Raw genomic sequence first — 72089 nt, 5'->3', positions numbered from 1 at the left:
TCGTTATGTCCTGTTTTATCTCAGTCTCCCCCTTATTCTTTAAAAAATTATTTAGTTATTTCTTATGTTTGTTTTAATTAAGGGGAAAAATTAAAAAAATTAGGATATATAATAGTAACTCTTTTTGATTTCCTATTAACTTGTTTTGAAGTCCTGTAATACTCCCACGATCTTGTTTTGACTGATTAGACTCTGTTCCATTCTGTATGATAGTATCAAGTTTGAGGGTATAGGCACCTACTTTGAAGGCAATAAGATTCACTAAGATGCCTATTCTGGTTTGACTATTGTCTCCTTTGGAAGTCCTGTAATGTTTACAATGCCTAAATTTTATTTGTCTTGTTCTCTACTGTTTTGTCCAACTTTATAATATCTAATGAGATAGACAATTCTTTTTAAGGAAACAAGAGACAACGTTGATAACCATTGTTGATAACCTTGTACTCTGTTCTACACCATGTGCTATGTCTATCCCTTGGTTTTGACTGACAGCTTTGTTTTGCCATATTTGACTGTATTCTCTCCCCGCCTCCAAAAAGTAATAAGAACTAAGGAGTAATAAAATCCAAAATGTGTAAATTTTGTTGTAAAAAAGGGGAAAAAAGAGCTCTAACGGATATAACAGCAAGTGTGTTTAGGGGTATTAAATAGCTGACTATATTAATGTTTTTGGATCATTGAACACAGCTGTTTGCAGTCTCCCTGTTTGAATGTCCACTTTGTATTCTTTGATACTGTGATTTGAGCAACTATTTTCAAGATGATAATATGTAATCTATTAACAGGTGATTTCTTACTGTTATGTTTTTTTTTTTTTGTAGTTCTGTATTACGTGTACCCTTACACCGCTTTGTTTTGTTTTGTGTTTTTCTCTTTTTCCTCTTAAATAAAATAAAAAAAAAAAAAGAGTGAGAACCAAGTGTCCTCAGCTGCAGCCTTATCTTACCCTCCAACGTGTCACAGTGTCATGGGTTAATATAGGCCTCTGCTGTGACCATTGGCATAGAGAGCTGCACTTAAATGCATGTCAGCCACCTTTCTTTAAGCAAGTTGCCTAGGCCTAGGACATACTCACTGGTAAATATAGAAAGCCAACTGGTTAATTCTAAATTCTGCTCAGAGCCGCTTAATAGTGGACTGTATTACTGGGCTGCATAATGAGACCCTATCTCAAAACACAAAACAGAACAAAACAAAAACTAAAAAGGTAGTCTTAAAGGCCCTTTTTGAAAAATTTAAAACATTCAAAGGAACAACATCCATTTATAAAATTTAGATGTCCTTTTAAGTATGAAGGTAAAGGGCAAATGATTTTTAAATGCCATTCGGATTTTTTTGAAGGGAATCTAGAGGGTTCCTCTAAGCTGTGGTTTCTGTGTAGAGCAAGAGAAGAGACTTACGGTTACTCTTGATAAGACTGTTTACATTGCTGATCTGCTGGAAGTTGTATGGCAAGGGCATATTGATAGAACTGTGGGGGGGGGGGGAGGACCGATGGCTGAAAAGATAAGAAGTATGAAATATAAATAACCTTTATTTTGTTAATGGGGGAGAGATACCCCCGACCCCCTGGGGCATGGCATCTCCACCCCGGGGCGGCTATCTCTCCGTGGAACACATGGAGTGAGGCACATAAGTAGCCTAGGCTTGGGGTGGAACCCAAGGGGGTATTAGGGATGCACAGGTAACCCATTGGTCTTAGTTTGGTGCCAGAGGCAATTCCTAAGGTTGGGGGAGATAGGAGCTTCCTGGCTTTACCAGTTACAATATCTGGCCGGGGCCAAAACCCTTTCACATATAACTGATTAGGAGATACTGGTCTTGGTGACTGATGTGGCACAACAGCCAAGAAGCAAATAGACCTAAGCAGGCGGAAGGGAGGGAAGCAGGGAAAGAGAGATAGAGACACACCCTGTGTAAGCCCCACCCATGGACCGACACCTCCAGGTACTGCTGATGGTTAGAAATTGTGAGTTGACCCTTCTGGATAAGACAGAAGCCATGGGTATCTAAGCAATAATACCTACATAAACTGTTTTATTGAAGATATAACAGGGCAAAACTTCCAAACTCCCAACCACCTTGGAATGACATCCTCATATAGGTGAAAGCTAAAATAAGCTTGTCTGGTGGTTTGGTTGGATCAGCACTATGAGGTCTAGAAGTTGAGATCAGATCCACAGTAAAGACCTCAGTTCAGACAAGCTGATGGCACTGTCTTTACAGTGTTTTGTTCTAGCGTATCCTACACTTTTTTTTACATGTTGTATTTTTCTAATTTTAATAATGGAACTTTATTTCATAAAGTTTTATAGACTTATTATCAAATATTTAGAGAAAATATATTAAAATAAAAATTGCCAGAAATTTTGTCAACAATCAGCTTTTTTAAACAATATTATAGCCTCCTGGTTTTTGCTTTTGGACTCCTAGTGACCTTTGCGACAATTTTACAATCTTCACCATTTGATGAGGGCACTGACCTTTGGGAACGTCCTGCCTTCCTTGATGGTATAGGTGTTTTTCTCGTGACATAGCTCCTGCTGTTCTCTTGTATCCACACAGTTCTCTAAATAACTGTCTCTGCAACTGTTTTCCCAGAATGCAGCATAGATGTTTAAGAAGAAAATATCTAGTTTGTCCATGTGGTCTTTTGGTTTTTCTTGCTTCTAGGAGTTGAGCCCAGGCCTCATACGTGCAGGATAAACATTCTGCGCCACAGAACTACATCCTGAGCTCTCCATCTGGCCTTTTAGATCTGTCATTGCTGCTCTAGTGACATGAATCTGATACCATATACAAGTAAACCCCGTCACTCTTCCCTTTCACCCTGCCATCTGCCTCAATCATCTCACAATCTATAACTCACTTTCTGACTGCTGTTCTTGAAACTTGTTTCCTTCTCTGTAGTCTTATGTCAGTAGGTTGTTGTTTCCTTGGCTGTGACTCCTGGTTGCTCTCCTCTCTCACAACTGAGTATCAGCTCTAACTTGGCTGTACAGTCTTTGGCTTTTATAAATAAAATTTCCTTTAATTATGGGAATATGTGTCCTTTTTCTTTTTCTGTTTTTTGTATTTGATAAGAGTTTAAGTTGCCTAAACTTGTAATCCTACTGCCTCAGCCTCCTAAGTAGCTGGGATTACAGCCATATGCTGCCATACCCAGCCAAATTATTTCCTTCTTGCTTTCTTCCAAGTATTTTGTCACAGCATTGGAAAGCTAACACATTTACTCAAAATGTTTAATTAATGCCTGAAGCATGTAAACATGGTCACTTAAAAAAGGAAAAATTCTCTTAAATAGGAAATTTTTAAAGCTATTATAAGCCATCTTTTTTGTTTGTTTATTTTTTGGTTTTTGAGACTCCTAAATCTTGGCCAGTCTAAAATTACAATAAAGCAATCAGCCAAGACTGTGACACTGACATGTATGTAATATAGTTCTGCCTTCTTTATCCTTGAGGTTATCAGGCATGAATTCAAACAACAATAAATTAAAACTATTTGGAAAAAAATTGTGTCTACTGAACAGATATAGATATTTTCTTGTCTTTATTTCCTCAATAATTATTTCCATAGCATTTACATTTTATTATGCATTATAAGTATGTAATCTAGAGGTGATTAAAGTGTTCAGGTTGAATAGGTTATATGCAAATATTATGCCCATTTTATATAAAGGGCTTAATTATCCACAGATTTTGGCATCTACAGGGGGTCCTGTAATCATAGATACCAAGAGATAACTATAAGCAGTCCCTCTGCCACTATTCCATTACTCCATCTCATTGCGTGTCACTTGGAAGACCAAGATCTCTTCATCTAAACCAGATCAGGTGCAGATGAGATTCTCTAAGGGAGTTCCTTGGGAATAGCCCCACGAGAAGGATACATCGAGGAACTAGTCCACAGAAATTCTGAAATCCAGATAGGTACAAGGTGTTATATTCTCTGTTAGGGCTCAGGTAGGTTGTCTGAGAACTAGTTGTGCATGACTGCTTGCTGTCATTCTCTGGGATCTTGGTTTTGCCTTTTGAATCATCCTTTTTCAGAAAGTATTGCCTGTGGTCAGATAGTTTGTTTTCAAACTACTTCTTGGATATAGGAGTTTGGAGTCCAGAAGTTTTTTGTTTTTTTTTTTTCTTCATTTTATATTATGTCTGTTTTCATTACAAACTAGAAAACTGTTTAAATCTTTGTGATCTTTTTTATCAATCTAATCATGTAATCTACTACATTAAACAAAGCTACATTCTCCAGTCTCTTTGAGATAAGACTATGTCCACTTTGGACTTTTTGAGATACAATCCTTAAGAGGTGTTATCTGTGAGATATTATCTTTAAGATTCCTGGAAGCCTTGTTAAGTAAAAAGAATCTTTTTTTCTTGCTCTTAAGATCTTTAGAAGGTCCTTAGTGTAAAAGGGTCTGCCAAACGTCACTTAGAAAAACTCAGACTATGAGTTTATATTCAGCTTCATATTGAAAGTCTGATCTCTGTTTAAAAGCTTTTTCTTCAGAATGTTTGTCTTTAAGGTCTTTACTAAGTGATTTAAAGAAACTCATTTATGGACTGAGGGTGTAGCTCAGAGGCACAGTGCTTACCTGGCAAGCACAAGGTTCTGAGTTTGAGTTCAGATACAAAAAAGAAAACAGAAAAAAGAGAGAAGGAAACTCATTTATGGATAAAGCAGTGTACCTCAGTTTTGTTTTGATTTTTCTTGAAGGAATAGTCTTTCCTACATAAATCTTACAACATGTGTGCCCTTTTTGTTTTAAATGGACCCCTTGTATAGTCAATCATGGCAAAAATATGCCCACATGAAAATATTCCTTGGGTACTTTTGAGTTCAGTTGGTATTTGGAACCATCTTGGGTTTCTTTAGTAAAATAGAAAGTCTAAGTAGAAGTAAATCAGTGTCTGTTGGAGTTTAGGATGGACAAAGGAAAGAGACTAATTTTAAATATTGAATGTACTAGCTCAAAGAGTTCAAATTTTAACTACAAGATAAATTCATTAATTACCTAATACCAGTTAGGTTGTGCTCTGAACCAGTGACATAGTTGTGCTGAATCGTGAATATTATGTTAATTCCCACTTGCAAGAAAGCATCTGTGTGGTGGATGATAATCTTAGCAAAAAGTTCAGTCTGCCATGGTCTTACCCATTAACATCTAACGGACTCATTTAAACCTCTGGCACACTGTGAATGAGCCTTAGTTATTCATCATGGCTGTGCCTGGCAGATTGTCAGTGTCACAGTCTTGGCTGATTGCTTTATTGTAATTTTAGACTGGCCAAGATTTAGGAGTCTCAAAAACCAAAAAATAAACAAACAAAAAAGATGGCTTATAATAGCTTTAAAAATTTTCTATTTAAGAGAATTTTTCCTTTTTAAGTGACCATGTTTACATGCTTCATGCAGTAATTAAACATTTTGGGTAAATGTGTTAGCTTTCCAATGCTGTGACAAAATACTTGGGAGAAAGCAAGAAGGAAATATTTGGCCAGGTATGGCAGCATATGGCTGTAATCCCAGCTACTTAGGAGGCTGAGGCAGTAGGATTACAAGTTTAGGTCCAGTTTAGGCAACTTAAACTCTTAAAAAATACAAAGGGTTAGGGATGTAGCACAGTGGTAGAGTGGTTTTCTAGCATACACAAGGCCATGGGTTTAATTCAGCACTGGCAAAGAAAAGTCAAAACAAACAAACAAAAAACAGAAAAAGAAAAAGGACACTTTTATTTTAGTTCATGGTTTCTGAAGTTTTATCATATGATCTACTGGCTCCATTGCTTTGAGATCTGGGCTGAGGCAGAAATACTATGGCAGAAGGGAAAGCTGCTCATCCCCTGTCAACAGGAAGCAGAGTAGCTCCTGCAGAAAGGCAAGGATATGAAACAAAATAAAACCTTTAGCCCGACATCAGCTTCATCCACTTAGACCTCACCTCTTAATAAGCTCATTGAGCAACGGACTCAGCAGATTCATCCAGTCAATGATGTTACAGTCCTCAGAAATCATTTCCCCAAAGCCCATCAGCTCTGAACACACCTGCAGTGAGGACCAAACCCCCAGTACATGAGCCTTAGTAAACATCAAATTAATGTTTGGTTAAGGTCATGACTGGAACGGAGAATAGAGAGACAAAAGAAGACAGAGTTACAGAGAGTAGAGACAGGGAATACCGGCCTCCTCCCTCTTGACTTTCTTCTGCCCTGGGTTACTGGGGGAAAGAAGCCCAGAATGCTTGTTTGAATGCTGGCTCGCTCGTTTTTTTCCTTTCTTTCTTGATTAACAAATACATTTGTTAAACCATAATGTTAAACTATAATCTTTTAAATTAAAATTCAGAGCCACTAAATGCATATCTATATTTATTTATATGTAATGATTATGTATGTATGTGAACATGGAGACATTGTATGAATTTGTTAGTGTGTTCCTTATGACATTGATGTGAGACCACTATCACATCTCTTTAGCATTTAGTAGACATTCATTGAACTCTTGCTTCAAGGAGGTGAATTCTAGGGATAAAATAATGTGTTTCATACAATTTTCCTAACTTTATCTGCTTTTATTCGCTGGGAAATTTGCACAGAAGAGATAACTTTTATTTTGAAAATGGCAGAAACTGAGGTTTAGCCAAGTTAAATCCACATTCCACATCTTGCTCAACTGCTTAACAAAAAGGGGAAAAAATGTTTAGCATAATAAAAGTGTGTCTTCACTGGAATATAATTTCACCAAAGGAGATAAGGTAGACAGCTACTATATTGGCATGCCTTCAAAGTTAAATACTCAAGATATTACAAATTAGGTTAATTTTTTCATTGTTTGCCCATAAAAGCAGACTGAAAGTTAAGAAACCCAACTTTTCTTGAGCTTTTCTCAGAGGGTTTGTGTTACGTGGCACTAGGGAGAACCATTCATATAAACCAGTACATTAATGTGGGCATAAGCAGTCTGGGGGTCTCATTAAAACACAACTTTAGATCCTATAGGATGAGAATGTGAAATTCTCCATTTCTGACTTGTTTTCTCATAAAGGCAAGTACAGCAGGTCTGAGAACTATTTTGTTTTTCTGAATTTTTGGTTTTGCTTTTTACATTGAGACAGCTTAGTGTTTGGTCTTCAACTCTTGATCTCGTGCCTGAACCTCCTAAATGCTGGGATTACAGGTATATGCCACCACACCTAGCTTAATCATGTGTTTTACTTAACTACTATTTTCTATCACCTCTTACTGAAAGCAGGGGATCTTCCTATCTTTCCAGGCAAAAACAAATTCTAGCCTCACAAAAGGAGTTTAGCATGTGTCAGCCTTTAAGTTGGTTTTTAAATTTTTTTTTGAAGGTAGTAAAATACAACAGAACAAGATGGAACACAGCCAGTTTAGACAGTATAGTGAAATTAGTACAGAACTTCATAGCAGGTTACCAGGATAACAGTAATAGTTACCACAGTATATCTCGTTATCTTCACTACAGTTGTTCTTTCAATCAGGTATAGCAAAATAAAATGAAATACAGAATGTTATAGAATTATCAAAACAGTATTAAATAGAGCAATACCATTAATTAGAATAAAGCAAAACAGTGGTAAAAATATTTGCCTTCAGAGAGATGGTAGAAGGAAATCCCCCTTATTTGCTATATTGCATATGGTCAACCTCCCAAGAGATGCTGGGGGCAGAGAAGGTGGAATATTTGATTATCAGCTCATGCACTGATAGGCTCACTACCGCTTAGCACGGAGGCGAGCTGGTTGTTTGGTTTCCCAGCATTCTACATTCCAACATGGCATGGATCTCAGGAGACACTGGTGGTTTTCCCCCTGGGGCGGGGGGGGGGGGAGGCACAGCTTTAAGTTGGTTTTTAATGAAACAAACAAAAATATCCAAACAATTTCATTTTCATTTCTATCTTGAAATGACCAAAGATTTCACTCACAGGCTAATAGATCAGTTCCACACTGGGATGTATCAGGTTGAACTATAGTTTCAATTTATTCTTAGGTTTATTGAGGGAGAATTTTTGTACTGTAAAATAATTTTAGATATAACTTGAGTTTTAATGAGGTATATAGATCTATAGCTGTCACCACAGTAAAGATATACAATATTTTCATTACTGTGAGAAGTTCCCTTATGTGATTTTGTAATCTATCCCTATCATAGGATACCACTAACCTGATACCTGTTTTTGGCTTTTTAGACTGTTAAAATAAATTGAATAGCTTTTCAAAAATACTCTGGTATCTGTAATGTTTCTGGGTTTTTAGATCATTAGAATGAGTAGAATCACAATATGGGCATTTTAAAACTTTGTTTCATACTAGTTTATTTAGGGGTTCCATTTTCACCTTGTATATTTTAGATATTTCTCATGTGCTTGCTTGACTGCTTGACTTTCTCTCTCTCTCTCTCTCTCTCTCTCTCTCTTTCTCTCTCTCTCTCTCTCTCTGTCTGTCTTTCTCTTTCTCTTCCCATCTTTCCTTTCTTCCTTTCTGTCTTTTGTTCTTTCTTTCTGTGGTTCTGGGGATTGAACTCCGGGGTGCTTCATCACTGAGCTATATACTCAGTTACCCAAACTGGCCATGAACTTGTGATACTTTTGCCTTAGCCTCTGGAGTAACTGGAATTATAGGTGTGCCACCACTCCCAGCATATATATATATATATATATATATATATATATATATATATATATTCATTAGTTCATTTAGTCCTTTAGTGATACCTTGATAGGCCAACTACATATAATTTCTTCATGACAAACTTTATTGACAGATTCTAAATTTTCTGCAAAAAATTTTAAGTCAGTTATTTTTCTTGATACAGGATTCATTACAGTAGTCATACTTTCTAAAGCATCAACTTGTTTGTTCAATTGTGTCTCAACTTCAGGAACAGTAAATATCTCTCAAAGCTTTTTGTGTAAAATTGCTGATTTCCACTCTTGTGGTAACCATTTTCTGTTATCTGTAGTAATCATGTTATCTGTTCATGTTTGTGAATTTGAGTACCAACAGCAAAATGGGGCCTACCACATAGGAATATCCATTCTTTGATTTCTGATATTGATCATTTATATTTTTTTTTCTTCATCAGTTGGTGACAAACAGTTTAAGTTACTCAACTGGTTTTAATTTTCCGTTTTCTCTTTTAAAATTTACCATTTATTGGTCTATTCCATTTTATCTTTCCTACATCTTGCTTTGGGTCTAGTTTGCTCTGTTTTGTGGTTGGCAAGGGGTAAGTGTAAGAGTATTCATTCAGCTGTGTCCCATTAATTTGGATGCATTGTTTTTTTTTTTCACTTAAAATACTTTCTAATTTCTGTTGTGATTTCTTTTATTTAGTTATTTAAAAGTGTTGTTTCATTTCCAAATATTTGGAGATTTTTCAAATATTTCTCTTTTCCTGAATTCTAATTTAATTTCAGTGTAGTCAAAGAGTTTCAGTTCCTTTGTATGCCTTTATTGATAAATGTTCTGTATGCTTTGAAAATAATGTATATTCTTCTGTTATTATGTGCTATAAGTGTCCTTGAGGCCAGTTTGGTTGATAGTGTTTCAGAGTCTTCTCTATTTGTAGTGTTTTCTGTTTTTCTGTCTACTTGTTCTGATAAATACTGAGGGAGCAGTCTTAAAGTTTCTCATACCATGATTATGACTATTCTCCTAATTGGGGTGTGATAGTTAATGTAACTGTCAATATATGAAATGCCTAACTAAATTGGCTCAGTGTAGCTCTGGGTATGGGAGACTCACCCTAGGAAGATTGTTATCAGAATGTTATAAAAGAGAAATAAAGAAGGAAGGATTGCCTCTGTTTCTTCAGAGGAGTCTTCACCTTCACCTTGGATGCTGTCTCCTGGCTTCTAGCACAGACCCTTTCTCTTCTGGTGCAGATCCTTTGGCCCCCTGATATGGACTCTCATGGAACACTACAGTGAGCTCCAGGCCTTCAGATGGTTCCTTCAGATCCCCAGTGCACAAACAGACTTCTTGCACTCTTCCACACCTGACTTTGTGAGTGGCCATTGTAAACCAATCTTGTAAATTCTTACATATTTGTATATCTTGTATTACATATTTCTCTAGTGAGCACTGACTGATACATAGCCCTTTCCTGTTCGATAGTACCAGAGGGTGTGTAATGAATAGGCAGCAGCCAGGAAATCAAATGTAAGCCTCCTTTTCTGGCTGGCCTCCTAAATTTATCCAGATTATATAATTTTATAGGAAATGTTCAGTTTTTGTTTCCAGGAGAAAGGAAGATAACTTTTTTCACTAATTTAGTATTCCTCAAAAGATGACTTTTCCTTCCCTTCCAGTTCTTTTTTTTGTATGTTGCACTGGGATATGGTTAACCCAAAGAGCTGAGTTTCCAAATGTTGAGTACTTTATTGTTTTTATTTCTAGCAGTGGGTACATGGTGCCAGTTCCAGAGAAAACTTGAAAAAAAGAATCCTGTTGTATGAAAATGAATTACTAAATCACTTCACATTGTTTTCCTTAAAATTCTTTTTTTTCCCCATTGATGACAATTTATTATCTGTTGGCAGTACATAGACCAAATAGTAATTAGTCTAGAATTATGTCTACATAAAAGAGGGGAATGATAAGTGCCACTCTATAGGGAACACATGAATGTAATGTTTTAATTGTTTGATTTTATGCTTCTGTTATTCAGTTTATTTCTCCATACGCTCAATTTTCTTTTTATGATGATAGATCTCATCTTTGTGATGCTTCTTCAAGGTTGCCAATTGTTCTCTAGTCTTCTGTTGGAAAAACTGCTCCTCTTCATCCTGCCGTCTCTTCCCTGAAGGCCCCATCTGTATCATGGACCCATCAGGAAGAACTATCATGATCCTGTCATTGTTCCTAATGCAGTAGCCACTAGACACTTAGCATGGTTGCTTCTCTATAGGCACTCTTCCTTGAAATTCTTAACTGTAATTACAAAGACTGATCACTGGAGAAAGGCTGTTTAAATTCATGCTCTCCTGTTGAAGCTCATTAAGCTTGATTTAATGTAATTATTCTTTCAATAAAAGCAGAGAATAGTGTTGCACAACAGAAGCATCTTATATTTTTTTAATTTATTTTTTATTTTTTAAAAATTTTATTTAAAAGGAAAAAGAGAAAAAACAAAACAAAACAAAGCAGTGTAAGGGTACAGTTAATACAGAACTACAAAAAAAAAAAAAACAGTAAGAAATCACCAGTTAATAGATTACAATTATCATCCTAGAGACAGTTGCTCAAGTCACAGTATCAAAGCATACAAAGTGGACATTCAAACAGTGAGATTGCAAACAGTTGTGTTCAATGATCTAACTGTGGATAACTATTAAATCTAGATTCAAATCTAATTTTTTAAAAATTTTATTTAAGGAGAAAAAGAAAAACAGAAAAAGGGTACAATTATACAGAATTTCAGAAAAAAAAATAAACAGTAGGAAATCACTAGTTAGTGGATTACATATTGTAATCTTAGAAATAATTGCTCAAGTTACAAAATTAAAGCTTATATAGTGGACATTCAAACAGTGAGACCAAATAGTTCTGTTCAATGATCCAACAAAACTCAGTAATATCATTGTCTATCTTATACACTTAAATATACATGCAGTTATATCATTTAGAGCACTTTCTTTTCCTCTCTTTTGTACAATGACTATTACACATTTTGGGCTTTATTGCTCCCACAGTTCTTATTACTTTTTTTGGAAGAGAGTAAAACCAAATATGACATAACAGAACAGAGTCGGTCAAATCAAAAGGGTGGACATAATAGATAATGTAAAAACATAATACAAGGTGATCAACAATGGTTACCATAAATGCCTCCCGCTATCTCTAATAGAATTGCTTATATCATTAGTTATAATAAAATTGAACAAAACTGTAAAGAACGAAAGCAACAAAACCAAAACATTTGGAGACATTACAGGTCTTCAAAAGTAGATAATAGTCAACCAGAATGGGCGTCATAATGAATCCCACTATCTTCACAGCTGTTGCCTAAACTTTCAAACCTGGTGCTATCAAGTAAAACAGAATAAAGGAACATCAGTCAAAACAAGACGGTGAGAGCAATACAGGGCTTCAAATCAAGTTAATAGTAAATCAAAGTGGGTTACTAAAATATATCCTACTTTTTTTTATTTTTCCCTTAATTAAAAGGATAAAAATAAAAAAGTAAATAGTAAAATGGAGATTGAGATAAAAGAGGGCATAACAACAAAACAGTGCAGATCAAAACATAACCATTTAAGCAAAATAGTGTTTCACCACAAGATAATCCCGACATAAAAGTAGTTACCATATTGTCTCTTTCCTGGAGATCTTTGAGTATAACCTCGTATACTGTAGCATCAAATATATCAAAACAATGTAAAACCATTCAAGAGAATGACAGTATTACAAGGTATTTAGAATCAACTAACAGAAAATGAACAATGGTTTCTGTATAATCTCCTTGTCTATAAAAGTTTTTGTTTATAGTATCACATATAATAAAATCCAATAACAACATGCTAAGACCAATGGAGACAGAAGAGCAAAAGCTTGATGAGACTTCAAAACAAGATGATACTAAATCAGCATTACCTATTACGATGTTGTTTTCTCCAAAATAGCTGTTCCTATCATCCAATCTTCTCTGCCTCATTTCTGTTGAGCTCTTTTTCTGTCATTAGTTGTCAGTTTGTCTTCTTCATTTTATTTTATTTTTTTAATTTTATTTAAAAGGAAAAAGAGAAAAAACAAACAAAACAAAACAAAGCGGTGTAAGGGTACAAGTAATACAGAACTACAAAAAAAAAGAGCAAGAAATCACCAGTTAATAGATTACATATTATCATCTTAGAGATAGTTGCTCAAGTCACAGTATCAAAGCATACAAAGTGGACATTCAAACAGTGAGACTGCAAACAGTTGTATTTAATGATCCAACCAAAAACATTAATATGGTCAGCTATTTAACATCCCTAAACACACTTGCTGTTGTATCTTTTAGAGCACTTTTTTCCTTCTCTTTTTTACAACAAAATTTACACATTTTGGGTTTTATTACTCCTTAGTTCTTATTGCTTTTTGGGTGGGGGGGAGAGAATAAAGTCAATATGGCAAAACAAAGCTGTCAGTCAAAACTAAGGATAGACGTAGCACATGATGTAAAAACAGAGTACAAGGTTATCAACAATGGTTACCATAATGTCTCTTGTTTCCTTAAAAAGAATTTTCTATCTTATTAGGTATTATAAAGTTGAACAAAACAGTAGAGAATAAGACCAATAAAACTTAAGCATTGTAAACATTACAGGACTTCCAAAGGAGACAATAGTCAAACCAGAATGGGCATCTTAGTGAACCTTATTGCCTTCAAAGTAGTTGCCTATACCCTCACACTTGATACTATCATACAGAATGGAACAGAGTCTAATCAATCAAAACAAAATAGTGGGAGTATTACAGGACTTCAAAACAAGTTAGTAGGAAATCAAAAAAAGTTACTATTATATATCCTGCTAATTTTTAAAATATTTCCCCTTAATTAAAAAACCATAAAAAATAACTAAATAATTTTTTTAATGAATAAGTGAGAGATTGAGATAAAAGAGGACATAACAATATAGCAACACAGGTCAAAGCATGACTGTTTCAGCAACCTAGTGCTTCACCACCAAATAACCCGACTTAATAGTAGTTACCATAGTGTCTGTCTTTTTCCTTGAAATATTTGAATAAAACTTCATATACTATAGCTTCAAATATTTCCATATCAAGAAGCCCAGAATAAAGCCTTTCCAATTAATAAGTGAAAACTTTATAAGGCTTCAAGGCCACATAATGGGGAATAATGATTACCACATATTTTTATATATTTGAATCATTACTTACATTAGGGAAACTATTTGGTATTCACACATGTGAGATTGATTTATTTCACTTATGAGTATGGTCTCAAGCTGCACCCATTTATTGAAAAATATCTCAATGTGATCCTTCTTTATAGCTGAGTAATACTCCATTGTATAGAAATACCACAACTTTTTTATCCATTCCTCTGTTGATGGACACTTGGGTTGTTTCCAAGATCTGGCGATTACAAATTGTGCTGCTATAAACATAGGGGCACATATATCACTGTGGTATGATGCTTTCAGTTCTCCTGGGAATATGCCCAGAAGTGGAATACCTGGAATAAATGGGACTTCCAATCCCAGCTTTTTGAGAAATCTCTAGACTGACCTCCACAAAGGTTGTACCAGTCTACACTCCCACCAACAGTGTAGGAGAGTTCCTTTTTCCCCACAGCCTCTCCAGCATTTGTTGTTGTTGGTTTTCTTGATCCTGGCCATTCTTTCAGGAGTGAGATGGTATCTCAGTGTGATTTTAATTTGCATTTCTCTAATGACCAATGATGATGAACATTTTTTCATGTATTTAATTGCCATTTTAATTTCTTCATCTGAGAAGTGCGTATTCATCTCAGATGCTCATTTTGGATTGTATCTTTGAATTTTGGGGGTCTGAGTTTTTTTTAATTCTTTATATGTTTTAGACAAGAGTCCCTTGTCTGAGAGAGAGTTCACTAAAATCTTTTCCCAGTTTGTGGGTTTTCTTTTCACTATGCTGGAGATTTCTCTTGAAATGCAGAAACATTTAATAAGAAGTGGTCCCAGTTATTGATTCTGGGAAGTATTTCCCATGTAGTTTGAGTCCTGTTCATGAATTCACTACCTACTCCTATGTCTTCAAGGTTTCTACCCAATTTGTCTTCCAATAGATTTAGTGTTTCTGTTTTAATATTCAGATCTTTGACCCATGTGGATTTTAATTTAGTACATGGTGATAGGCATGGGTCTAGCTTTAGTTTTTGGCAAATGGAGAGCCAGCTTTTGCAGCACCATTTATTAAAGAGACTGTTGTTCTTCCAGTGAACCTGCTTGGCTCCTTTACCGAAGATAAGGTGGTTGAGTGTGTTTGTAGTTGTGGTTGTATCTTCTAATCTATTCCATTGATCCTGGCTCTGTTTTGATTCCGATACCATGTTGATTTTACTACTGTTGCTTTGCAGTATAACTTCAAGTCAGGGATTGTGATGCCTCCTGCTTTGCCTTTGCTGCTTAGAATTGCCTTTGCTCTTCTAGGTCTCTTCTGGTTCCAGATGAATTTTAGGAGTGATTTCTCTAGATCTATAAGGTATGTTGATGGTATTTTTATTGGGATTGCATTGAATCTGTATAACAGTTTTGGGAGAATGGCCATTTTCACAATGTTTGTTCTTCCTACCCATGAGTAAGGGATGTCTTTCCATTTTCTGAGATCATCTTCAATATCATTTTTCAGTGTATTATAATTTTCCCTGTATAGGTTTTCACTTCTTTCATAAGAGTAATTCCTAAATATTTCATTTTTTTGCTTGCTAATGTGAAGAGTGTAGTTTCTCTTATTTCCCTCTCTGTGATTTTGTTGTTAGTGTATAGGAATGCTATTGATTTCTGAGTATTGATTTTGTATCCCACTACATTACTGAATTTATTTATTATATCTAAGAGTCTTTCAGTGGAGTTTAGGGGGTCTTCTATGTAGAGTATCATGTCATCTGCAAACAATGATAATTTAACTTCTTCTTTTCCTATCTTCACCCCTTTTATTTCTCTCTCTTACCTAATTGCTCTGGCTAGTACTTCCAGTACTACATTAAATAGGAGTGGTGATAAAAGACATCCTTGTCTTGTGCCTGATTTTAAAGTAAAGGCTTTCAATTTTTGGCCATTTAGTATGATGCTGGCTGTTGGTTTGTCATAAATGGCCTTTATTATATTGAGGTAAAGACCATCTATTCCAATTTTCTGTAAAGTTTTTATCATGAATGAATGTTGGACCTTATTGAAGGCTTTTTCTGTATCTATAGAAATGATCATGTGATTCTTACTTTTAGCTTTATTATATGGTGGATTACATTTATTGATTTGCGTATGTTGAACCATCCTTGCATTCCTGGGATGTATCCTACTTGGTCATGGTGTATAATCTTCTTGATGATTCGCTGGATCCTATTTGCCAATATTTTATTGAGGATTTTTGCATCTGTGTTCATTAGAGACATTAGCCTATAGTTCTCTTTTTTAGTTGGGTCTTTCTCAGGTTTTGATACTAGAGTAATATTTGCTTCCAGGAATGACTTAGGAAGAATTGCTTCCCTTTCGATTTCATTGAAGAGTTTGAGGAGTGTCGGCATTAGTTCTTCTTTGTATTTCTTGTAGAATTCTGCAGTGAATCCATCTGGGCCTGGGCCTTCTTTGTAGGTAAGGACTTAACTACATGTTCAATTTCATTAACAGAGATTGGGTTGTTCAACAGTTTTACATCCTCTTGATCTAGCTTTCGTACTTCATATATTTCTAAGAATCTATCTATTTCTTCTGTGTTATCAAACCTTTGAGAGTAGAGGTTTTTGAAATAGGTGTTGATGATCTTCTGTATTTCTATTGGGTCTGTAGTGATTTCTCCTTTTTCATTTCTTATTGCATGAATTTGAGCTTTTTCTTCCCTTTTTTTAATAAGGTTGGCTAGGGGCTTATCGATTTTATTTATTCTTTCAAAGAACCAACTCTTTGATTTGTTGATTCTTTGGATTGTTTTCTTAGTCTCTATTGCATTGATTTCTGCTCTGATTTTTATAATTTCCTCTCTTCTTTTGGCTTTGGGCTTGACTTGCTCTTCTTTTTCTAGCTGTTTGAGGTGTAGCATCAAGTTATTTATTTGTATTCGTTCTGTTTTCCTGATGTGGGAACTCAGTGCAATAAATTTTCCTCTGAGGACAGCTTTCATTGCATCCCACAGATTCCAGTAATTTGTATCTGCATTTTCATTTTGTTTTAGGTATTGTTTAATTTCTTCTTTTATTTCTTCTGTGACCCACTGATTACTCAAGAGTGTGTTATTCAGTTTCCATGTGTTTGTGGGATTTTTGCAGTATCTTTTGTCATTAATTTCTAATTTCAGAGCACTATGATCCAATAACATGCAAGGGATGATTTCAACTCTTTTGCATTTGTTTAAATATGTTCTGTGAGCTAATATATGGTCTATTTTAGAAAATGATCCATGTACTGCTGAGAAGAATGTGTATTCTGATGTTGTTGGGTGGAACATTCTGTATATGTCTATCAAATCCATTTGTTCACAGGTGTGTGATTCAGTTTTGTTATTTCTTTGCTCATTTTCTGTCTGGTTGATCTGTCCCTTGGTGTCAATGGCGTATTAAGGTCTCCTGTTAAAATTGTGTTACTGATAATTTGAGTTTTCATTTCTGTTAATAGTTGTTTTATATAACTGAGTTCTCTGGAGTTTGGTGCATATATATTTAAGATAGTTATCTCTTCCTCTTGGAGTTTTCCCCTAACGAGTATGTAGTGACCTTCTTTGTCCTTTATGGTCATTGTTGGTGTAAAGTTCACATTGTCTGCAAGCAGAATGGCTACTCCTGCTTTTTTTTGGATTCCTGCTGCATGAAGTATTGTTTTCCATCCTTTGACTTTCAGTCTGTGAGTATCCTTCTGGGTTAGATGGGTTTCCTGTAAACAGCATATGGTTGGATTTTGTTTCTTGATCTATTCTGCTAGTCTGTTTCTTTTGATTGGTGCATTGAGACCATTTACATTAATGGTTATTACTGTTAAATGCTGGTTTATTGTTGACATGTTATCTCTCTGCTGTTGCATCTTTATCTTTCTGTTCTGTTTAATTATCTGCTTTGCTTAGTGGTTTTTTCCTAAGTGGATCTAAACTGTCTTTCAATATTTTTTGCAGGCTTGGCTTGGTGTTCATGAAGTTCTTCAGGTGTTCTTTGTCATGGAAGTATGGTATGTCACCATCAATTTTGAATGATAGTTTTGCAGGATACATTAGTCTATGTTAGAAATCATTTTGCTTTAGGATCTGGAATACTTCACTCCATGCTCTTCTTGACTTTATTGTTTGTGCTGAGAAGTCTGCTGTGATTCTGATAGGTTTTCCTTTATAAGTGATCTGTCTTTTCTCTCTGACAGCTTTTAATAATCTATTCTTCTGTTGGATTTTTGGGATGTTGATTATTATATGTCTTGGTGTAGTTTTATTTTGCTTATGACTATTTGGAGTTCTATATGCTTCACTGATCCTGATGTCAGTTTCTGATCTCATGCTTGGGAAATTTTCAGCTATTACTTCACTAAATATACTCTTGATATCCTTTATGTTGTCACCTTCTTTTTCATTAATTCCTATCATTCTTATGTTATTTTTCTTTGCATCCTCTTGCAGTTGTTGAATTGTTGTTTCCTGATTCCTTGTTATTTTTAAAAGATCTTTCCTTTCCTGTTCACTAGCTGCAATCCTGTCTTCAAGGTCTGAAATTCTATTTTCACTTTCATTTAGGTGGTTTTTACAACTTTCAGTGGAGTTTTTTATTTCCTGTATATCTCTGTGCACCTGCATTATTTATTCTGTTTGTTTCTTATATTGCTCATCTAGGGATTCTATCTTTTTGTTTAGTTCCTCCAATTTTTTAACTGTGTTTTCTTTAGATATATTTAGAATCTCTTTCATTTCTTTTATCTTTTTTTTTTTAACCTGGGAGAGTATTTCGAATTTGAATTCCTTTAAAGCTTCCCGGAGTTGCTTGTTAATTTCAGTAGCTATTATGTCCAATATTTGAGGTGAATGGCATATATTTTCTTCTATATACATTGCTCCTAGGGTTTCTTGAGATGGGCTGGAGGTTTGCGGTTGTAATTTTGTCTTTCATTTTGTCATTTTCCTATATTGCTGTGTTTCAAGTGTTATTTGAAAGATTCCTCAGGTTCTGTTGGAAATCCCCTTTTATGTTTGCCACTCCCGAGACTCTGGCACCCAGTTACCCCAAGTCCCTGGACCTGTAGAACCAATGGTCCTCTTCTGCCTGTTTAGAACTCTGTAGTTCCAGATAAGCTGGGCTTCAGGGACACTGTGCGCCCACCTGCTTGTTGGAAGCTCCACCGTTCTCCAAGCGCAGCCGGAATGGGGAGGCCGATGTAGATGCCTCAAACCCACTTATCCACTTCACTGCACTGGGAAGCCTGGAGGGTCCCGAACAGTCTGGGCTTTGTGCAGAGTGCACTGAGCACTTACCGCAGGCCTCTGGAACCTGCGATGCCTCCCTGCTTGCTGAGATATCCACAGTCCTCCAGCCACACGGGGAGGTGGATACAGGCACCCCAGATGCGCCCAGCCCTTCCTCTGCACACCGATGGTGAGGTGCAGGAGTCCCAAATAGGTTGGGCTCCGGGGATAGTGTGTGCCCGCCTACTTGCTGGAAACTCCACAGTTCTCCAAGCGCAGCGGGAATCTGTCTTCTTCATTTTGTTTTCTGCTCCATTCATTGTGGCCTCTCTGCCACTATTTCTGGATTCTTCATATTTTTCTTTTTTAGAATATCCTGCAGTATTCTCTGTAGAGTTGAATTGGTGGTTGCATATTCCCCTAGTTCCTGGAAGCACCTTGTTTTTCCATCAATTTCCAGGGATAGTTGTGCAGGATATATCAATCTTGGCTGGAGGTTATTATCTTTCAAAGCGTGAATTATTTCCCCCCACGCTCTTCGTTATTTGATGGTTTATGCCAAGAAGTCTGCTGTCATTCTGATGGGTGTTCCCTTGTAAGTGATCTTGTCTCTGACGGCTTTTAATATTCTGTTCTTATATTGGATTTCTGGTATTTTGATTAATATATGCCTGGGTGTAGCTCTGTTTGGGTTGTAGGTGGCTGGGGTCCTGAATGCTTCATACATCTGAGTATGTTTACCTTTTGCCAAATTAGGAAAATTCTCCTGGATTATTTCTGAGAGTAGCTTTTGTAGTTCATTTGTTTGTGTCCCTACCTCTTCTTTCATGTTCTTAATTCTTAAGTTATAAATCCTCTTATCATCTTCTAGTCTTTGTATTATTGCTGTTTGTTTCTTTGTTATTTTTAAGAAGTTTTTCATTTCATGCTCCCATATTACAAATCTGTTCTCCAGTTCAAATAATCTATCCTTAGTTTCTTTCAAGCTGTTATGCCAGCTTTCGATAGAGTTTTTAGTTTCCTGGTAATCTCTTTGAACCTGGTTCACATATTCTATGCTTTCTCTATTTTCTCCATCAAACAATTCTCCCCACTTTTTCTGTTCTTCCATTCCACCATATGTTTTTTCTTGGGTGGTGCTTAGCATTTCTCTAACTATTCTGCTTATGTCTAGCTTCCGGTCATTAATAACTTCATTCCTGAACTCGTCTATGAGGCTCTGGAGATAGCGCTTTATTGGTGCAGTGTCTGCTATTGCCTGTTTCTCAGGATTGGGGGCTGAGGGGCCTTTCTTATTCCTCCCTCTTCCCATATTCTTTGTTCCTTATATACGCCAGCCTATATAGGAGGCCCAGCTTCCTTCCCTGTTGGCCACAGTCTGATTGAATTGTGCTGGCTAGGTGTTCCCACCCACCTCAGTGCACCAGGGAGTTACAGACCAGTCAGCCTATGCGGGGCGTGCCCCTCCATGTCACCTTCAGGCGCTGGGACCTGGGCTGTGCTAGCCTACTGGGTCTCAGCCAGCAGCGTCAGGTAAGCTAGGCACTGCTCTCCAATCCCGCTTGAGAGGGGGATATGTGACTGAAGTCACTACAGCACCCTGTTCCGGCAAGTCTGCCTGGTCCCAGAATGTCCTCTGTTGGAGCCTCCTAGATCATGAAAGAGTCCCACTTTCTCTCACTCACCGCAGGTTGATGCACAGCTCTCCACCCATCCCGCTCTCAACTCTGTTGACCGATTCCTGTTCTCAGAGCTTTCGCACGTCTCTCTCCCTGCCGAGCTGATTCAGATGCAGCCGTGGCGGTAGGAAACCCAAATCGCGGTTTCCAATGGCACGGGCTCCAGCTTCCACGCTGAGGCTTTATCTGTTCCTGTTATAACACCAGGATTGCATTCCCAGTTGGTTTCTCTCAGCCCAGTTCATTCTTGGGTCAGCAGGGCATATCCCCTCTCTTGCTTAGGATTCCTCACTCTGCACCATTCCTGGATCCTAAGCTGGGTCTTTCAGAGAGCCTCCATAGCTGCTGTTATCTGTCTGCCATGTTCTCCCAGATCCCAGAAGCATCTTATAATCACCATCAAAAAAGTAGGAAAATATTTAGTTTTCTTGCTTGTGTTTAACTTTACAAGACACTTCCATTTGAGGACCTATTTAACTACAATGTTCTGACCTGAGGAAGCACTTGCCAGTCCTTTTGAGGCAAACAAATGCATCTTTATTTGTTTTTCTTGAATATGACTCCCTGAGATGTTTTCCTTGGGTTAGAGAAAAGGCCTATTGGGGATTAAATAATAAGTGAATATGGAAAGGAAGAAACAGTTTATACTGACTGATTCTAATAAAATAGATACTTATAGCCATTTCCTTTTTCTATCTCCTCTAGAACATTAAGGGATATATTAGCCCCATTTCATAGGCAAAGAGATAGAGGTTGTGAGTATATGAATGAAGTTCAATAGCTGGCAGAAAGTCAGATTAGACTCCAGATTTCTACTACCAAAGCTTATGCTTTTGGCTGTCCATCATGTGTCCATTAATATGGAAGTCCAACCCACATCCCATGCCTGTTTTCATTGATTAGTTCTGTGGTTTCTAGAAAGGCCCTGCTCAAATGTGTTTAGTAGATAGGCCATAAAATGATATCCTTCTCCTTAGACTCATTGTGTTAGTGAAGCTTTGAACATGCCATGTAATTTAAGGAGAAACTAAGAATTTTTGTCTTTAACAAATTCAGCCTTATATAATATGGTCATCACTTTTGATTCCAGCCTTTGCAAATGTTAGGCTCAATGGCAGAACTGAAAATTGGGAAGCTCAGGATTTTTAGTTTAGGCAAGAGAGGAGAACTAGGAAAGTTTAAATATCAATAGCAAGTTTGACTTGGCAGTAAAAATGAGAAATTTGGCTGACAAGCTACTCCAGGTATCAGAATTCAGAGAAAAAGTTATCAGAGTCCCAAAAAGACTTGCTACAAAAGAGAATGATCAGAATAGAAACCTAAAGTCCAGGTGATCAGTGACCATGTACTTACATGATCTGGAACAGTGATTCTAAAGCATGATCTTCTGAGCAGCAGCATTGCCATCACTTGTAAGATTGTAAGAATTACAAATTTATATGTCATGCCTTGACTTAATAAATCAGAGATTGGGGCTCAGACAATGTGTTTTAACAAGCTTTCCAGATGATCCTTATACATGTTAATGTTTAAGAATCTCTGAATTAAGGAACAAAGCAACAAGTAGCTGGAGAAAGTAAACCAGAATCATTAAAGGCCTGTCTGACTGCTTTAAGTATTTAGTAATAAACTATTGAAAGTGCTAGGACACTGTGTTAAATGTTGATTATACAGACATAAAGAGAGTGACTCTGGTGATGGGATAGAAGAAAAGTACATTTGGTTGAGGTTGTATTGAATTTGGAGACTCTGAAGCATATCTAAGTAGTGGTGTCCTGGAGTCAACTGGGAACATGGTTGGCCTGCAACTCAGGAAAGACGATGGATGGCCTAGAGACTTAGCAGTCAATAAAGGAGTGTCTAAGACCCTGAGATCTGATGGTCTTGGGTGGAAGGCAATGAATTACAATGTGAATGAAGAGTGTAAAAGATCATGAGTCTGAGATTCCTTGAGGTCCTATTAGCCACTTTTTCCTCCATTTAGCAGTAGGCTGCAAACTGTTCTGAATACCTCCTCTCCACCCTGTTAGGGAAGAGAGACTCCTTGCCCTATTTAGTATGAGATCACTGAGCACAGAGACCTGACACTTGATGCTTCTTCTTGGATTTAACATTGGTAGCTTGTGCCTTTGAAGAATTTGTCAATTTCCATTAAAGTTGTCGAGCTTATTGTAGTATTGCTCATAATATTCCTCTTCTTTATGTTTAGTATCTTCAGAATCTGTAGTGTTACCAAATCTCTTATAACTGATAATAGTAATATGTATTCTCTCTCTTTTTCTTCCTGATTATTCTAACCAAAGGTTTATCAATCATTGATTTTTTCCCTCGAGATCTAGCTTTCGTTTTTCTGACTTACATAATATTAATGAATTACAAGGTGTGATCAAAGATATGAATGATTAAATTTTAAAAATTTATTACAGAAGACACATTGCCACTAGCCCTTCTGAAAATATATCCCCTTACTTTGAACACACTTATTCTGGTCACTTTCTGAAGCAGTTCTGCAAGTCTTTCCTGAATGTCTTTATTGTGACTGCCTCAAAGTCCTGAATTGATTCAAAACACTGGCCTTTCATTGTGGGAAGAGCCAGATGTCTCACAGTGTCAGATCTGGTCAATAAGATGAATGAGGATCCACTGTAATGTTTTTCTCTGACAGGAACTGCTGTACCAGAATCAGTATGTGACACAGAGCATTGTCCTACTGGAGGGAAGCTGTGTGCCCATTTCTCAAGTCATTTTCTACACATATAATTTCTCAAACCCTCTGTAAGCCCTTATAACATTCAGAATTCACCATAGTATTCCTGGGTATAAACTCTGCTGGTAAATTCCATCAGGGTCAAAAAGCACAATCAATATCACCTTGATGTTGGATTTTGATTGGTGTACTTTTTTGCATAAAAACTGGTGGTTTCTGTAGAGAACTCTGAGCTTTGATCTCAGGATCATAATATAGACCAAAATTTCATCTCCTGTGATGGAATTTCTTAAAAAGCTAGAATCTGATGCAGTATGGTTTAACATCTCCAATGAAATGTGTTGTTTGTGATCTATAATTTATAGCACACTTTAAAACATGTCTTCTCTCAACCATAACTCATAACTGAGTACACCAGACAAGTGGAAACTTGTCATACATTCTTGTTAATGTTCAAGGCACTGCGTCTCATATTGAAGATGCCTACCTTTCCATTGTATGACCCTCTGCAGCAGCACTCACCATATTATTTGATCACATTTTTTTTTTTTTTTTGTCTTTTTCGTTTTTATCGGTACCAGGGATTGAACTCACGACTGCCTGCTTGCAAGGCAGGCGCTTATGCCGCTGAGCTAAATCCCCAGCCCCTTGATCACATTTTATAGTAAATAAATTTTTAGTTATTCCTTTCCCAAATGTTGCCAAATATTGAAATATTTGTGGGCTTTTTTGTCCTAATAATCAAACCTAAGGCATCGTGATTAATAGGCAAGTGCTGTACCACTAAGCTACATCCCAGGCCTTTTTTATTTTTAAATTGGAGACAGTCATGTTAAATTGTCTGATCTGTCCTTGCCTGTCTCAGTCTCCTGAGTAAGTGGGACCACAGGCATGTGCACCTAGTTCTGGCTTTTACATCTGAATACTGATCAACACTGATCATAATAATAGTTGATAGTGTTTTTTAAAATGAAAATATGACACAAGAAATAAATAGCTGACTTGAAAAGTATCTAAATGTATCAGAAATCTTAGGTTAATTTCTGATGCAGCTACATGTTGACTGATCTGAGTAAAGTCACCCAGCACTTCCTTTGTCCTGGTTACCACAATGGGAAACAAAGACATAGCAAAAAAGACATAATTTCTTCCCTGAGATCATAGTTTTTGAGTCCCAAATTATCAGACATTTATCTGGTAAAACCTACTCCACATACCAATATCTATGGATTGGGATATGCTTACTTTCACTTAAGAATTCCAGCATATTGAGTCATGTTATGATAAAATCACTCTGGCCACATACACTTTCAGAAAAATAGTTTATTCCATTTGATAGGCAAGTTAATGGATATATTTGATTACTTAGTAATTATTTTCAGTCTGTTGTACAGATGAACATGGTAAAACTTTGCTATTTTTGAGGAAATGATTAGATTACTGCAAAGTAAAATTGACAAGTTAAATGAAAAATTATACTGTTATATCATTGGATAATTTTATACAATCATTCTTTTACTTTGTTTCACCAGCAGTTATACCCTATTAGTCCCAGTAAGCTAGAAATTAAAAAGCTCAACTTTCAGAAATGGTCATACAAGTTTTCTGTTACTATGTTGATCATTTACTGTAAGTGTTCAGCCTATGAATCACTAGAAATTATTAAGGCTTTAAAATAAGCAAAGATGAAAACAAAACATACTTTAGTAGTTAATATTGCTACTATATATTTGTGCGTACATTTTCTTACTTTTATAACAGAAAAGAACAAAGTTGTGCAAATAAAAATGTTGTCATCAGTAGGTATATGTAAAATTTTAAAATATCAGGTAAACAAGGCAGGAAAGAGATGTTGGCATGTAGTGATGAGATAAAATGAGGTGCAAGAGATATATTAAGTATATGTTGGTCACAAGGACTAAAGAAGGGACAGAAGTTAAGTGAATATTCTACAATGAGCAATATTTTTGAGAAGCTGGACGAAAAGAAGACATTTAACTATGCAGCCCAAGCTGGACCAGAACTCATGACTCTCCTGCCTTGGCCTCCTAAGTTCTGGAAGTACAGGTTGATCCACCATGGCTGACATGAAGTGCCATAACTCTTGGCAGTTAAAAAGAGCTAATTAGGGTCCTGCCTAGGACATCTACAAACACACTTTGGTGTTTTCTTATCTAGCTGAACAATGGTCAATCTATGTAGCATCTAGTCTTCTTACTAAAAGATCTGGCGATTGAGCCTATCCAGTAGGTTTAGAATCAGGGAAAATGATGTAACTCCTTAAAATGGATTCCTATCTAAAGAGCAACTTGCGATATGGCTCTGTTATATCTTTCTAAAAAATTACCATTTTTTAAAAAAAATCAGTAGTTAATGTAGTCATACTTTTATTAAACATGTGATACAGAAGGAAATGAAAACAGAACCAAAAGATAAGAAAAATATTTTGTACACAAAACAAGCAAAACATTTTACAGCATTCTTATCCCTACCAGTGATAACATTTGAATTGCTCATTCCTGAACCCACAGCATTCCACTGCATTAAGTCTGAGAGAGTTTAAACATGATATTCTCAATACTCGGATTCTTTCCTTCTATTAGAGCAAGCTGATTATCTTTTACTCCTATGTATGTTCCACGATTACTCTTACATTCAAATGAAACGAATTCAGAGGACTCTCTATGAAGGACGAAGAAGGCCTGGTCTGGCAATGTGGTTTCACACTTTTGGAGCTGAGGAAATGAGACAAAGCAATCAGTATGTGAGTAGAAAGTACAGAGTCAACTTCTCCTTCCTGTGTTAGATCCTAAAGGTGAATACTTATTTATCAATTGGTATTTCTAGCAAGCTTACTTACTGAATGGGGTGAGGAGGGGATAAAGGACAAAGGATGCACACAAAATTTAACTTGGTTCAGTGATAGTGAATGTATTTAGAGGGGCAGTATATCTTAGAATGACTGGATCTGGAGGCAGCAGTTCTGGTTTTATACTCCTTTTTTGTCATGTACTGTCTATAAAACCTTAGGTACTTTACCTCTCAATGCTCTATTTTTTAGTATAGTCAGTTTTCTAGATCAATTAATTCCCAATTTAACCCCTAAACATATGATTAATATAAATGATTATTAGTCTAAGCTACTAAGTTTTAGAGATAGTTTGTTACACAATAGTAACTGACCAATATAATTACTTCAACATCATCATAGATTTACTGTTAGAATTAAATGACAATGCTTCTAAAGTATTTAACAAGTGATTGGTAGAGAGCTCAGCAAGAGTTAGCTTTATTATTGAGTAGTCATATATCCTAGACACTATGTTATGTACACTTACAACTGTTTTCTTAATGAAAATGCTGGGTACTGTATGTTGTATAGTAATGCCTCACATGACTTTATCAATTGTATATTCATATAATTTATCTTATATGTTATAATTTCATGTTTTTGTTTCTATCTTTGGCTTGTTTTTTTCTGCAAAATATTAATAATTCCTTGTCATGACCAATATGATAATGCCATTTATTAAGTAAAGAATATGCAGTGAATCTTGTGGTTGGAATGTGGATTGTTATACTATCCATAAATGATGACAATGTTTGCTGCTCTCCCTTTAGCAAACTTGGAGCATGAAATTCTTTCACTGTGACACTTCCTGGAAGAACATAAGGTACATTCTAAAACCAAATAGAAAGAATTTGAGATCATCCTATGCAGCAGCACTTTTCAAACTTTAATGAAATTATGAGTCTCCTGGAAGCTCATTAAAATGATGAAATTCTGATTCAGGCATGGGGGAGCTTGAAATCCTGCATTTCTACCAGGTTCCCTGGTGATTCTGTGTAGCTGGTAGAGATCTAACTTGAGTAGCAAGGCCACATACAGTATTATATTTTTCTTCCTTCTCTACTCCAGAAACGTCAGTAGTTGTAACTGATTGTTTTATTTAAAATAGCACAAACAAAATTCCTTTGAAATACTCTGTACACATACCAAAATATACACAAATATTGTAACCAAGGACAATTATATAATCACATTTCTGTTACCTTTACAGAGTGTTCCTTCTTGTTGGCATGCAACCAGACGTTTTTGTCTTCTGTAGGACTCAGATTTACCATTAACAGCTTACCATCAACAGTATCACCTTGCAATCACAAGATAATTATATGAGGCAGTGCATTTGTTAATTAACTTGATGTAACCATCCCACATGTATATATACTTTAAAAGTTCATACATGATGTATATATATATATATATATATATATATATATATATATATAATTTTATCTGTCAATGAAAAATTAAGAAAAAAGAAATTATAAAGTTAAGACTTATAACTCAATTTAAATAAATTAACACTCAGGAAAAGAGTCTTAAGATGTTGAACAAAATCACTACATTCTTTACTTAGAAATATTTGCACCCAAATGAAGTGAGTCATTATTAGATAAATAGAGGAACTTCTAAATCCCTTATAGGAGAGAATTTAGTTTTTAAAAAATATGTTTTCCAATTAGACAATTATGACTCTTACGGGCACTTCTCTGGGTGTCGGATTCCCTTCTGCCTGTAAAGCTACTGAAAGTTGTCTCCTGATATTTATCTCTCTTTCTTATTTTTTGGTGCCCACATCTAGCTCACCATGTTGCACTTCCCAGATACGCACTTGAGCCACTGAGCTAAGTCCCCAGCCCCCTCTTCTTCTTATATAATAACAGAATATTTCCTAGCCTGCCTTTTTTGTGGCTAGTTGTAACATTAGAATTGTAAGGTAAAGAGACTGTATTTGTCTTCCTTTGCTATTTAGACATTGTTAAAGTGGCAGGAAATCTTGAACTACTGATATGCAGATACTGGAAGAGCCAAAAAGGTGGAACAGAAGGAGCTTTTTCTCCAGACAAACTTTGAGCAAAACTATCATTCCAGCCCTGGCTAAGAGAGGTATTTATTATATGTAGCCAAATGTTTATCCTATTAACCTAAAAAGTTGATGAAATGGAATAAATTCTTGCTAAATCTAAAATTTTGCCATGACCTTGGGTTGGAGAGAATATTTTGAAACTGTCTACCTTTTCTATGGATATTTGGGATTTATCTTTATCTCAAAGTTAAGAATTTAAACATCATAGCTAGCCAGGTCTCCAAATTACCTGATTCATTTGAGGGGTGCTGAGACTCACAGATACGCAATCGTACCTTTTCTGAAAGAGAATGCATAAAATTACTTTGGGACATGTAATTTTATGAAAAAAATTCAATGGTATCATATAGTATATAATGCCAGAGAATATCCTCCCTATCTAGTACATACCAACCAAAGCAAAACTTTTGTGGTTCTGAGGAAGATCTCAGAAAATAAATATATTCTGATGAATTCTTCAAAGTAGTTATTAAATTTTTAAAAGTATTGCTTATAGAAATGGCATATTTTTTCACTAAAGATTATACTTTGGGGGATATTGTTAAGCTAGAAAGATCTAGTGAGTAATTTAGCAATAAAAAACACATGTGGCCCCTCTTTCCACATTTTACAACAGACACAGTTATCAATATCTATGTTTTCCTCTGAGGAACCTTGACTAAACTACTGATTCAAGGCAGTGATTTCCAGACATCCACTGCATTGAAATGAATTAGCAGAGAACATGATATCTATTTGCTGCAAATGAGTTAATTCATTGTTGATGGTTTGATATATTTAATTTTAATTTATCATAACTTTAATAATTACAGACAAAAGGAAATATTCTACCTTTTTCTTGATTGTGTTTCACAGCTTCAACACAGATCGCATAACTTCCATTTTCCAATACGAAAGTAACAGATTGATTGTTGTATGTACTTAGAGAAGCAAACGATTCCTTAACAGGTGAAATTCCTATGATAAGAAATTTGATGTTTATAGCAGCACAATTTGTAATAGCTAACTCTTGGGAACAACCCAAATGCCTGTCAGTCAAGAAATGGATAAAAAAGCGCGCCTAGCCATCGGTGTGCAGAGGAGGAGCTGGGCGGATCTGGAGTGCCGGCAGAAGCCCCTTCCTTTGTCTGGTGGACTGAATATCTCTGCAAGCAGGGAGGGATCCCAGGTTCCTGAGGCACCTCGACCTGTGGTAAGTGCTCAGCACACTCTGCCCAAATCTCACACTGTTCCGGACCCCCCAGGCTTCCGGGTGCAGTGAAGTGGAGCAGCGGGTTAGAGACCACTACATCAGCCTCCCCATCCCGGCTACACTTGGAGGTCTGCTGAGCTCCTGACGGGTGGGCGGGCCTACACTATCCCCCGAGCCCAGACATGCCTAGCCATCGGTGTGCAGAGGAGGAGCTGGGCGGATCTGGAGTGCCTGCAGAAGCCCCTTCCTTTGTCTGGAGGTCTGTGGATATCTCTGCAAACAGGGAGGGATCACAGGCTCCTGAGGCACTGCGGCCTGTGGTGAGTACCCTAACCCAGCTGCGATTGAAGAACTGTGGAGCTTCCAAGGGGCAGGTGGGCGCACAGTGTCCCTGAGGCCCAGCTTGTCTGGAACTGCGGAGTTCTGAACAAGCAGAGGAGGGCCATTGGTTCTGCAGGCCCAATGGCTTGGGGTAGCATGGTGCCAGAGTCTCAGTAGCTGCAAACATAGAAGGGGATTTCCAACAGATCCTGAGGAAGCTTTCAAATAACACTTGAAACACAGAAATATAGGAAAATGACAAAACGAAAGACCAAATTACAACCTCAAACCTCCAGCCCATCTCAGGAAACCCTAGGAGGAATGTATTTAGAAGAAAATATATCCCATCCACCTCATATATCAGACACAATAGCTACTGAAGTTGACAAGCAACTCCAGGAAGCTTTAAAGAAATTCAAACTCGAAATAATTTCCCAGATAAAAGGAGAAATGATAAAAGAAATGAAAGAGATTCTAAATATATCTAAAGAAAACACAGATAAAAAATTGGAGGAACTAAACAAAAAGATAGAATCCCTAGATGAGCAATATAAGAAACAAACAGAATACATAATGCAGATGCACAGAGATATACAGGAAATAAAAAACTCCACTGAAAGTTGTAAAAACTGCCTTAATGAAAGTGAAGATAGAATTTCAGACCTTGAAGACAGGATTGCAGCTAGTGAACAGGAAAGGAAAGATCTTTTAAAAATAACAAGGAATCAGGAAACAACAATTCAACAACTGCAAGACGATACAAAGAAGAATAACATAAGAATGATAGGGATTAATGAAAAAGAAGGAGACAACATAAAGGATATCACGAGGATATTTAGAGAAGTAATAGCTAAAAATTTCCCAAGCATGAGATCAGAAACTGACATCAGGATCAGTGAAGCATATAGAACTCCAAATAGTCATAACCAAAATAAAACTACACCCAGGCATATAATAATCACCAGCCCAGAAATCCAACACAAGAATAGATTATTAAAAGCTGTCAGAGAGAAAAGACAGATCACTTATAAAGGAAAACCTATCAGAATCACAGCAGACTTCTCAGCACAAACAATAAAGTCAAGAAGAGCATGGAGTGAAGTATTCCAGATCCTAAAGCAAAATGATTTCCAACCAAGACTGATATATCCTGCAAAACTATCATTCAAAATAGATGGTGAAATACGATACTTCCATGACAAAGCACAGCTGAAGAACTTCATGAACACCAAACCAACCCTGCAAAAAATATTGAAAGTCAGTTTAGATACACAAAGGTAAAAACCACTAAGCAAAGCAAATAATTAAACAGAACAGAAAGATAAAGATGCAACAGCAGAGAGATAAGATTCCTACAATTAACCAGCATTTAACAGTAATAACCATTAATGTAAATGGTCTCAATGCACCAATCAAAAGAAACAGACTAGCAGAATGGATCAAGAAACAAAATCCAACCATATGCTGTTTACAGGAAACCCATCTAACCCAGAAGGATACTCACAGACTGAAAGTCAAAGGATGGAAAACAATTCTTCATGCAGCAGGAATCCAAAAAAAGGCAGGAGTAACCATTCTGTTTGCAAACAACGTGAACTTTAAACCAACAATGACCATAAAGGATAAAGAAGGTCACTACATAGTGGTAAGGGGAAAACTCCAAGAGGAAGAGATAACTATCTTAAATATATACGCACCAAACTCCAGAGCACCCAGTTATATAAAACAATTATTAAGAGAAATGAAAACTCAAATTATCAGTAACACAATTGTAACAGGAGACCTTAATATGCCATTGACACCAAGGGACAGATCAACCAGACAGAAAATGAACAAAGAAATAACAGAACTGAATCATACCTGTGAACAAATGGGTTTGATAGACATATACAGAATGTTCCACCCAACAACATCAGAATACACATTCTTCTCAGCAGTACATGGATCATTTTCTAAAATAGACCATATATTAGCTCACAGAACATATTTAAACAAGTGCAAAAGAGCTGAAATCATCCCTTGCATGTTATCGGATCATAGTGCTCTGAAATTAGAAATTAATGATAAAAGATACTGCAAAAATCCCACAAACACATGGAAACTGAATAACACACTCTTGAGTAATCAGTGGGTCACAGAAGAAATTAAACAATACCTAAAACAAAATGAAAATGCAGATACAAATTACTGGAATCTGTGGGATGCAATGAAAGCTGTCCTCAGAGGAAAATTTATTGCACTGAGTTCCCACATCAGGAAAACAGAACGAATACAAATAAATAACTTGATGCTACACCTCAAACAGCTAGAAAAAGAAGAGCAAGTCAAGCCCAAAGCCAAAAGAAGAGAGGAAATTATAAAAATCAGAGCAGAAATCAATGCAATAGAGACTAAGAAAACAATCCAAAGAATCAACAAATCAAAGAGTTGGTTCTTTGAAAGAATAAATAAAATCGATAAGCCCCTAGCCAACCTTATTAAAAAAAGGGAAGAAAAAGCTCAAATTCATGCAATAAGAAATGAAAAAGGAGAAATCACTACAGACCCAATAGAAATACAGAAGATCATCAACACCTATTTCGAAAACCTCTACTCTCAAAAGTTTGATAACACAGAAGAAATAGACAGATTCTTAGAAGCATATGAAGTGCCAAAGCTAGATCAAGAGGATGTAAAACTGTTGAATAACCCAATCTCTGTTACTGAAATTGAAAATGTAATTAAGTCCTTACCCACCAAGAAGAGCCCAGGCCCAGATGGTTTCACTGCAGAATTCTACTAGAAATACAAAGAAGACCTAATGCCGACACTCCTCAAACTATTCAATGAAATTGAAAGGGAAGCAATCCTTCCTCAGTCATTCCTGGAAGCAAATTTTACTCTAGTAACAAAACCTGAAATAGACCCAACTAAAAAAGAGAACTATAGACCGATCTCCCTAATGAACACAGATGCAAAAATCCTCAATATAATATTGGCAAATAGGATCCAGCAAATCATCAAGAAGATTATACACCATGACCAAGTGGGATTCATCCCAGGAATGCAAGGATGGTTCAACATACGCAAATCAATAAATGTAATCCACCATATAATAAAGCTAAAAGTAAGAATCACATGATCATTTCTATAGATACAGAAAAAGCCTTCAATAAGGTCCAACATTTATTCATGATAAAAACTTTACAGAAAATTGGAATAGATGGTCTTTACCTCAATATAAGAAAGGCATTTATGACAAAACCAACAGCCAGCATCATACTAAATGGCCAAAAATTGAAAGCCTTTACTTTAAAATCAGGCACAAGACAAGGATGTCCTCTATCACCACTCCTATTTAATATAGTACTGGAAGTACTAGCCAGAGCAATTAGGCAAGAAAGAGAAATAAAAGGGGTAAAGATAGGAAAAGAAGAAGTTAAGTTTTCATTGTTTGCAGATGACATGATACTCTACATAGAAGACCCCCTAAACTCCATTGAAAGACTCTTAGATACAATAAATAAATTCAGTAATGTGGCTGGATACAAAATCAATACTCAGAAATCAATAGCATTCCTATACACAAACAACAAAATCACAGAGAGGGAAATAAGAGAAATTGGACTATTCACATTAGCAAGCAAAAAAATGAAATATTTAGGAATTACTCTTACGAAAGAAGTGAAAGACTTATACAGTGAAAACTATAATACACTGAAAAAGGAAATTGAAGATGATCTCAGAAAATGGAAAGACATCCCTTGCTCATGGATAGGAAGAACAAACATTGTGAAGATGGCCATTCTCCCAAAACTGTTATACAGATTCAATGCAATCCCAATAGAAATGCCATCAACATACCTTATAGATCTAGAGAAATCACTCCTAAATTTCATCTGCAACCAGAAGAGACCTAGAATCACAAAGGCAATTCTAAGCAGCAAAGGCAAAGCAGGAGGCATCACAATCCCTGACTTGAAGTTATAATACAAAGCAACAGTAGTAAAATCAACATGGTATTGGAATCAAAACAGAGCTGAAGATCAATGGAATAGATTAGAAGATACAACCACAACTACAAACACACTCAACCACCTTATCTTTGATAAAGGAGCCAAGCAGGTTCACTGGAAGAACGACAGTCTCTTTAATAAATGGTGCTGGAAAAACTGGCTCTCCATTTGCCGAAAACTAAAGCTAGACCCATGTCTATCACCATGTACTAAATTAAAATCTAAATGGGTCAAAGATCTGAATATTAAAACAGAAACACTAAATCTATTGGAAGACAAATTGGGTAGAAACCTTGGAGACATAGGAGTAGGTAGAGAATTCATGAACAGGACTCAAACCGCACGGGAAATACTTCCCAGAATCAATAACTGGGACCACTTCTTATTAAAATGTTTCTGCATGTCAAAAGAAATCTCCAGCATAGTGAAAAGAAAACCCACAAACTGGGAAAAGATTTTAGTGAACTCTCTCTCAGACAAGGGACTCTTGTCTAAAACATATAAAGAATTAAAAAAACTCAGACCTCCAAAATTCAAAGATCCAATCCAAAAATGGGCATCTGAGATGAATACGCAATTCTCAGATGAAGAAATGCAAATGGCAAATAAATACATGAAAAAATACTCATCATCATTGGTCATTAGAGAAATGCAAATTAAAACCACACTGAGATACCATCTCACTCCTGAAAGAATGGCCAGGATCAAGAAAACCAACAACAAATGCTGGAGAGGCTGTGGGGAAAAAGGAACTCTCCTGCACTGTTGGTGGGGGTGTAGACTGGTACAGCCTTTGTGGAGGTCTGTCTGGAGATTTCTCAAAAAGTTGGGATTGGAAATCCCATTTATTCCAGCTATTCCACTTCTAGGCATATTCCCAGAAGAACTGAAAGCATCATACCACAGTGATATATGTGCACCTATGTTTATAGCAGCACAATTTGTAATCGCCAGATCTTGGAAACAACCCAAGTGTCTATCAACTGAGGAATGGATAAAAAAGTTGTGGTATTTCTATACAATGGAGTATTACTCAGCTATAAAGAAGGATGACATTGAGATATTGATCAATAAATGGGCGCAGCTTGAGACCATACTCATAAGTGAAATAAATCAATCTCGCATGTATGAATACCGAATAGTTTCCCTAATGTAAGTAATGATTCAAATATATAAAAATATGTGGTAATCATGATTCCCCATTATGTGGCCTTGAAGCCTTATAAAATTTTCACTTATTAATTAGAAAGGCTTGATTCTGGGCTTCTTGATATGGAAATATTTGAAGCTATAGTATATGAAGTTTTACCCAAATATTTCAAGGAAAAAGACAGACACTATGGTAACTACTATTCTTTAAAAAAATTATTTAGTTATTTCTTATGTTTATTTTAATTAAGGGAAAAATTTAAAAAATTAGGATATATAATAGTAACTCTTTTTGATTTCCTATTAACTTGTTTTGAAGTCCTGTAATACTCCCACGAACTTGTTTTGACTGATTAGACTGTTCTATTCTGTGCGATAGTATCAAGTTTGAGGGTATAGGCAACTACTTTGAAGGCAATAAGATTCACTAAGATGCCCATTCTGGTTTGACTATTGTCTCCTTTGGAAGTCCTGTAATGTTTACAATGCCTAAATTTTATTGGTCTTGTTCTCTACTGTTTTGTCCAACTTTATAATATCTAATGAGATAGACAATTCTTTTTAAGGAAACAAGAGACAACGTTGATAACCATTGTTAATAACCTTGTACTCTGTTTTACATCATGTGCTATGTTTATCCTTGGTTTTGACTGACAGCTTTGTTTTGCCATATTTGACTTTATTCTCTCCCCCCCCCAAAAAAAGTAATAAGAACTAAGGAGTAATAAAATCCAAAATGTGTAAATTTTGTTGTAAAAAAGAGAGGGAGGAAAAAAAAAGAGCTCTAATGGATATAACAGCAAGTGTGTTTAGGGGTGTTAAATAGCTGACTATATTAATGTTTTTGGATCATTGAACACAGCTGTTTGCAGTCTCTCTGTTTGAATGTCTACTTTGTATTCTTTGATACTGTGATGTGAGCAACTATTTCCAAGATGATAATATGTAATCTATTAATAGGTGATTTCTTACTGTTATGTTTTTTTTGTAGTTCTGTATTATGTGTAACCTTACACCACTTTGTTTTGTTTTGTGTTTTTCTCTTTTTCCTCTTAAATAAAATAAAAAAAAGAAATGGATAAAAAGATGTATTTTTATACACTGGAGGACTATATAGCCATCAAGAAGGATAAACTTAAGACTTTTATAGGTATATGAGTGCAACTTGAGACCATACTCATAAGTGAATTAAATCAGACTCACATTGTAGACATCATATTGTCTCCCTAGTGTGAGAAACTGAAAGAGTAAATAAAGTCTAACATGTACAATAGATATTATAAAATGTGAAGAAATTGTTCAAAAAGAACTTGGGTAAAAGAGGAAAGGACAACAGGGAAATTTTGTTTTATCTTTTTCCCATAAAATTAAAAAAAAAGAATTTGAAAAAGTTGTTTCCATGAGCAAGTCTTTTGGCAAAATAGTTTTAGAAGTGCTTCACAAAGGACTTTTTTTTTCAAATTTGAGCCATACTTTGTCACAAGCTTTATGTAACCAAAGGGTTGAGATTCAAAAGTACTAGTCTCCTGAGTGAATGCCCTAGAAAGCCATGTTAGTGCTTATGGGAGTATCAGGTGGGGACAAAGAAACTGAAAAAGTGACAAGCACTGCCTGTGGAAACCTCTATTTCTGGCCCCATGATGTATGGGACTGTGGGAAAGAAAAGACCTTACTTTGATAGATTTACGTAAATGAATAGCCATCTATAAAGTATAGTGATTTAGGACTTCTAACAGTTCAGGAGAATGCAGATGTAAGCCTAGTTCTAGACTGTGTTAAAATAGCAGAGATACTTAAAACCATGTTCCTAACTGTTTAATGTCATGCCCATTTAGAAAATAATAAAATTTTAAAATCTGCAGTGATAAACAGGAGTAGGTCTAGGGCTACCTATATGGGGCCTGCAGAATAAAATCAGTGCTGCACATGGTGGTGTAATCTGAGAACCCTGGGAGGCTGAGGCAGGAAAATTGCAAGTTAGAGCTCAGCCTGGGCAATTTAGCAATTTGGCAAGACCTTGTCTCAAAATAAAAGACACTAAAGGGCTGGAGATGTAATTCAGTATGAGAGCACTAGGTTCCATCTCCAATACTACAAAATAAATTAGTATAAAAGAAGAAAAGTCACTATATTTTCTTTACATTATAGAGTTAAACTTAGAAAAATATACAAAATATTAAAGGAGAGTGTTAAATACTGAATTTCTATGTGGACTTCTAATGTAAGGAGTATTTTGAGGGGGGTTAATTGTGTTTTTTTTACTGTGTATTTTTTTTAAAGTCAGACATTCACTGTATATTTTAATCACATCTCATATTATTTTCATCAGGTATAAAGTGTGGAAGATTCCAGTCTATACTGTAACAGGCACTTCAAAGTAATGGTGCAGGGCTAACAATAGAATGTGTCCACATTGTTAGATCAACTCTCTTGCGCCTAGTTTGCACATCACTAAGGGGCTACTTGCACATCACTAAGGGGCTACTTCAGCAGCAAAAGGACAGAACCCTCCAATACACATGAAGACACACATGTAGGACTACTACCAGAAGTAGCACTTGCTAGGGTCTTGTGTCTTACCCCTTTCTCTCTTGTGACCAATCGTACCTCCAGGGCTTGGTATATTTGGTGCCATAATAGATCCTTCGACTTTCCGTACTTCAAGGAAAGAGCTATTCAGGGCAGGCTGTGAATAGGCAGCAAGTACCTGGTATTTTTCTTTGTGTTTTTCACCTGCAAAAGAAGAAGAGGTTATGAGTGAACCATCAGTCTCCACTCTGAACAGATGCTATGTCCTTTTGATGATCTACAGTCAAGATTGCTTGCTGACAGTGGTAGCCAATCCTAGGGCTTTGGCCACTCCATGTTCTGAAAATCATACCTGCTCAATCATACTAAGGGGAAGAAAACTTGTCACCTATGGTCACAAAACTCAAAAAACAACCACTATTAGCCTTGTAGTTTACTTCTGTTGAAACATTAAACACATTTACACATATTATTGTATCCTCTGTTTTTGCTTAACATTATAATTTAACCATTTCTGTCATGCTGTTAAAAACTTGATATATACTTTTTGAAAAGGTCAAAAACTTCATCATTTTTACTCTTTTCCCCAAGCAAAATTTGGGTGAGAGAAAAAAAAGCTCAGATTTGGTAAACAAAACTACATAGATGCCTATTGCTATTTCTAAGAAATGCAGTTTCTCTTACCTGTTTTTAGTGAACATTTTTTGGTGATTTCTTTCCTAAAGTAGCAGGCTTTCTTTTCTATGATAAGACCAGAGCGAAGTTTCATGTAGTATTCATGGCAAATTTCTTCTGCCTTCTTTTGGGATTCTAAAGAGTTGGAACAATTGTATTACTGTTTTATTCTGACCTTTAAACCCTAAGTGTAGTAGACGAAGAAAGCAAGTACAGATTCAATGTCTTGAGATCAGTCATGTCTCAAATTTCAGAGTTTTTGAAATCTTAGAATTGTAATGTGGAGCATATACTGAATATATGTAGCACCTCCAAAAGAGACTGGTGTAGCACTCTTTAATAAAACATTAATTTTATAGTGAAATCTGAAAATTTAAAGAGTAAAATAAAGACCTCAGTTTAGCTCAGGAGTTAATGGACTAATGAGTTCAGGTCATATTTTGCTGCCAAATGACTTATGAAAACCTTTCAGTCTTCAGAAAGAATTTTGATTTGCAGGATTTCATATGAAGGAATATGAGCCTATACCCAATATATACTAATTTTTGCCTAAATGAGGAGAAGTGCTTATGGCCATATGAAATCTGAGGCTTTCTCTTATCTAGAATATATATTTTAATAATTTTGTTAAAATTATAATTTTAATAATTTTAATAATAATATATAATAATTCTAGAATATACATTTAATAAATACAATTTAATAATTTACATTTAATAATTTATAGTCTAAAAGGTTACAAATATCAAAAAAGCCATTTACTAAGTATCTACAGTTGACCATGCAATGTACTAATCATTGGTTTAATTCTTCATAATAATCTTGCAAGGTAGATGTTATTATCCTAGTTTTATAGATAATAATTTGAGGCTCTTAGGAAGCAGAACACTTGCCCAAGTTTACATAGCTGGTTCTCGCCAGTTGTTACTGAGATATGTCTAATAACAAAGCTATTCTTTAAAAGAAAACGCTATACTGCAATCTGAGGGTCTAAGAAAATGCAAATTCAAGTTAAATCAGCTGAAGTAGAAATTGTTTTTTTTTTTTTTTTTTTTTGTCTTTCTCCTTTTTATCGGTACCGGGGATCGAACTCACGACTACCTCCTTGTAAGGCAGGCACTTATGCCGCTGAGTAAATCCCCAGCCCCTGAAGTAGAAATTCTTAATTCATTTATCCAAAGAAAAACTTGTCTCAAACATAAAATATATTAAAAATGAAATGACAGTTGTAACATATGTCATATGATCTCAATTTTCAAGATTATAGTAAATGAATTATCAAGATTATACAACATTGTTAAATTTCAATTGTTCACAGTATTGCAGAAAAATGGTGTGTTTTTTTGTTTGGGTTTTTTTTTTTTTTTTTTTTTTTTTTTTTTTGGTCTTTTTGAGAAAAGGTCTCACTACACAGTTCAGGCTGACCATGAGCTCACTTTGTAGCCAGGCTGATCTCAAACTTGCAACAGTCCTCCTGCCTCAGCCTCGCAAATGCTGGGATTACAGGCATGTGCCACCATTCTCAGCTCAAAAAATAATTATTCTTAACTAATAAGCCATTGTGTGATTTTTTTAATCCTCTAGAAGATGTGACTTCCTAACATAATGCTTTTTAAAGTCAAGTGGAATATACTTTAATTATCTACTAATTAGAATTATCCATGATACCTATAGTTTAAAACAGCACCTATTTTCACAGCTATCCAGAACTCTCTAACATTGTTCAGAAGTATCAAATAGAATTTTTTATATTTATAAAGTTCTATTATAGTTCCAAAGGTAATTTATAAATCTAACTAGTGCTAGAGTAAGCATCGTCTTTGATCTCCAGATAGCTAACTTAACACAGTACTTTTTCAGCTGGCCCACATATCCCGTTAGAGCTAAAATGCTTAAGACCATGCTGAATGCATTCTTTCTTACATGCTTGTCTTTAGGTTGAGGTCAGCATTACATGAGGGATGTGATAGTCATGTTTAATATCAAATGTGGATTGTAGGGAGTATTGTATGAGTCTTGGGAAATTAGGAGTGAGGGTCATGATACTGAAGAAGTATTCGATAGAAAGTATAATAAGAAACCCAGGGATTAAAAAGAGAGTTAAGGATACAGATGTAGGGCTAGCGTGTAGTGGGATAAGTGCTCAATATAATTCATGTGGGGGGAGGTGATTACATTTGAAGTATGGCCAGACATGATAATACTCTCCTGTAACACCAGCTACTGGCAGGGGGATAATGTGTTGGTTAATCTGGGTTGTCAACCTGACTGGTTTACAAGGGACCTAGGATTAGCAAAGCACACTTTTGAGTGGGCCTAGATGGGTCATTAGAACATGATTGCAGGGATTGTATCTGGTCCCCAGCCCCTTCCTCTTGAGCTTTTTCCCTGCCTTATGCTTCTCAGATGCCATGAGTTGAGTAGCTTTTCTCCCCACACACTTCTATCATGTTTCCACCTCAGAGTTAGCAGACCATGTGTTGAAACCTCTGAAATTGTGATCCAAAATCAATTTCTCTCTTACATCCTCTTACTGCTTTATACCCTTCAACTACCTGTGGCTGATTCTGGGGACTACATCTTTCTTTGAACTCCTGTTCTCTTGTTGCCATGTCATGAGTATCCTTTGGTTCTCCTCGTTTCTGTCTGATCAGTCTATCTGTGTCTGTTAGTTTTTTCTGTCTGCTCCTAAAATATCGGAGTTCCTCAGGGCTTTTTTTTTTTTTTTAACTCTCTTCTCTGTGCACTTTTTTTCTGGGCAGTCTTGCTTGCTTCAATCTGTTCAGAGGCTGATAACTCCCCAAAATGGAACTCTATCTTTGATCTTTCTCATTTATCTGCTTCTCTTTCTTTATGTAGCTTTTTGACTTAACAACCCTAAGGCATCTCTACATTTGTGTATTTTGTCTTGAATGAAATTTTGGCCAGCTCTACCTGAAAGACCTTTAGCTACCCAAACTAAAATATGCCAGTCATCATCATCATCAAAATTCCCTTATCTCTACCCCTATTTTATTTCTCCTGAGTTCCTTGTCTACCATTATCTCTCCGCTTATTAAACCAGATAGCTGAGGATCATCCAGTTGTCTCTTTCTATCCTCCATTAAGTCCTACTAATTTCACCTTCCAAATAGATCTGAAATACATTTTCTCTCCATTCTGTTGTGTTGATCCAGGTTTTCATCTTTAGTACTCTAGATGACTATAATAGAATTCTAACTAATTCTAATCTACTCTTGTCTCTTTCTCTATCTTTATACCACCAATGTGATCTCCCTAAAAATGTTATATCATTTCCCCAGTTAAACATTTTTAGGGAATTCCCTGCCATCCACAGGGAAAGTTGAAGCTCCTTGGATAACAAAGATTTTGCATGGATAGCTCTACCTAGTTTTAGGCAACTCCTGCCACACAGGGACATGGGTCCAGTGTTTTTGTATGTTTAGATTTACTTTATTTTATTAGTACGTGTGTGAGGTACATGATGTTTATATTCCTTATGAGGAGTTGGTACATGTACATAATAGAATATGTATGTGCACATTTTAATTCCTTCCCCCCATCTCTTGACCCTTTTCTCTTCATTTTTTGAGGGAAACTGCACGTTTTGATTCTTATTAAAAAAAAAAAAATCTCCAAAGGCTTTTTTCTTTTAGCGTATGTAGCTGTGTAGCTATATAGTTCAGGCTGGCTTTGAACTCACTGTGTAACCCAGGATCTGAACTTGTGCCTCAACCTCCCAAGTACTGAGATTACAGGCACGCACAACCATGCCTGGCTCCTAAATTTTAAAAGTTGCTTCAGTTAAAAACATCAAAATTACTATTCAGCCAAACAAAATACTTCTGTTGGGTGAATTTGTCCAGGGCTTCCATATATGACCTCTGGCTGGATTCATGAATGAGGATACTAGATCACTAGTGAAGAAAAAATGTTGATGAATATGAGTAAGAGGAAGCAAGAGAAGAAAAAGGCCTGACTCTGGGGAATAGCTTCCTGGAAACTGGGCAGGGGTGAAGTTTAGAAACGGTCTTTCCTCTAGGTCATAAAGTTCTGTAGCCTGTTGGCACCAATGGTGAAATGTCGGGTGGGGGGTGGTGGAAATAATGTGAGACTTCCTGTCACATATGGATACTTATAGTGATTAGATAATGAGTTTTGTGACCTTGTAGCCTGTAGATTGTGTCACATCCTGGTAATCTAAGGCAGGAGAAGGAGTTAAATATGTTTTTGTTGTTGTTTGCCTTTCTGCCTGGGGACTCAGAGAAGAAATTTGTTTAGAAAAATGGATAAGACATTTCTTTTTTTTTTGGTACTGGGGATTGAACTCATGACCCTGTGCATGCTAGGCAGGCACTTGTGCCACTGAGCTAAATCCCCAGTCCCAGATAAGACATTTCTTATACCTTGACTTTTGAAAAATGGTTTATACTTGTCACAGACTCCACATAGATATCTGTTGAATTTTAACTAGGAGTGTTTACTAATTGTAACTTTCATATTAAGCTGAGCTGATATTATTGGAAAGGAGATCTGCTTAAGGCTTAAAATAAAAAAATACAATAATGTGATATATTCCAAAGACATATATATTACTTGATGATTACCACTGACTTCTGCCTGGTGTAGGTAAACAGGGCCACAGCACCTATATCGAGACATATTTTGTCTTTGTCACTGATGCCAGTACATCTAGCATGTCTTTATCTTCATTCTAGTAGCTACAAAGGGCTCTTCCTGGGTTAGAAATAAAATGCATCCTTTTATTAAGAGGGAATTTGGTGACATGGAGTCATTTCCACTCAATCACTGTTTCTGCATTTTGACTCAGCTATAATTACAAGGGCTAATTTACCTGATTTCCTAATTATTTAGAAACTCTGGTCAAGTTAATGTTTTTCCTGGTTACCAAAGAACAGTGTGGGTGGGCTGGAGCCTTGGGGAGGACGGAAGAGAACAGAAATGATATTCTTTAACACTATTTTCTCTTCTGGCCTTTAAGGTGTTCAGGAAAACGGTAAGAATCATGAAGGACAAAGATACTCTAATTTCTACAGTTATTCCTCATCCTCCATTTTTGCTTTGGTCCACCAGGCCCTGTTAACTATCTTTTCTTTTCTTTTTTTTTTTTTTTTTTTTTTTGTCTTTTTCCTTTTTATCAGTACTGGGGATTGAACTCACGACTGCCTGCTTGCAAGGCAGATGCTTATGCCGCTGAGCTAAATCCCCGGCCCCTAACTGTCTTTTCTTTTACTTCTCCTATGTGGAGATATGTGCATAAATTTGCATGATTTCTTTTCTAGGTAGATAATTAGATAGCTCTTTTATCTTAGCTTTATTCACTTTATTTTCATTTTATCTTATTCTAAAATCTGAGTTTGTAACTAGAGAAACTTGAACACCATTTGGGTGATTTTGTTCTGTTTGGAGCCCAGATTATTCAAATATCTTCACCTATTATTCACTCCTTTGTCAGTATTTGCAAGTCAAAACTCCATGCATGAATACATGAAATGTCTTAACAAATACCTTGTTGAATGACAATGAATCAGTTTAGAGTTTTGTTAGTTCATTAGGGAAAAAGTTGGGAATTTGGTGACAAGAGATGTGGGGAGAGCAAATAGTTCTTTTATATCAAAGGGTATAATTAAGTTTACATTATTTATAGGCTTAAATGATCTACACTGTTCATATCCTATGATGTATTAAATAAACACAAATTGGCTATAGCCTGTTCAAAACCAAAGTCTGTCATATTAAGTCTTTATTAACTATTTTGTTTTTCTTCACTTCTTACATTCCTACTAGCTTCTGGTAAGGTAGCATTTATGAATATTGAAGTAATAAAGATTTCATACCAGATTTTAAATTATAAAAAAGTAGGAATATTTATGTCCTTACTTCTCAGTTTGCAAGATTTTGCCATGACTTTGCTCTCTCTCCTGTTCAGCTTTGCTGGAGAAGTTTTAGAGGTTGAGTATTTCCTTTTAGTCTTCATTTTTCAAGCCTCTATTGGATTAAAAAATATCTCAACTTGAAAACAAACAGATAATAGTGACAAATTCAGCATAACATTGATAACACAACTACAGAGTAAAAGTAATTATTTCAGTAAAATTTGAATGCAATATTCAGATTATGTGTTTATACTAAAATGTAGTCACAGAACAAAAAAATTGCAAAGAAATCTTAAACCTTATTATGTTAATTGTCAGTGATAATACTGGTATGGAATTTCTAAAATAGTTTTGTTATAGTACAAAGCAAATAAATAGATATATCAGTGTTATATAATTTTCACTGTCAGGGATAGGAGATATAAAGCTAAAAATGAAGTCAAGGGAAAAGTTCCTATAATGTTGAATTTGAGTCTGCCAGAAATAAATACTCAGTCATAAATCTGTGCTCATAACTTAATTTCTAAGTACTTTTTCTGCTAGAACTTCTTCTGCAGTGTCTCCAGATTAGGAAAATATCAGAATATTTTGTTTTGCCAGAAAGGGCTGAATCACTGAAAAACTAGTAAGATGGTGTTGAAAGCATACATAAGCTAACTTGCAGAGTCTTCCATGGGCAAATTTGGCACAATTTGAGTATGAAAATAAAAACAATAATAATAGTAATTGACCATAAGAATTTAGTAGAAAAGAAATTCACAAATCCATAGTTTTTCTCAAGGATGAACAAATATACAGTGATTTATTCATTACAGAAGAAATGGTAGAATTAGAAAAATCACCATCTTGTAGTCTCTAACTTAATTCAGGCAAGGACTACTCAATGGATGTTCTACCTTGATAATCAATCCGAGTCACAGTATTATATTTAAAGAATATGGAATTCTCAAAAAAAAAATATGGAATTCTCTCGTAAATTATAGAAAGCTCCAAATTCTTTCAGTACAATTTCTTGCAGTACTATAACTGCAAGTTGGCTTCATAATCAAGATATGGCACTGTTGCTGTGATTGTAGGAGGAGCAGGATTTCTCCTCCAATTCTACAGCCTGGAATTTTACCAGTCCTTTATTACTGGTTTTTGTTTTTAAACATTGGCCTCTTATTTTGCTACATTAAAAAAATTACCCAATGATTTGATATAATTTAAACTTCATATGAATCAGCTCTTCTAACAGTAAGAGAGAAATTTCTAGGTTAAAGGATTGAGTTTCCAGATTTGAGGATTCATTAGAAAATAAATGTTATGCATGTCCCTTTATATTTGTCCCTGATAACTCTGTAGAGTTGAAATTCCAAATTGTTTTCTTTAGGTGGTGCTAGACTCTTACATGTGGGTAGGCCAAGTGAAGCCAGTTCCAATGAGGGAAATCCTCTAAATGTACACCAGCTGAAGATTCCTTATTCTATCCCTCAGTCTTGTTGTGAATATTATCCTTACACAGCTCCTGGTCTTTACACAAACCCTTACTTCTGATTCTCTGACTTTTATTGATCACAAATGCTTAGAAACATGGAACTTCACACATCATTTTACAGAGTCCCTCACTCTACATTTGAATAGACTGAGACAGAAAGATTTAAGTGTTTGCCTAGGGTCACAAAAACCACTGGGACCACAATTTAGTCTCCTGACTTTGATCTTGATACCAACACTTCCCCATTTTCTCTCCCTCCAGACCCAGTCCGCTTTCCTTCTATCCCAAATATAGAAAGAAAACGATCAAAACTGGGACTTAATGGTGTGAGCTATCAACAGCTTCAAATGCTCAGCCTGTTTCATACAAAAGCAGTAGTCCAACTTCTTTGAAATAGTACATTTCCAAGTATGATAGTATGAAGATGCAGTTCTCTGAAGGAGTTAACATCTATGTAGAGATGCTGTGGATGTTTAACCTTGATTAAGAGGATCCTGATTGTGGAGAGATGGAAAGTTACCGGTCAGATACAGATTATCTTGAATTATTTTAGCTCTTATAGATACAATGACTATTACTTTTAACTTTTGTATTTAACTCAATAGTCTCCTGACTATTAGGCAAACTTCTTGGAATATATTAAATTTAGAAAATCACCAGTCTCCACTAACCTTCAAGTTCAGAATGCTATAACAAATGATAGCTACAGGGAAGACTTTCCAGCTTTGCTGTAGGCTGCCTACCTAGTGCCCACACTAATTTTGTTGAGTATAATGTGAATCATAAATCATTATGTGACTTTCTTTGTTCTTTTTCTATAAGATTTGATGTAAATTCTTTGAATTTGGAACATGTTATTATGGATAACTTAAATCCATGTTCCTGGGCCATGGCCATTCATATTTGACCCAGAATAAATAATTTTCTTATATACTTTAAAGCAGAGTGTTACACTTTACACCGGAAGTAGTTAATTTTTAAACATAATTTTTAACCATTGCATAGTGGGTTAGGCAACCCTATTGTAGTTAAATTTTAAATTGCATGGAAAATAGTTTAGATAGTATCTGTATAGAGTAGATACTAATACAACACTTTACTAACATTAAAACTGTATTGCTATGATTTTTTCTTTTTTCTCTTTTATCCAAAGTTACATATGTCCTAGAAAAAAACGTTTTTTTAGTCATTATGAAAAGTTGCATTTCCAAAGAAATATGTATTCCAATCTGTATAGCCTATCTCTTGGAAAGTCAGATCTTACATAGCATAACTCAGGGTTACCTTGCTTACCTAATTATTTTAAGTAATTATTTGATCTTGTAACCCTTATTTTCCAATTATCATTTCCATGGACTAGCCTGATAGAACATAAGAACTCTGTTTTCAACCAAAATTAGCTTTCAGAGCTCAAAATTATAAGAAGCTGAAAAAGACCACATTTATGATGGAGTCACTAACACAGAGAAAGTCAACACCTTTTTATGAATTGTATATATCAAAATTATAATCTGGAAATGTTTTAAGTCCTAATCCAAAAGCCAGGCACTTTCGTTGCAAGTGTTTTACTTTATATATTCAACCACTGTTTTTGCCATTTTTTCAAACTAAATTTACTCTTATTCTTCTTTTTTTGAATATCAGAATTATTTCAGAATAGAGGACAATATAAATACCATTGATTCCTTTTTGCTGCTATTCCCAATAACAGATAAAAAATATACTTGTACACTGATAGGATACTCACCTAGATTGTAAATGTGAAAGGCTTGTCTCAGATGATGTGATTCCCTTTAGTCAGCACTTGGTTACTGGTTAACGAAGTTACGTTCAGATTCTACTTATATAAACACACAAGGATGAAGCAACATTGGATGACAGCATTTGAAGAATGAGGCTGTGTGAGTAGACTAGGTGAATAGATTAGAATGTGTGGGAACATATCTTTTTCATATAGCCAAATCCTGAACAGAGCTTTCAGATTATTTTAATTGTAGTACTTTCAAAGAGTTACATTTAATTATCAATTTTTGTAAAACCTCTGAGACATGAACTGCAGTTTTATTTTTTTTTAAACTGGAATATAGAGTATATTAAAGTACATGTTATTTAATTTTCTTTCCCTTTTCTTCTAAAAGTTTAAAGCTTTTGGGGGGCTTTTACTACAAGTTTATAAAGTGTAATGATTATGTTTACTGTAAGGAAGTGGTAAAGGTACACAACACACTTCAATTCCCTTCTTCCCCGCCTCCATCTACCTTCTTTATTTTTCCAGAATCAGATTCATTTATTTATCTTATAAGATGCTGGAGGCCAGGTGTGGTGGCACATCCCTATAATCCTAGCAATTGAGAAGCTGATGCAAGAGGATGACTGTGAGTTTGAGGCCGGCCTGGGCTACAGAGTGAGTTCAAGGCCAGCCGGAACTTCATAGTGAAAACCTGTCTCAAAAAAAAAAAAAAAAAAAAGAAGGAAAGAAAATAAAAGAAAAAAGATCACTGACTTAGTTATTTTTCTCTTTGCTGAGACAAAATATCTGACACTCAAGGTTAAAAGAGGAAAGGTTTGTTGTAGTTTGCAGTATATAAAGATGTCATTCATAGTTTCTGGCTCCAAGGTAGTGTGGCATCTCAGAGGAGAAACAGTTTATGGTGGGCAGAAGGCAGCAAAACAGAAGGCAGCAAGCAATGAAGTAATGAATTAGCAACCAACCACACCAGCCCTCCTTCTGTTCCTTATATTATATCCTTGCAGCGTGCCCTTAGGGTGGGCAGCATTCACACGCAGGCTGGGCCTTCCCGTTGACCACACTCACAACTACTCCAAACCAGTCAATGGACTAATTTAGTAGTCACATACTCGTACTCCTTGTCATTATCTTCCTAATGTAGAAATAGTGGGAAGAGAAAATTGTGGAGAGATGGAACTCTGGTGGGTCTTACATTTGAAGAGTAAGAAAAGCAAAGGAATTAGTGAAGAAAATCAGAAAGAAAAGCAGAAAAAGGAAGAGAATAAGAGAGAACACGTCTCAAAAAGCAGAATAATGGGCAACAAGTTCTATAATCCTCAGTTGGAGATTAGAGACATTGGAGAGAATATTTTATGTATGACTGGAATTTTAAAACAACTACAGTGGGATGTGTGTGAACAGAGAAAAATGATATCTTGAGGGGGTAGTATGGAGTAGGGAGGATGCTGTTTACTCACTAGTTTTTGAGAAAGTTACTTTATATTTCTAACACCCCAGCTTCCTCAAAATAATAAATTTTTCATAATAATTTGAACTCATTAAGTTGTGATAATTAAATAAGATATATTTTAAGTGTTTCATAATTGTCGAACAGGGGACACTCAATACATATTTCAAAATATTATTACAAATGTTTTATTTGTACAAGGGACGCTTGAGTGTTTTTCACTGCAGGAGTCAGTGAAAAAGGGGAAAATCTATCCAGTAGTCCCAGAAGAGATGGTGTGTGTGTGTGTGTTTGTGTTTGTGTGTGTGTGTGTAAGACCCATAGTAGACAAGTCAGCTTCATAGTAGAGGAAACATACTTTTTGTTGGAGAGGAGGAAAAGTAAAAGAATGGCAGGAGATGGTAAGTTTTAAGGACTAGGACAAGAACTTGAGGATCTTGTAAAGTGACAAAGTGACCTCAATGTTTTTAGCAATGTAAATTTTGAATGTTTTGAATGTTTCAGGATAAGTGGAGGGAAGTCTAAAACATCTCCGTGAGAATTAAAAAAAATTTAAGAAATAGGGATTTATTGTTCAGTAGTATAGTCAGTTCTGGAAAATGGAAAAATGTTCTGAAAATGAATGGTGGAGATGATTGCAAAACAATCTGAATGTATTTAATGCCACAAGTACTGTATACTTAAAATGATTAAATGCTAAATTTCATGTTATGTATATTTTTCTCTGTAAGCAGGAGAATTCCAAAGTTTTCAAACTTATGGCTAGTAATGTTCCGGTAATAATAGTGGTCAGGATGTGGTTTCTGAATGACGTATTGAAAACTGTTAGTCATAAAAAGAGGCATAAAAGCTGGTGAAAAGGGGGGGGGTCAAAGGTAATTTGCTAACTAGAAAGGACTATCATTCCTATTAACTGGGCTCTGAACTAGCGTAGAAAGAAAACTGAACACTACATCAACTCCTCTACTGGCATTGGGAAACAGGCTAACAAGAAAATGGAGTGGTTATCAATTGAGAACAATGGTTTTACTAGGAGAAAGTCACATTTTAGATAATAAAAGGGATAAAAGTTATTTAGGGAAAATGAGGGAGAGGGTAAGGAGTATGTATGTATATGTGGGAGAACATTCCAGAAGAAATGATCTGCATTTAAGAAGAAAGCATGAAAGATGATTTTAATCTGTCAAGAAGTAATAAACAAACAAAAAAGAATAAACAGAAAATCTGTAGTTGACCATTCACCTCTGAACTACAACAAAGTATATGAGTTATAATCTTTTTCAAAGTTGCAAATGTGTATGGTTGCTCTTTTGCTGGAGAAGTCTTCTAGAAATTTGCATTCAAGAATTGTTGAATTTCCATTTTATACTAGGAACCATTAGCACTAGAGAAAACTACATGAAAATTTTCATTTTACTTTTTCATATATCTGATCAACTGGAAAATCATTTATTAAATCACAAACTTTTTGTGTGTCAGTCAGCGCTCCTTGATTAGCAATACCTCTATCAATATACTGATACACTTAAGAATGTTAGATTGACTATTGAGTTTTCTTATTATGCATTTTACTTTAAAAATTTTTAATTAGATTCATTTCTTTTAATAAGTATACTTATTAAAATGTAGTTTATAAAACATTTTTATTAAAGGTACACACTATAGAAAATTTGGATGATACAGAAAAGAGGATGTTCAACCTCTGATGTCCAAGAAGATTAATTAAAGTGTGGCAGAAAAGACCATTCCCCCCATCCAGTATACTTCAGCCTCTGTTAGTTGCCCAGGTAAAAGTTTCTGTTACTTCTGTTTCTTAGAAATGGCTGGTCACTGTGATACCTAGCTGGTCACTATGATGCATACTGTGAGAACCAACCCCGAATTGACAAGCCATTCTGCCTCTGTACTTCATGCTTGCTTATCCCATATAAGCCATAGTCCACCAGATATAAATACTGATATTTTAATAAGGATTGATTCTTTATCATTGCTGATCCAACATTAAATAAATCTTCCTCCAAATTCTGGATATTGTTTCCGTGTTTCTGTTTGCCATAGCAAAGGTTTTAAAAAGGAACACAGTTGTGTTACAGGTAATCCCTGTAAGGAAATCTTAATCTTTCTGAAGTACTGAGGTCATAAATAATACTGGATTTTTATCAGTATTACACAAATTGCTGCCTAATAATGACAATAATAACCAAATACTTTGACTACTAGTAGGCAAGGTACTGGGAAACTGGTGAAAAAACAAAGTGTTTCCTTTGCCCCTTGAGTTTACTCACTGTTAAAGAGATGGATGTCTGGCAAATGGTTATCCTAATATATTATTAATGAATAGTGATAATAAGCTGGTGAAGAATATAAAAGGGTAAAATTATATAAGGTAGTGTATAGTCAGAAAAGGTTACTTTTAAGATGCATCCAAAAGGTGAGGACCATGTGACCAACAGGTACAAAAATTGCCTTCCAGGCAGAGAACATCTATGGGAAAGGCCCTGAAATGGACAGAACCTGTAATGTGTAGGGAACTGAGAGGGCCAGCAAGACTGGAGCAGAGTGGGCAATGGGCCAGCATAATGTAATAGGGAAGAGACAAAAACAAAGTTCACATTGACCCTAGAGTTCAGAAGAAAGAGCTTAGATTTTAGAGTATCATGTGAAGGGCTAGAAGTATAGCTCAATGATAGAGCACTTCCCTAACATGTACAAAGCTCTGGGTTCAGTTCTTAGTAAAAAAGTGAAAAATAAAAAAGTTCAATGAATGCTAGAAAAAGGTTTTAAGTAATATAGATATGACTTGATTTTTGTTTTTAAATTAGTGATTGCCAATAAGAGGGAAGGATGAGGTCAGTGTTATGGTTTGTGTCTAAATGCCTCCCAAAAGCCTCATACAGTCAGGGGAGTGGGCTTCTAGAATTTATGATTGATTCATGGTCCAGTGTTGGGATTAGGTGTGTGTATACCTTCCCTAGGGCAGGTAGCCTGCAGGCAATATAAGGAAGGAAAAAAGGCTTGCCCCTTCCTCTCTTTGGTTGCTTTTGGTATCTTCCATTACCATGAATGTTTGCCCCTTTCACCCCCCTGCCCTGGAACCAGCTGATTATGGACTGAAACCTCTGCAAACTGTGAGATAAATAAACTTGTCCTTCCTTGACTTTGGGTGTTGGGTATTTTGTCTTAATAACAAAAGAAAAGTAACTAAGACAACCAGCAAAGAGTTTGTTTTAGTTGAGACTTTATAATGGTAGTGGTGATGGTAATGATAGCAGCTGCAGCATTTCTGGCATCTTACAGGGATTAGATGCTTTATCTCTATTGTCACTATGATCTTTTCCTTTCAGAAATGAAGACATAATACCTCAGAAACACTGTCTTAGCCAAAAGCCACGTAGATAATAAAAAGCAAAGCCAAAATCTGGTGTCAGGTTGATCTGGTTGTTTCTTAGTTTTTGGGAAGCCTTGGTAGAATAGAGTTCTTGGGGCCTAAATTCCATTACCACCATATCAAGTTTTCATGACCTTGAATGGTAAGAATACCTGTGAGGTATGGTGCGATCACACAAGCCTTTTGCCAGTTAATGGAAGAAGACAATGCCCCTAAATTTGTCCTAGGTGATAGAGGAGAGAGGAAATGGATAGTATAATTAAGCTTACCAATGTGATGAGTTCATTGTCAGGGAGCAGTAATGAGAGACAGAGGGCTGGGTGCTCATACCATCCTCTGCTCCCTTAGATACAGTGATTTCACATCTTTCTTGAAGGAGATCGAAATAAGTGATGTACAGAAGGAAGGGCTGAAATTTGGAGAACAGTGACACAGCATCCTCCTCACTCAAACTGAATCACTTCCTCTTTCCTACTCTCCCCACTATGCTGACAATTCCTAGATGTCACTTACCTGGATCTAGGAGATAACAGCTTTAAAGAGAAAACTCTCTATAAAGAAATCTTACAAATCGATGTAGGACACAATACAAACCTGTTGAGAGAGAAGGGGAGGGATAATATTGGTGTTTAGAAATTCCTTTTATGTTTTTAAGATGAATAGCACTTGACAATTGTAAACTACTTCTTTGTTTCTCCATGGTTTTTCCAGATGCAGATTCATCCAGTGACTTTTTTACAAACAGCCTCAAAGCACCACATATTTCCTTCCATACTTGCTATCTTTTAGACTGGCTCACCATTCCTCAATTTCCTATGCACTATCATATCTTCACACCTTTTCTCAGACTCTTCTTGCTAGTGATGCTTCTTCTCATTTACCCAAGAAGCTTCACCTTAACCGTGGGAGCCTAATTCAAAAGTTTATTTTCCTGACAACCCACAATCCTGTAGACTTTATTGCTTTCTCTCTTATTTGCTTATCAATTCTAACTCTTCTGGCTCCTTGGAAACAAGAGTTGCACCATTGTTTTCTTAGAAATTATCCATAGTAAGCACTCAGTAAATGTTCTGTAATTTGGATTAATTCTTGCGAAATTCCTATAGCCTAGGTATGACAGATAGCATTTACCAAAGAAATGTGGGAACTCTTCCCCAAACTCCAAACACCTATACAACACTGGAGCTGGACCTTTGGGTTTACTATATGAAATTATCACTACTTAATAATTTTTGATCTATAGAAATGAGGATTTTATAGAACTCAGATCTTCTTGTTCTTAGATTGATGTTCTTTCTAAAAATCGAGGAAGCTGACTTTCTTGATCTGTGCTCTTAATTTGACTGAACATTTCACATTATTCAATCCAAGCTTGTTTCATTCATCGCCTTCCTCCTATTTTCTTCCCTATTCCTCTCATACATTGGAGGCCACAGCTGTGTGATGCAATCAAGTCAACTGATTTTGAAGAAGCAAAGGTAAATTGGTCTCTTGTTTCCAAGCTTACACCCAGGATTTTCTCTCTCAAATCTCTTTAGCTTTCCAAATTTCAGTATCTTAAAAATGAGAAGACTGGATTAAACAAGAGTTTTCCTATCTCTTTGATTTTCTTTCCTATGTTTAGCACAGTCTATCATCTTTCCTTGCTCATGCATCTGTACCTTTCTCACTCGAGATGCTGTCCTCAGAAAATGCCCCCAATTCTGCCTCAGCCCTGTGCTCTCTTCCTATCCTCTTCACTAACTTTACAGCAGATAGGATGAGGGAGGCAAGGGAAGAACTAAATAACCTGGAGTCATCTCTTAGGTAGAGGCTGATCTCTTACAACACAATAATCCAGGTAAGCCATGGACTTAGCTGTATTTTGTTTTAGGACAAAATTACGGTAAAAAGGAAAGTCCAAAGAGTGTGCCATGAAACTTTTTTTTGTTTCATTTTTATGAATTCAGAAAGCTGTCATTGATAGAAGAAAATATATGGAGCCAAAAGCTAGCATGAAACAAATAGACATATGGTTTTAGTACCTCTGAAGGTTAAGGTTGAGATACATTTCATTTACTTTTAGAATGAATTTAAATAAAACTAGAAAAGTAATACACAAATTATAAATTTGTAAAAATTGAAAGCACTGTAAAAGATTTAATAGGAGCATTATTGTTTTTTTAATAATCCATTTATTAGAAGTAATATTTTCTTTCTAGTTCTCCATGAGCATTCTTGTTTTATTAACCTGGTTTTTTTATGGTACTGGAGACTGAATGTGGGGTGCTCTACCAATGATCTAAGTCCCTTTCTATACTTTTAATTTTGAGACAGCTTCAGTCTAAGCCACCAAATATTTCCACAGCTATAAATTGCCAAGGCAAATGTGTAGTTTTCAGTCAAAATTTATAAACAAAATCAGAATACTAGGCACTGTAATGAGATCTCACAAAAGAATAGGTAGCAAAAACCAACCACAAAAGCTTCATGTATTAGAACAACAAGAAATATCATATAAAATAACTGATTTTAGTGTTTAGATAGTGTTATAAAAAAATTGAAAACATCTACAGGGAACCTAGAAATAAAGGGATTATTGAAATTAAAATGCAATCAATTGATTAAGGAGCAGATTAGACATGGGTGAAGAGAATCAGTGAGCTAGAATATAGGTTGGAAAATTTTCTTTAGATTGCAATACAGACACACATGATGGAAAATATGAAAAAGAAGGTAAGAGATTGGTGGACACAATAAGACAATTTAATGTGTATCTATTTGGAATAATAGGAGATGGCAGAGAAGAAACAGTACTTGAAGGTATATAATGTCTGAGAACTTTCCAGAATATTTGAAAGATACAAATTTTCACATGGAAGTGTACCAATGAAAGTGTATCTCAAGCAAGAAGGAAGGAAGAAAGGAAAGAAGGAAAGAGTCCACATTTTGGAAGCTTAATTATGAAATGGAATAACATAATAAAAAAGTAGATCGCAATCAGTCACTGAGGAAAATAAAACTTATTAAGGAGCAAAAACTATATGATTTTACTTAAGGGTAGATTGTTACAGTCTTAGAGTATCCCCAGAACCTGTAAAATTAACATCAGATACTTGCAGAATCAGTGATGCACTTCTGCATTCTTTTGAACACTATTAAAAACTGCAAAGACAGTGTAAAATTCCTTATTTTACAAATGAGCAAAGTCCCACTCAGAACTAGTGAGTGAGGATGTGAGGAATCCAGGACTAGAGCTTGAATCTCAACTCACAGAACAGTAGCTGTGACTGCTGCTGTGTCTCCTGTGCTGATAGTTCTTCAAAATAAAGATCGGCAACAAAGAAAAACAAAGCATGAAGAAAGTACAGGTTTAGTTTATTAGAATTTTGTGCTTATGTTTCATACATGGAACTTAGTTAACTGAACGCATTCTTAGCGCAGTGTCTTTTCTGTAGGAAAGAAACTGCTCACTTTTTAAAACAGTGGGCAAGAGGATGTATTCTTCTTTGCTTCCTTTTAGTTTGTGAGAAATCCTGAGGGTAGAGTGAAAAAAGTTTGAGAAAATATGAGTCATTTTGTAGAAGAATGCATAGTAACAAGAGGTAGGGAAATTTCAGCATGCAGAATGACGTTGCTGAGAAATACACAGGGAAAATACAGGTGCCAAACCGTGGTGTGTATATATACCTGAGTCACTGGGTTTACAAATCAGTTCACAAAACTGCAGAAAAAGAATTTGATCTGTCTTGCTTTGGTTCACTTATTTAGACCTGACATGGTTTGTTTTCTAAAGAGTTTATACCCTAGACCCCAAAAGGAAGACAATTTGCAAGTACAGAAAGTGCCGATACATCAAAATATATCATCTCTTTATATTCATGAAAAAGTAGTACTGTATGTAAATGCATGTGTGTATAAAAATATTCTTTCCAGATCTTGACCAGTTCACCACAATTGTATGCCAATAGATTTCAGAACATTTGTATTTGGCGACAGTACAGTACAATGAAATCATATTGCTTAACTGGAGACATACTAGCCAGATTCCAACACCAAAAGTTATTTGGACAATTTAATAGATTATAATTCCAAGTCCTAATTAGGATAGTTCTTTGGGCAGTACCCCAAATTCTGTTAGTTTGTTGTTCATTTTTTAAGAGAAGCCTGAGATTTTTTGATAGCAAAGGGTTGGATTTTTAAACTTATCTTCAAAATAGAATGGAATATCTTTAAATTGATTCAGTTGTAGAGTGCACTTGTTTGAGCATGGCACATTCCTCAAACTACAAAATATTAATAAGCAGTATTTTATTCCAGATAACACAGATATATAAATCAAGCTAGTGGAAGTATCCCTCACTTTCATTCCTGTTATAAGTGATGCAACAAGACACAGTATCTGGAATTGATCCTGTGATCCAGAACACTATAGTTGAAGAAAACTTTAGAAAACAACATGGAATAATAAGAGGAGTTACTAAAAAGACGAGGCAAGTGTTTATGGAAGTGCATAAAGAAAGATTGTAGTCTCTAAGAATTAGGAAGGAAGGAAGGAAGCTTAAAGCAGCAGATAGGAAAACTTTGCATTGGTTAAAGAGAAATGTATCAGTTTTGCTTAAAAATAATTTTTTAAAAAAGTTTGAGTTTTCTCTTCAGTAATGGAATCAAACTGCTAGTTAGTAAAGTATTTGCAGCTTTATAAAGACTAAAGATAGGTTTCAAAGATGTACTCTGTTTTTCCCAGATTTTTATTTTCAAACTTCTGACCCCTAACATAAAGAATTATCTTTGTGTTTAAAAAAAAGAGTAATTAGCTAACTAAACTAACTGAATAGTTTAATCAGCCTTTGATGTCACAGGTAGAACCCTTATATCATCTGGTTTATCAAGTGTTTATCATAAATTGCACAAGACAAATAATTTGTAAAATTATATATCATTTGAACAATGTAACTAAGAAAATTAATAAGGATAATTTTTATTAGTTCACAATAATTCAACAGTAACTTAATTAAACTTTATGAATTTATGTGTCTCAGGTACTTTTATCATTGCTAGGACAAGATACCTGACTCCTACAAGTTAAGGGAGGAAAGGTTTATTTAGCCCCCAGTTTATAGAAGTTGCAGTCCACAGTTGGCTGGCTCGAAGGCAGGGCAGCACAGCAAAGGAGCATCACAGAGGAGAAACAGATCATGGTATGGCAGGGCAGGCAGAAGGCAGCAAGCAGCAAGCAGTGAAATAGCAGAAGCCTCAATGATAAGCCTGCCTCTTCCTTTTATCCCATCCAGGCTTTTGGGTGGTGCTGTCCACACCCAGGGTAGGCCTTTTCATTAACCACATCTAGATTATGTTAAATCAATCAGTAGATTAATTTAGTAAACACATACCCTTAATCCCAGGATCACAAATCCTGGATATAGCTACCTCCAAAAGTCTCACTTATGATTGTATGAGGCTTTGTGGGGGATATCTAGATACAAGCCATAACAGTATATTAATATTTAAAATTAATGGGGGTGTAAAAAAAACCCTATATTTTTGTTAATCTTTCTTAGAATAGTACTAGGCTCAGTAGTAGAGCATTTGCCTAACATATACAAGGCTATGGATTCAACTTCCAGTACTATAAAATATAAGTAAATAATAAAAATGTTATTGACAATTTTTTCTTAAAACAGAAATACAGTTTGATTGGTTGTTTTATTAATGTTTTCTTCCTTCATTAACAGTGACTTTGCAACTGGATTATAACAGAAGAGTGCCTCAGAAACAAAATTACAATCGTAGGGAAATTTTTTTTCTAAAGTATATTTGCCAACATAATTCAGGTCTGGAGACAAAAAAATACAGATTACACTAGACTGACAGAAGTTAAAGAAAATGTATGCATTAAAACTGAAGAACTATCTATGAGAATGACTAAAATGAGGAAATAAACTATCAAGTATTGGCGAGGATTTGAGATTTCTGGAATTCCTACACATGATTGACAAGAGTACAAATTGTTATATCCACTTTGGAAAATAATGGAAGCTGAACAAATGCATACCTTTGGCCCAGCACTTCTCTTTGAAAGTATATCCCCAACATAAAGGCAAAAAGATTTGCAATATGATGTTCATAGCAGTTAAACTCATATATTTCTAAGCAGGAAATAAGACAAATGTCCATCTACATTACTAAATAAGTTTATTTAGAGGCATTCTAATCTGTAATGAGAATTTAAAAGCTTCAATTATGCGCATCAACAAAAGCATTTCAGAAACATAATGTTGAATGTAGGCAGCAGGACATGAATAGATATGTTATGAATTCATTTGTATGTAGTTTATTACATGTTATTTAAAGATGAGGATATGTTATGAGAAATTCATCCTTATAGCATTTCTTTAATTTTCTGAGCATCATAAAATGTGCTTCCACAAACTAGCCAGTTGCAACATAACTAGGTAATATAATCTTATGGATCACTGTGGTGTATATGGTCAATCATTGACTGAAATATTGTTAAGCATCACAGCTTTTAAAATCCCCTTCTCCAGTCTCGGGGGCGCGCAGTCTCCAAATTGGCTCCTGGAGACTGTGATGCCAGACCTGGCCTAAAATAAAGCCTTTGCTCCCCAAATTTTAATTTCTTGCTTCCTTGGGTTTTATTCCGGGGCCCGAGCTATCACAGTACAATTTGTGTATTTTTGTGCAGTTTTATGTAATTTTATTAATTTAAGGAAGAGACAGTCTATGGATTCTGAAATACATAGATTCCATACTCTTAAGCATGGTGGTTAACAGAACTCATTGACAGAATTAAATAATATAAATTAAATTAATTTTTAAAAATTAAATAGCTTTTTAAATGTTTTTAAAGAAATTAAAGAAGTGTCAACATCTGTTAGGAAATGGTCAGACAGGATAGGAAAGATTTCTCTTTTTTCTTCTGCAAAATATATGCTTCTAATATGCCTCATTTAAAGACAATTTTCTGTCATGACAGAGTTGAAAATTAATCAGGGTAAAAGAATATTTGAGGTATTTTTTAGACTAAGACAGAATCTAGAATCCTCAGAGCAACTTTGTTGTTGTGTTTTGTTGTTGTTAGTGTGTGTGTTGTTAGTGTGTGTGTGTGCTACAGATTTGTAGCACAGGTCCTGTGCCCAGGATCTCACATTTGTCAATCAAGTTCTCTATCACTGTGTTAAAGCCCCAGCCTTTTACCGTAGCTTTCAAAAGAGTTCAGCTGCCCTTCTCATGAGTGGGCAAGAAGTTTTAAAAATAAAAATGCTTTGAATTCTGCAGGAGTTAAATGTTATTGAAAGTCACTGAATATGAACATTATATCTGAGCTAAGGAACCTCTTGTTTTCCTAAGAAGAAATACGAAGAAATACAAGCACACTATCTTATTTCAACCTCTCAACACTGGGTCTATGAGTAGATCTGTGTTTCAGATCTGCTCAGTGAGATGTAAGATGAATTCAATCTGGGACTTAGAAATTTTTCTCCTTGAATAAGAGGCAAGTGAGAAGGAAGTGCTTTTTACTGCTGTAAGGACAGGGCATTCCAGGCTGGTTATCTTTTCCCGTGAAGGAAAAGACCATGGACACTGAGGATGGCAGAGTAGACGTGTGGGAAAAGTCTGAGTCCTTGATGATCCCAGGTTCTTGTGTCTTTGTACTATGGGACCTTCTGACTCAGAACTTGTGAAGTAAACAAGTGTCATTAAGTTTTAAGCCATGTTCAGTTTGGTGTTCTGTTATTGTAGCTAAAAGCTTATCAAATGATACAGATTCTCTATTTCTTTGTCCTAAGTGTAATCTATACTGACATTTTCTAAATTTTGAAATGACAAACAACTATTGTGATATAGTACTGACTTAATAGCTTTAAATAGAGTTAAATTACATTTTTAACATCTAAATAATGTTATATTTTAAAGAAAATGTTACAACAGGATATATAAATTGATGTATAAAAATCAATGAAGTATACTTTATGTGAGAAAGCATAATATGTCTGAAGATAGAAAAGACAAATGGAAAATCCTTTTTGTCAGAACAAGACTAAAACTGCATTTAAAAAAAGAAAATTAAACTTTAGTTAACATTCTGTTTATGCAATGATTTGTTAATCCAAGTTTTGTTATTCTCCAGTATAGTCTTCAAGTAAAAAATCAATATCAACATTTTCAGAATTTAAAAAAGGGGGTGGGGTGGGGATTTAGCTCAACAGTTCAAGCACTTTTCTGATAAGTGTGAGGTCATGAGTTTGATATCTGGTACCAAAAGAAACAAAAACAACACAACTTGTTGCCTAAAAACTACGATGCATTTTTAAATTATGAGGTAGTTTTAAAAAGACAATGAGCCTGCATAGAAGAACTTCTACATTTCAAATTATGACAATTTGTTGACCATAGTTGCTTCAAGATAATCTCCTTTATTCTCAGGCTGATCTTGAATTTGATAACTCTCTTGCCTCAGCCTAATGAGCAGTTGGGATTGTAGCTGTCAACGAACATGTCTGACTCATTATGACAATTTGGCTCAGAAGAATAAAAATACTGTAGTCAATTAAAGTGAGTCAGCCACAACAATAACAAAAGCCTAAATCTATAGTACTGTTCAAAAGACAAAAGGAACTAAAGTTTTTTTCTAATCAAAATATTATTTCAGATTATTTTTATTTAGAATTTAATTATAAATATATGATATATGAAAATTTTTCCTTGTACAAAGGCTGTAGCTATGTTAGTCTCTCCTACGTTTGGTATATGCTTGTTATATAGGAAAAGAAACACAGCTGTTATAGAATAGATTGTTAAAAGTTCTGTAAAACCTTACGGGTATCACAACACCTTCATTGCCACACCTTCCCAAGTTAACTGGTGAGTTAAGAGCTAGAGTCCCTTCCAGTACCTCTATTCAGTTTGTAGTTTCCATGGGCTGAATTAGTTGTGTAAGGTTGGTTTTGAAAGGTTTCTGCCAAAGTATAAATTGCTGAATATTTTGGTAGTGGTCTGACATGGTGGAAGACCAGAAAAAAATAACAACAGCTTGTCTTCCTTCTCCTTCTCCCCTCAGTCCTGAATACAACTTCCTTATTCCCTTTTTGCTCATGAAGAAAACTCCAATAATCTTCTGACACATCACTAACCACCTACCCCAAGCCTCTCAGCCTCTACCTCTGACTAAAGTCCATTTAAACAGCTCCCTTTGCCTGGATGTCAGATGAAAAACCTTGTGAGTTGTGAATTCTTCTTTGCATCTTCAATAAAGGACTGGAAAATCTGACAGGTTCCTTTCTTAATTATTTTTGCTTTTACTCTACCAGCTGTTAAATGAATATCACACCTAGATAAACCATTTAATTTTCTCCCATAAATGGCTGCTCACTAATACCAAGAATTGTGTATGAGGTAATATTAACTTAATTATTATGAAATGTGTAAAAATTAAGGCTTTTCACTCATAAATAATGAGAGTTTCTGGCAATTAAACTGAATATATAGCCTCCTGAAGGCGGAGGTAAGAACTCAAGTGAAACTTTAGCCTGGGCTATGTAGTGAATTTAAAGCCAACCTGGATTAATAGTGACATTGTGCCTTAAAGAAAGAAAGAAAGAAAATAATTATAAACTGTTTAAATAGTATTTATTAAACAACTTCCATTGAGAAAACTAGCACCTAAGAAGCTAAGGTGGTTGAAATGTGAGCACAGCAAACACACAAAACTATGAAGTTCTGTTAAACTCTGTAGGAAAATTTTGAGTCTTTATTAAGAACTCTAGAGAAATAATGAGGAAAACATTCTTAAAATTACATTTTTAGTGTAGTCTCACATGTCCTAATATCGGTAGGAAAAATTTAGACAATCATTTAATTTATGAGTTATATAAAGTGGAAGGGAATGAATATAGACTGGATACTCATTAAAAGTAAGGCAGCCAGTCAAGTTTGTGGTTTTCCTTCTTCTGGTTCATAGCAACAGCAATGGCTAAAGAAGTTACATCAGCAAATGGTGCCTTGCAGCTAGCCTTTCCCTCAGGTTACAGTGAATGTAACTCTGAAAAAGTAGGTAGGATGTTTAATGTTATCTCACTCATATTTGTTTAAATCCGAAAATGATGAAAAGTCTGAATGAAAATATGGGCTTCCCAAGGAAGATTAGAGACACACTAAATGAAGTAATTTAGAATTGTTCTTACTTCTTAGTCCTTTTTCCTAAATGGGACTTGGCCCTGGATTTTAATATGTGACCCAAAACTTGCTAACTTTGTCATCTTGGGTTATTACAGTCTTTCCACATCTTACTTTATTATTTTCATAAATGGAGAAGATAATATTTATCTCACATAGGTATGTGAAGATTACACAGGATAAAGTGGGCTAAATGGCTCACATTTAGTAAAGGGTTAGTGATGGATGAATTCCTTTTAATGACTGCTTATTGTTGGAGACCACTACAAAGCAGCTCTGAGCAGGATTTAAAATTAACTAATTGGCTTTCTATGTTTATCTATCAGTCTGTCCTAGCCTATGCCTCTTGTCTGGCAATAGGAACTGACTCATAGTAAGTGCACCTCTATGAATCACTGGTCCTTGCTGAGGGCTGTAGTGGCCTATGAGGTCAGAGTTAACTCAAAAGGCAATATAAGGCCACATCGGAGGACACCTTGGCTCCTACATCAATGAAGTAAATAGAGACTGCAGCTGAAGGCATCTCATTCTTGCGGTCTCCAACCATAAAAGTCATTATGGAGATAAGGCAGTTCTTTTTTTTTTTTTTCGTACCAAGGATCAAACTCATGACCTCGTGCTTGCCAGGCAGGTGCTTATACCACTAAGCCAAACCCCTGACTCCAATAAGGCAGTTCTTAATTGGCATAAATACTATTTGGAGAAGTCTTTGAAGTGACTCTCAAGGTCGTGCTCATTTCCTGCACTTTCCTCAGTATCCCCTCTCTTTGGAGCTGTAATAAATATGGGCAGCCAAAAGAAGCTCTTTATCTTAGCCCTCGTCTTAGCCAAAGAATCAAGAACTCTGCAGAGGGTTTTGATTCTCCTGGAGCCCTAAAATCTTACCACTTGTTTCATTTATTTAGGCCTTCACTGTACACTCATTTGGGAGATTGGGGATCTAGGCCAGACCCTAGTAACTTATGACTTGCTGTATCTATTGGAATACTTCTGAGTATAGTTGTGCTGTTGCTATTTTTTTCCTCATAATATTCATGGGTTTGGGGTGTGTCACAGTCTCAGGAAAATTAAGTAAAACCCAGAATCATGTTACTAGTCAATGATAATGAATTTTTGAAGCTTGTCAGCCTTTGACAATTTTTGGATTTTACTATTATGCTACATCATGCTCTTTGAAAAATATAAAAACAAAATCCTTCATAAGTACAGCCTAAATTATCAGTAATAATAGCAACATATGTCAGAAGTTTGCTGCAGAAAGAGTGCTTCAAATGTCCAATTCTCCTCTATTTTCCCTCATTATGAGCTTTGCTTGCCTTATAAGGTTTTTCTTAAGAGTTCCTTTGGCAGGCTGAGGTGTAGCTCAGAGGCAGTATTTGCCTAGTATATACAGAGCTCTGGATTTAATTCACAACACTGAAACCCCCCCCCCCAAGCAAAAATTTCCTTTTGTATTTAGATGTTAGCACCAAAACCCTTGAGGGGAGAATCAAATTAGATGTTCTGCCATAATTTCCTGAAGCTCCTGAACCAAGCATCTTTTTGTATTGTTAACAGAATTAAAGTTTCTTTCTATTATTCAAGGAGTTAAATTTTTAGTCTACTTGTTTCTTAAATGTCCCTTCTGCAAATTGTGATACAAAAAGGGAAAGCCTGGCACTCTTAAGTCCCCCAAGTCTTTACAAACTTTGAACTTATTATACAAAAGATACTTTGATTTTTGGCACAATCAGCTATGTACAAGCAAGCAGACAAACCTGCAGATTTACTAACATAAATATTCTTGAACATGTATCTTTTCTTCTCCCAGTGATAACCTCCTCTGCAATATTTCTCTACAACAATTTAGTTCTTTAGTGAAGCTGAATTGTTACAGATGAAGCCTACACACATTCCGGGAAGCTCTCTTTCTGTAACTTTTGGCAGACCTTGGCCAGTAGTGGCAGCTCTCATCCCTCAATTTCCTCTATTACTTTCAGCACTTAGTGAAAGTTTGCCTCCTGATTCCTTCTTTATAAATAAAGAGGACAGAGGTACATTCCAGCTATAGATACATAAGTTAAAAGTGATGGCAAAGCGATAGGCATTCATGTTAGTGAGAAAATTAGACATACCTGTCCTTCCAGCAACCTGAGGCAAAAGAATCAGAAGTTTGAGACCTGCCTAAATGACTCAGTAAGACTATTTAAAAGAATCTGGCGGAGAGGGGTGTAGTTTAAAGTTCTTCTCTGGGTTCAATTCCAGCACCAGAAAAGAAAGCCAAGGCAAGACAAGGCAAAAGAAAAAAAAAAAAAAAAAGAAACAAACAAAAGAAAAGAAAAAAGGGAAGGAAAGGAAATGCAGGATTCTTGCAGAGATGAATGGGGAAAATGTGAAATTTGAGCTGAGCTGAGCAATGCCCAGGCTGAATTCTTATGTGTTTAAGGGAATTGTATAGCTGGGTGACTCAGCTCAAGGACCTCAAACTGAGAATCACAGGATTCTGAAGTTTTCTGATAGATTTTGTGAGAAGAAACCAAAAGAGGATTATCAGGTAATTGAAAGACTAATGGGAGAAGCAATAGGTGGGGATGTTCAGAGTAGCACTGTGACATGCAAAGGTGATTCAAACCGAAGAAGCACAGTGCTGAGGAGTAGGAGTCAAAAAGGTCTACCCACATGTAACCCTGGTCATTCCAGCCACAGTATATACTTCTGGATTTGGTGCCATATTCTTTAATAAAATTGTCTGGCACTTATAATAACTTATGGAAAGATAAAGCAGAGAAGAATGTGAGGAGGAAAATTTGCCAGGAAACAGACTGCAAGGCATTAAAAGAAGAAAGCAGTTTTCAAAGGAAAGTCTCTCAATGTAGAATAGTGATAAAAATTTATGAGATTTTTAGTTTATCAAATTTAGGTTGTCAATTCCACAATTTTTGCAAAAATAGTTCTTATAGTTATCCTCCTTTTACTGAAAACCACTTGTAAATAATTGCTCATAGGTTTGTTTAAGCATTAAGAGTTTGAAGTAGAATGATCAAATTTTTTGTTTTATTGATGGAGGAAAGGAACATTTATTTTAAAGACCATTGTAATCTATTTAGACAGTTTATTCATAAATTTACAAATCACTCAAAAAAAGCAAAATGGAATTATAGTAACAATTATTATCAATTTTTACTTCTATTTGCAATAATGATAATAACAAATTAGTCTAATACTATTTTCAGGAAAAACAAACAAACAAACAAACAAACAGTTTTCTATGTTACAAAATCTATCTTTGTAAAACCTGACCAAAAAATCTCTCACAAGGTTGGTGTTACGCTTACCTTGGAATCTTGTGATTTCTCTGCTTGCTTTTTCCTCTCTGTTCATGGAGCCTGAAGACTTTTTATTACAGAAAGTTTGGCAGAAAATCAAATGGGCTCAAGAGAGAGCTGGACGGGTGAGAGTCTAGCTGTGTTTTAATATCTAAACAGCCAATAAAGTTACATCTTGTCAACATCACTTTCTGACTTCCATATTCATACTGAAATTATTTTATCTTGTGTATTTTCACTTTCGGTCATTGGCTTCTTTATTTGCAACTTTCACTAAGAAGTCAAAGTTCTTTTGTAAAGTCCTTTATAATAAGAGTTACTCCCTATTGCATATCAGAAGTCTGCCACTTATCAGCAAATAAAAGCTCTCAGATATTCCACACATGCCAGTATACCCAACCTGCTTCCTACTCTGCAGTGTTCATTGTCCTTTCATTTGTTCCAAAAAGCTCACAGAATATATCACTTCTGTTATAAAAGCAAATCCTACACTGTAGATACTTTATGAAATTCTAGTCTCTTTCATTTCTTTTGGTATCTGTAATATAACTGTACTAGGAAATAAAGGGACAAAGGGTGCTTTTTTAAAATTTGTATTGTTCTTATGTCCTATGGTCATACATTGGAAGGAAAACTGCTGTTGTGCTTAGAAGGATATGGTGATGAAACTCTTTGTTATATATCCACAGGCCTACCAAGCCTTAACAGCTATTCAAATATTGAAATTTAAAAAGGTGAACTTGAAATGCAGGGGCAGAACAATATGTTCTGTTAAATGTAGGGGAAGTTTTAAACAGGAAATTTTTAGTTTCCTCAAGAGCATATTGAGTAAGAGTGGGGTTCTGAAATTTAGGGGAAATAGGAAATGAGAGCAGTGAATGGCTGGCCAGGGCTCAGGAAGGACAATTGTGATAGAGTCCCCTTCTGAGAAAAAGCAGCTGTAGTCTGTTACCAATTTAAAGTTGTGTTTTTGTTGTTTTTTCCATAGAGTAAAACTCTTTTATCATCCTCAAACTTAAGCAGTCATTTGCTACAGTCTGTAGTGTTATATTTGTAAGAAATGAAGGAAGAAGGCTGTGTATACCCTTTGAATAACAACACTGAGGAAGAAAGGCAAGTTGGCAGAATGCTAAAACAAGCGGTGCTGATCAGGAATTCAGCCAAATGCAGTAAATAGGAAGAAGTGACAAGTAACAGCTAGGCTCAGTGATGTGACCCTTTTAGAACTTTCAGTGATACAAACAATCTGGAAGTAGGGGAATAACCCTCACATTTATGGTCCACTAATTTTTGACAAAAGGGCCAAAATCAATGAAGAAAGAAATGGTTTTGTAGACTAATCTTTTTGACAGATTGTTTGACAATTGTATACCCACATTCAAAGGAATAAAGTTGAATTCCTACTTCCCAGTATTGTAAAAAGGAATCCAAATAGTTTTTTAAAAAACTAAATATAAAAGTTAAACTAACTAGGAATTTCTTTGAAGAAAATTTAGTGGCTAAATCGTCATGACTTTATATTTAGTGAGGATTTTTAGGTTATGAGCAACAACAAAAATAGGTAAATTGGACTTTATTATAATTATGTTTGTTTTTCAAGGACACTATCAAGAAAACCTACAAAATGGGAGAAAACACTTTCAAATCATATACTTGATAAAAATCTAGTATGCAGAATATATAAATAATTCTTAAAAGTCAAAACCAAAAAGATAATCCAATCCTAAAATAAACAAACACAATGAATGGATATTTCTTCAAAGAAGGCAGATAGATGGCCAACAAGCATATGAAAAACAACACAAATTTATACTCTCATATTTCTGAAAGCCAGAAGTCTCATTCCAGGCCCATCAGACAAAGATCAAGGTTTTCACAGGGCTCTCTATTAAGAATGTCCTGTTTCCTATGGTCAAGAGTCATGAAGAAGGAGCAGGGGCTGTTCTCAGAAAGCTATAGGAGAGCATATCAGGTACAGATCCGTTAAGAGAATCTACCAATCCACAGAGAAGAGACCTGGTAAAAAAGAAAATCAGTTTAATGGGTGATATATTGTGTCAACTTGAGAAGTTTAGAAGCTTAACTAAGTAGTTCAGCAGGGGGGCCAGGGTCCTCACTTTGTAAACATCCTAACCTGTGAAAGAGAAGGTCATGCAGCTAGTGCGAGGGCTACAATCCAACCTAGGGTGGGTAGCCTGCTTACAATATAAGGGAAGAAAGGAGGCTTTCTCTACCTCTTTTTGCTCTTGCTGATTTTGCTGTGTTTTGCCACCTTGAACTGCTACCCCTCAGCCATGACACCCTGTCTAGGAGCCAGCTGATTATGGACTGAAACCGCCACAAACTTTGAGCTAAATAAGCCTTTCCTTCCTTAATTTTGAGCATTAGATATTTTCGTCTCAGCAACAAGAGAAAGGTAACTAACACAGGGAAGAAAAATCTAGACCACACTGTCTGGTATACCTTAAGAGTGACTGACCCTTTGACTAGAGTCCTTTGCTGAGAAGACAGACAGTGTTTTCATACCTGCAGCTGTGCCACAAATATAGAGATCACTTTCCTGTCCTCATCATGGTCCAGGAAGTTTAAATTTGTAACCTCATGGAAATGTTATTGGAATTCTAGTGAGAAAATTCCAATTTACCACCTCCAGTGTAGTTACACTGGAGAAACTAAACATTTATATTCGTGAGGGGGCCAAAGGGTCCTGAGTCTGGTTCAGATGGAAGTTCACAAAACAAAGGCCTTGATCCAGGGCCTAATCCAGGTTTTAATTCATGAAGAAGGGAGTGGCTAGAGGATGAATGACTGTGAAAATGGCAATAATTACATGAGTACTGTGAGCTGGGATAGCTAGGAGGCCAGAATCAGACTATTCAGAGAAAATATGTAGAAAGACCAATCTGCATAACACTATTGAGGTAATATTTAATGTCTTGGAGGTGTCTGATGTGCAAACTTCTCTGCCCTGGGAAATCATGGCCTCTTATCTCAAAGCTTGAACCCAGTTAAATGTCCTGGAGCATTAGCTCTGCATTCCACCAGGCTCAACCACTATTTGATGGGAGACACACGTAGGGAAACAGTGACTGTCACTAGGTTCAAAGATTACACATCAACATCTCAAATAGCCCTATTTACATTACTTAGATCAGTTAGCTAGGGCTAGCCAAAGTGGAGGTAATTGCTCTTTAGTCAAGGAGAGTCATCCAGGTTGTCCTCACATACAAAGCACAGAATTCACCTACCCTATATTCTTGCATAACACTAAATGGAAATAGATAGTGTAATAATCTCAGGTTGTTGTTTATGCAGTATCACTCCATGAAAGCTTGCTAAATCCCAACACCTTCCTGAAGGCAAGTCTTCCCAGTGAAACAGTTCATAAATTCACCTTCTATGAACAAAGAACAGAGTTGATAGAGGTAGAGAGTATACCTGGGAAGAGCACACATCCAACACAAAGGGCAACGGTACACATTTTGAGATTGTTCTCAGCAATCATGTTTCCCTCAGGAGCAAAAACCTAGCTTTCATTGGAGCTAGTGGCATAATTGCTGTATCACAGGGCATCCTCTCAGCATGACACTGCCTCTTGGAGGAGACATCTAATGGTGGCTCCTATTTTTTAAAAAATATGCTTTGTACCCAGTGCCTACTCATAGGATATGTAATACATGTCAATAGGCATTGACATTGTACACACAGAAACACTTATTTCTGACTTTGTAGTTTTACAAGGTCATATTCACAATTTTTCTTTTTTTCTATCCCACATATGTCCTTTAGAGTTAATCTCTTCAAAAAAAAAAAAAAATCAACCTTAAGCAGCTCTTTTCCCCATGGAAAATATTTATTGACCAGAGTATGATAATGAACAGTATTGAACAGTATGCCTCCTCAAAAATATCTAGAATACTCCACATCAAGTCTCCTGTTCTTAGAATGTTTATTCTCCTTTAACTCTACAGACACTTGAACTAGTTAAAAGTCTATTTTCCCTTAATGAAAGCCAAATATCCTGGGTTTAGCCAGGGTAAAGAGATATAAAATTTAACCCTGAAACCCTGCACTAACTAGGTATCAATTATTCTTTCTTCAAATGTTAGCTTTTAACAGTTCTATTATGTATATTTACATTGTGCAGCTGTGATGTTACTGGAGATAGATAGTAAAATCTTTACTATAATAAAGCAAATGAAATATCTATCATGTTACATAGGTGTTCTTTTTAATGGAAATAGCTAAAATCAATGCATTTAGCATGAATTCTATATGTGTATAGGTTTATTACCTATAACACTAATGTTGTACATTGGTTCTATAGACTTGTTCATCCTATATTTTCACTATTTTATATCCTTGATTTACATCTCCCCAGTTCCTCCCCCATCCCTTTGTAACCACTGCTTTGTTTTCTATCTATGTATATTTGAATTTTTTCAGATTCCACATATAAGTGGAATATATACATATATTTGTGTTTCTGGCCCATTTCACTTAGCATAATGTCTTCCAGGTTTATCTGTGCTGTGGCCCAAGGCAATAACTTGTTCCTGAAAAGACTGAAGAGGGATGAGTAGTATTACTTTATAAATATGTACCATAACTTTTTATCCATTTATATAATGATGAATATTTAGGTTGCTTCCTTATCTTTGTTATTATGGATCATGCTGCAATGAATATAGGAGTGCAGATATCTTTATGAAGTGGTTATTTCATTTCCTTTGGGTTTATACCCATAAGAGATATTGCTGGGTTAAATGGTAGGACTATTTTTAAATACTTTAGAAACTTTCAAACTGTTTACCATAATGGCTATACTAACCCACAGTTCCACCAACAGCATACAGATTTCCCTTTTCTCCACATCCTTGTTAGCATTTGGTAGCTTTTCACTTTTTTTTTTTTTTGTCTTTTTCCTTTTTATCGGTACCGGGGATTGAACTCACGACTGCCTGCTTGCAAGGCAGGCACTTATGCCGCTGAGCTAAACCTCCAGCCCCTAGCTTTTCACTTTTTGATGATAGCCATCCTAAATAGTTATATTTAGGAGATAATAAAGTGGTTTAGATTTACATGTACCTGATGGTTAGTGCTGTTGAGTGCCTTAGAACTTAAAGAATTCAACTATAGAAAATATTTAATCCAATTTAAAAATGGGCATAACACCTCAGTAGATATTTATCTTCTAACTTTCTTGTGACTTAAAGCTGTTATTGGGTAATTCAAGTATAGGGTAGTGATGGTGAACTTTTAGAGCTTTCAATGATAACAAACAGCCTGCCATGGCACACATGCCATAGGTTTGCCATCACTGGTATAGGGACTCAAAGATGAAAATATGGAAAAATGCAGAGACTTATGGGTGTGTCCTCCTGTAAGATATTTTTATTAAATAATTATATTAAGTAAGTGTCCTATTGGCAATGGACATTTATGCTCAAAGCAAAAGGTCCCAGTGCTGTAGTTCAGGGGTGCATCCCTACTAGCCACATGGGTCTTGGAGCTTCTGAATTCCACCCAGCCAGGAACAAGACCCCGATGACACACTCTGGGGGTATGTCCCTGCTAGCTGCATGGAGGATGCAAGCTCTGCCCAGCCCAGTGTCCCAGCACAATCCAGGGCAATCCATCAGGAATGCCTGGCCAGCCTCACAGGTCACAGGGGTACCGAGCCCTGCCCAATCCAGAGCCCCATAGGCACCCATCAAGGAGTGACCAGTGTAGCTGACAGGTTCTAAAGATTTTGAGCTCTGCTCATCACAGGGCAAGGCTCCTGCACCATAATTTGGGGGTGCACCCTGGCTGGCCACAGGGATATCATAAGATCAAATCTCTGCCCAGCATAGCATTCCAGTGCAGTCCATCAGGAGGATCCCTGGCCAGATGCATAGGTCCCAGAGGAAAATGACAAAATGAAAGAGCAAGATGCAGTCTCAGTCCTTCAGTCCACCAAGAACAAATCCAGCAGACACTGAAATGGAAGACACTGGAAATTTTACAGTTGAACTTTCTGAAATGATAGCAACTGAAGTAAAGCAATAGCTCTATGAAGCTATAGAAGAAATGAGATCAGAAATAATTTCCCAGGTTAAAAAAATGAAATGGTAAACATGAAAGAAATGTTGACTGTATCTAAAGAAGATCTAGATTTTTAAAAAGTAAAGAACCACAAGAAAATGATGGAAACCATGAATGAACAATATAAGACAGAATCAGAATTTATAAAACATTCAAAGGGATATTCAGGAAATTAAAAATTCCATTGAAAGCTGTCAAAACTATTTGAATGAATCTGAATATAGACTCTCAGACTTTGAAGAAAGGATAGAAGCTTATGATCATGAAAGAAAAG

At 35.8% G+C, this 72089-nt stretch overlaps 1 protein-coding gene across 12 annotated transcripts; it reads right to left on the bottom strand.

Moving 5' to 3' along the window:
- Positions 1 to 24804: 24804 nt before the first annotated feature.
- Il33 (interleukin 33) lies at positions 24805 to 66132 on the bottom strand. Of its 12 annotated transcripts, none has more exons than XM_063250923.1 (11): positions 65738 to 66087; positions 52761 to 52841; positions 47410 to 47499; positions 46030 to 46156; positions 44190 to 44297; positions 38298 to 38423; positions 37665 to 37817; positions 29259 to 29384; positions 28657 to 28707; positions 27550 to 27647; positions 24805 to 26231 (listed from the first exon to the last, which is right to left on the bottom strand). In XM_063250923.1, exons 5-11 carry the CDS (start codon positions 44284 to 44286, stop codon positions 26040 to 26042), a joined length of 843 nt encoding a protein of 280 aa, XP_063106993.1. In that variant the 5' UTR covers positions 44287 to 44297; positions 46030 to 46156; positions 47410 to 47499; positions 52761 to 52841; positions 65738 to 66087; the 3' UTR covers positions 24805 to 26039. The 12 variants fall into 12 exon arrangements, with proteins under 12 accessions (XP_063106993.1, XP_063106981.1, XP_063106960.1 ...); XM_063250911.1 differs by lacking the exon at positions 46030 to 46156 and adding an exon at positions 52517 to 52656 and having other exon boundaries at positions 65738 to 66074; XM_063250890.1 differs by lacking the exon at positions 46030 to 46156 and adding an exon at positions 52517 to 52656 and having other exon boundaries at positions 44190 to 44321; positions 65738 to 66073.
- Positions 66133 to 72089: the final 5957 nt, after the last annotated feature.

This window comes from Cavia porcellus, unplaced genomic scaffold (assembly GCF_034190915.1).
Source record: "Cavia porcellus strain 051 isolate PalLab524CR breed Dunkin Hartley unplaced genomic scaffold, mCavPor4.1 scaffold_1, whole genome shotgun sequence".
In the NCBI taxonomy this organism is placed as follows: Eukaryota; Metazoa; Chordata; class Mammalia; order Rodentia; family Caviidae; genus Cavia; species Cavia porcellus.
This window is presented reverse-complemented; position numbering and strand designations above follow the sequence as displayed.

Bases quoted from the DNA above. Each gene is read 5' to 3' on its own strand.
- Il33 (XM_063250923.1), bottom strand. From the start codon at position 44,286: ATGAAGACTAAAAGGAAATACTCAACCTCTAAAACTTCTCCAGCAAAG. The intron at 38,424-44,189 runs GTAAGGACATAA...CCAACTCTTTAG, and splicing joins AAAATCTTGCAAACTGAGAA to AATCCCAAAAGAAGGCAGAA. The intron at 26,232-27,549 runs GTAACAGAAATG...TCATTTCCTCAG, and splicing joins AGAAGGAACACTCTGTAAAG to CTCCAAAAGTGTGAAACCAC.